General features: G+C 34.7%; 1 protein-coding gene across 1 annotated transcript; it reads left to right on the top strand.

The window, feature by feature from the left end:
* The first annotated feature begins 32311 nt into the window (after positions 1–32311).
* LOC131159376 (uncharacterized) lies at positions 32312–34441 on the top strand. The gene has a single exon (XM_058114247.1). The coding sequence runs from the start codon at positions 32765–32767 to the stop codon at positions 34172–34174; it is 1410 nt and encodes a 469-aa protein (XP_057970230.1). The 5' UTR covers positions 32312–32764; the 3' UTR covers positions 34175–34441.
* The last annotated feature ends 37648 nt before the right edge of the window (positions 34442–72089 follow it).

Genomic DNA, 72089 nt, shown 5'->3' with positions numbered 1-72089 from the left:
AGTAATATCAGTTATATTAGACATTTCATGATCAGTATGAATTATTAGAAATTATGAAGTATATGATTATTCCAATATGATATGATGAATGTTTTCCAATATATGAAATGTACTATATATGTAATATAGCATTAAATATTCATTTTGTTAGACAGTTGTGTTTAGTTTATTTTCCCTTACTGAGAAGTGTCTCACCCCCGAACATTAAATAATTTTCAGGAAACCCAGAAAGAATGGCAGATCAAGGCCGTCGTTAAGTCAGTTGAGCTACCCCGCTAGGAGGGTAAGTTTGGACTAGGATCAGAAGTTTTTAAGGTGGGATCCTAGAGATATATTTTTGTATTATTTTTGGGAGATGTATATAAACACAGTATTTTGGTTTATAGTTAACTCTCGTATTTTATATTTTGTGGTTATGAGAATGATGATTTGTATTTATTGCTGCTTAGGTTTCCGCTATGAATATCAAATGTGTCCCCGTTGCCCATGGGTTCGGGTTGACTTTATTATTAAATATGTTTTATTATATGATAAGATAAGCAGGTCGTTACAGGTTGCACTGTCGGCTATACCCAATCTCGTCCGCCCAGCCTACTCACCGACAACCTCTGGGGGTCGGCACTCAGTGGGTATTCTACTACACCGATTTGATTAGCTAGCTACGCTACCGTGCTCTTAATATACATAACCATCTGGGTTCTGTTACTAGATAATACATTTCACATAATATATTCCTGTTTGTAAATAACATTTTCATATTTCTATAATAAAATCTGGCTTTTACATATTTTCTGAATAAAAATTATCATTTCATAATTTCTCAATAAATCATCATAACAAAACTAATCTCGACATATGCGTCAGCTGTCATATCTCGGCATCTACACCAACTATCATATCTCAACATCTGCGCCGGCTATCATATCATAATATACTGAAAATATCTTTAACATTTGTACTGTCTATAATCTTCTAAAAATTACTGAAAAACCATATATATTCTTTGAAATAATAACTTTTCTAACATACTGATATTACATTAAATTTATACTCATGCCACACGAGTAAGTTTTAGTCTGTATAATACTATAACATGCTATAAAATCTATTTTCCCTGTTCAACATCAGTATTCCCAAAAATACATTAATCATTAGTTTTTCCAAAATACATTAATTCATAAATAAATTTCTTAAAATACTTGACTTAATCTATTCCCTTACCTGATTGCTGCGAAGCCTGTTAAAAGCCCTGAATCAAACCTACAGTGTTCCAAACTCCAAACCCTGAAATCACATTCACCCCAGTTCACTCAACTAAAACCCCAGTGTATTAACATCTAACACAATTTCTAAGTTTTGAAATTCCAAATAAGCATATAGACCCTAAAATTACTTACTTACCCTGATTTTGGGATGGTGCCTAAAATACTCATATCAACATTCTGCTCCGGTTAAGTTGTAAAGAATCTCCTTGGGATCATCAATGCAACTTCTGATCGTCAAAACGGGGAAGAATGGAGCCAAATCTGAAGAGAGAAGAAGGAAGGGCCAAATTCTAGAAAGAGAAACAGGTAAGAAAACTGAAGCCCTTACTGAAATGTGATTTTTGCGTATTTATAGACGGTTAGCCATGTGGCTTCGTCAACGAGACACGTGGACTCATCGACGAATCAAAGAAGGGAGTTCGTCAATGAACCCATGAACCTCGTCGCCGAACCTGAAAGTTCTGAAACCCTACTCTCTGTATCTCTTCATCGACGAGACACATGTCCTCATCAAAAGATCAAATAAGGCAATTCGTCAACGAGCTTAGGGCACTCATCAAAGAAGCCCTATAGTTTGCCCTAAAAAAAAAATTCTTTTTCCTTTATTAACTTCATAATTTAAATTTTTCGGGTCTAAAAATTTCGTCCTCGAAATTTACTATCAATGTTATACACCATCATTTGAGGAAAAACTTGCTACTTATTTTATTATTACCTCACTTATGGCGGAGGAATACAGTGGTTACAATTATGGTTTTGAAAGATTACAATAACCAACCAAAAATTCTCCAAAAACCAACCCAAAATAGAAAATTTATTACATATTACTGATTAACCTGCATGAAAACAAAATCTCTTTACTAACATGATTTCTTACATGAATAGATGTAGGTACTTCAATCGTATCTCCTCCTCTAGCTCCCACGAAGTTTCCTCCATTTCATGATTCCTCCAAAACACTTTCACTAGTGGAATTTTCTTGGTGCACAACTCCTGTTCTTTCCTATCTAAACTACATTGGTGTTTCGTCATATGCTAAAGTATCTCTAAAATCTATCTCCTCGTAACTGATCACATGGGAGGGACCTAGGACGTATTTCATTAACATGGAAACATGGAATACGTCATGAATCCTGGATAGAGCTGGTCGTAAAGCTAGCCTATAGGCGACTGAACCCACTCTCTCAAGTATCTTGAATGGGCCAATAAACCTAGGGCTCAGCTTAGCTTTCTTCCCAAACCTCATAGCTCCTCTCAGTGGTGCTACTCTAAAAAATACCTAATCTCCCACATGAAACTCCAACTTCCGGCGACGAGTATCTGCGTAGCTTGTCTGCTGACTCTAAGCTGCACTTATTCTGTTTCGAATAAGTCAGACTTTACCACATGCCTGCTACACCAACTCTAATTCCAAAACTCGCCTTTCACCCATTTCAACCTAGTACAATGGAGAACGACACCTCCTACCATATAATTCCTTGTAAGGTGTCATCCCAATGCTGCCCTAGTAGCTGTTGTTATACACGAACTCAACCAGCGGCATATACTGGGTCCAACTACCCCTGAAATCCAACACGCGTGCTCAGAGCATATCTTGAGGATGAAATGTTATGCTAAAGAATAAATGAGACCCCAAAGCTTCCTGTAAACTCCTCCAAAATATTGACATAAATCGTGGGTCTTGATCTGAAACTATAGATACTGGCACACCATGCGATCGAACTATCTCCTAAATATATAATTTCACCAGACTGCTCGTGGAATAATTGACTTTAATCAGGAGAAAATCAGCAGTCTTTGTCAGCCGGCCTATAATCACCCAAATGGCATTCTGCCCATGCAACACCGGCAGTAACCCTGTAATAAAATCCATGGAGATATGATCCCACTTCCACTTAGGAATGTGGAGTGGCTGTAACTGTCCCATTGGTCTCTGGTGCTCAGCCTTCACCTGCTGGCACGTTAAATTCAACTATCTCCCTCTTCATATCGCTCCACCAAAATGACTCCCGGAGGTCCCGCTACATCTTAGTGCTTCCAAGATGTACTGTGTAAAGAAATCTGTGGGTCTCCTCTATGATGGTCCTCTTAATTTTAGTATCTGTAGGTATGCACAACTTAGTTTGAAACCTTAGAGCTCTATCATCTGAAATATTAAACTCCTCCCCTTGTCCGCTCTACACTTTATCCATCAATTCTTCCAATTCTGGATCACTCCTTTGAGCAGTTTTAATCCTCTCATATAGGGTAGGCTGTAGTAATAAATTAGTAATAAATGTCTAGTGCTCACCCTCTACTAACTCCACACTGAGCCTCTCCAAATCCATCTGAATTGAATGCGCTGAATTTCTACTACTAATAGTGCTGCTCCGACTGATTTTAGGCTTAAAGCATCAACCACCACGTTTGCTTCCCTCGGGTGGTCAATGATGGTGTAATTGTAATCTTTTATAAGTTCTAGCCATCACCTTTGACTCATGTTTAATTCTTTTTGGGTGAAGAAATACTTCAAACTTTTATAGTCAGTGAAGATCTCACATTTCCCACCATAAAGATAATGCCTCCAGATCTTTAGAGCATACGCCACTGGAGCTAACTCTAAATTATGTACCGGGTAGTTCTTTTCATACTCCTTAAGCAACTGAGAAGCATAAGTAATAACCCTCCCGTGCTGCATCAACACACACCTGAGTCCCTTCTTGGAAACGTCACTGTATATAACAAATTCATCATCTCCTAATGGAATAGATAATACCGGTGCAGTGACCAATCACTGCTTCAACTCCTGGAAGCTTTGCTCACACTCATCGGTCCATTCGAACTTCATATTTTTCCTAGTGAGTCATCTAAATGGACCTGATATTCTGGAAAAACCATCTACAAATTGCCAGTAGTACCTTGCCAGACCAAGGAAACTTCTGACCTTCTGAACATTTCCCGGTCTTACCTAATTCACCACTGCTTCTATTTTTCTTGGATCTTAAAAACCATCTGTTAAATTTGTATTTTACTAAAATTATACCCTGTATGTAAATCTATGTTGTAACGGCCTAAAGAATAATGGTATTTAAATAATAAAGAGGGAGAGAAATGGAAATAAAAATAGAAGGAGGCAACAGACTTCATCGACGAATACAAGGGATTCGTCGATGACTTGTATTCGTCGATGAAGGTACAGCAGGACCTTGTCGATGAGGGCGAGCTTCGTCGACAAGAAAATACCGAGGGGGGGTTTTAGGCAGTCTGAAATTCATCAATGAGGAGGTAAGGTTCGTCAATAAAATTACTGAAGGATTTGTCAACGAGATGACGTGGCTCGTCGACGAAACCCATAGTATAAATAGTGCTAGACTCGGATTTTATGTAGAAAATTTCAGCCGAGAAACCCTCTCTTCCTCCCCTACGGTTTCCCTTCCAATTTTCTTCGATTTCAGCACTATTAGACACCGGATCGACGATCTGAGGCCACCACAACACTCTTGGTGGAGTTCTTTGCAAGTCTACTAGAGCAGATCGTCGGTGGGACGAAGTTGGAATTCTTCCCAAATCCAGGATAAGGTTTTTTATTTGGAATTTGACTTTCCAGCAGTTGTAGGAAATGTTGTAGACGTAGAAATAGTGACGTTTTGTTCTGGGATATATGGTTTTCAGGGTATTCAGTGGAGAACCCTGCGGGTGTAGGACCCGTCTCAGTATGGGGATTTTAGCAAAAATCAGGTAAGGGAAATATGCTATGTTAGGTAGTTCTAAAATGATTTCCAGTATGAAATGTATATTTTTACCAGGTTATTATTCACAGCAGGACTTTATACAGTTTATTAATTATGAATATTATGTATTAAATTACAATGTGGCTTGAGAATATAAATATAGTGCATAAGCATGTTTTACAGAATGTACAACCAATGGATATGTTTTATAGTAATTACAGAATACCATGATTATACAATTTTTAGTACCATGATTATACAGTGTTCAGTATCATGATTATACAATTTTCAGTACCATGACTTACAGATTACAGTTCAGTTCAGAAATACAATTGACATAGTTACAGTTTATTTCAGTGTCATGACATACAGTTATCCACAGAGAAGTTTTAGTTATTATTATGTATATACAGATTTACAAAGAAAAAGAATATACTTATGTACACTAGAAGTATTTTGAGTAGAAACCTAAAGTATAGATATGTTAAGTAACTTGGAAAGGATGGTGGTTTGTATTACTTATATTGTATTTACAGATTCAGTTATATATGATTATATAGCAACAGATTTTCATAGTATTGTAACTCATTTTCCATACACTAGCAATAGCATATTTTGTCTTATTGAGCGTTGGCTCATCCCGTTACTTTAACATTTTTTAGGTGATCCAGGTAGGCGAGCAAATCAGGCTCGCAGATAGAGGGGCCTCAGTATTGCCCTGATAGTAGAGTGAGTATTTTTGGGAGTACTTTTGTATAGCCTTAGCCAATTGAGGGTATTTTGGGGAACAATCATATATGTATATTTTGGGAAATATTTTAGCACTCTGGTATTGTATATAATTACATATGGTTATGTTTATTTGATTTCTGCTTCTCATTACTTAGGTTGATGGTTGAGTTCAATTTAGTTTGGTATCAGAGCATTATAAATTTCATAGTATATAAAAAAAATTAAATAAATAAACCTAGTTAAATAGCAGGTCATTACATATGTATCATGACTCCACCCCTCATAATCCGGGTTATGCGGTTTGTAGGCTGGACTTAAGGTTGGATGGCCTACCAAGTTAAGTCAAACATAACATAACTATGCACGATTGCCCACCCAAACTGGCCTGCCCAACCTACTACACCGATAACCTCTAGGGATCAGTAACACAATGGGTATCCTACTACACCGCCTACACTTCCGAGCTAATTGGCCACCGACTCGCACTTTCTGAACAGTGTGGTTGCACTGTCGGCTATACCCAATCTGGTTTTCCCAGCCTACTCACCAACAACCTTTAGAGGTCGGCACTCAGTGGGTATCCTACTACATCGATCTGATTAGCTAGCTACGGTACCGTGCTCTTAATATACGTAACCATCTGGGTTATGTTATTAGATAATACATTTCACATAATATATTCTTGTTTGTAAATAACATTTTCATATTTCTATAATAAAATCTGGATTTTACATATTTTCTGAATAAAAACTGTCATTTTATAATTTCTGAATTAATCATCATAATAAAACTGATCTCGGCATCTACGGCGGCTGTCATATCTTAACATCTACACCAGCTATCATATCTCAGCATCTGCGCCGGCTATCATATCTCAACATTTGCACCAGCTATCATATCATAATATACTTAAAATATCTTTAACATTTGTGCTGTCTATAATCTTCTAAAAATTACTGAAAAATCATACATATTCTTTGAAATAATAACTTTTCTAACATATTGATGTTACATTAAATTTATACTCATGCCACACAAGTGAATTCTACTCTATATAATACTATAACATGCTATAAAATCTATTTTCTCTATTCAACATCAGTATTCCCAAAAATACTTTAATCATCAATATTCCCAAAATACATTAATTCATAAATAAATTTCTTAAAATACTTGACTCATTCTATTCCCTTACTTGATTGCTGCAAAGCCTATTAAAAGCCCTGAATCAAGCCTACAGCGTTCCAAACTCCAAACCCTGAAATCACATTCACCCCAGTTCACTCAACTCAAACCCCAGTATACTAACATCTAACACAATTTCTAAGTTTTGAAATTCCAAATAAGCACACAAACCCTAAAATTAATTACTTACCCTGATTTTGGGATGGTGCCTAAGATACTCAAATCAACATTCTGCTCCAGTTAAGTTGTAAAGAATCTCCTCGGGATCATCATGGCAACTTCTGATAGTCGAAACGGGGAAGAACGGAGCCGAATTTGAAGAGAGAAGGAGGAAGAGCCAAATTCTAGAGAAAAAAATAGGTAAGAAGTTTGAAACCCTCGCTGAAATGTGATTTTTGCATCTTTATAAATGGTTGGCCACGTGGCTTTGTCGATAAGACACATGGACTTGTCGACGAACTGAAGAAGGGAGTTTGTTGACGAACCCATGAACCTCGTCGCTTAACCTAAAAGTTCTGAAATCCTGCTCTTTGTATCTCTTCGTCGACAAGACACATGTCCTTGTTGATGGATCAAAGAAGGCAGTTCGTCGATGAGCTTAGGGCACTCATCGATGAAGCCCTGTAGTTTTTCCTTAAAATTTTCTTTTTCCTTTATTAATTTCATAATTTAAATTTCCCAAGTCTCTACACTCCATTTTTTAAACTAGGGATGTGAACTTTGTTCTATCTCCTGTCATATGCCTTGAACACCCACTGTCCAAGTACAATTTTTCCTTTGAAGGAGTAGTCCTAAAACATACCTACAAGGAAGGATTCATGGTGTTACTTTTGGAACCCAAACCTTCTTAATTCTTTTTAAGTCATGCCTAGTTTTAGTGTTTACTTTCCATTCATTCTTGATTTTGACATATTTTTTTTTTAGTGGATAATTGAACTTTATGTGTCCCTTATTTCTACACAAGTAGCAAGTAGTGTTTTCATGTATATTTGTAGAAGATGTGCTTGCATAGTATTTTGCTTCTTTTACAAAATATGCCATAAATAAATTTTTCTTCCTTTTGTTTTCTATTCCATTGTAACCTATTCTTTCTTTGTTGCTAATCATCCTTTATTGTCCAACCATCTTTTCAAAATTCTCTTTTCCTCTCGTAAAATTGTAAATAATTTTATCTTCATCTTCAATTTTACTTTTAAGTACACTTATTTCTTGGTCTTTCTTACTTTCATCATTTACTTGTAGTTTTATTAACTCTTGAGACATATTGTTAATTTTCTTCATTAGATCATCAATATGAGAATCTTTCTCTTTTCAGCCGATTTAGAACTTTCTAGTTGATTCTTAAGATTTTCATTTTGTTCTTTCAAGGCTATGTTTCTTTTAGAAACTTTGGTGAACCTACTGTGTAAGTTGAATAATTCAACTTGGATTTCCTTGTAAGAAGGCATACTATCACATGAATTATTACTAGACTCTCCACTAGATTCTTCTAATGAACTATAATAAGAGTTTACCTCAACATTGTGTGCCATAAAGCACATGTTGGCAACTTCTTGTTCACTTGAGTCATCTTCTGATTCGTTTGACCTTGTGTCATACCATGTAACTTTCATTACCTTCTTTTTCTTCTTCTTCTTGTCCTTCTTCAGTTGTGGACAATCGGGATTAATGTGTCCAACCTTCTTACAATTATAACATATAGGTGGATCATTCTTAGTTTCCTTTGTTAGTTTTTGATCCTTTAAACTTTTGAGGGAATTTTCTATTCTTTCTGAAAAATTTTCCAAATCTTTTAGTGATAAAGGCTAATTCTTCATCATCTAATTCATTGTTGTTAAAAATGGTGCAATCCCAAGAGGGGGAGGTGAATTAGTATTTAAAAAGTTTTATCCCCTAGGTTAATCCACTAGCATTAGTACTACACAATTCTAAGGTCAATTTAGTCCATATAAAATAAATCAATATATTCAGCAAAAATTAAACTGCGAAAGTAATTTAAATACGCATGCATGTGAAAGCAATAAAGAGAGACAACACCACAAATTTTATCGGGGTTTTGCCAATACTGCCTACGTCCCCACCTAGGCTCACAAGCACAACGATTACACTAAGGCTCACTTAACGGGTGGAGCGACACCTAATACAATCAGGTCAATTAGCACAGAGTTGACCTCAACCTTTACAAACAATCCTTCTGGGCTAGATTACCGTCCCCTCAGGCCACGCCTGGAATACAATCAATGAATATGAAATTTTGCGTACAATTTTAAGCGCTTCTACACAAGCATATATATACTATAATACAGTCCAGAAAAATATGCACTCACAAATGATATGGATTTAATGCTCAAGTGAGATCCAATGTGTAAACTCTCTAAGATGTGTAAGTGTATATATATAAATATGAGAGTTTAACCTTTGATTTAAGATAAGATGTTCAACACACAAATAATCAAAGGAAGTTTAACACAATCCAAATCAAATATCTCAAGGATAATCAAAGTATAAAGTACAATAGATATTTTTGGATTGAAGCTAGGAAAAAACAATATCAACGATAATATGCAAGTTTATGTAAAATAATATTTCTTTTTCAAATCAAAATCCACAAGCTTGATGAGTCTTGCAATCAAGATGCAAAGACTCACTAGCTATAAGAGAATTCCAGCTCAAAGATTTATTGTTTAAATCATGGGAAAACCCTAACTAAGAACTCTTAATGAAAATAATAAATCAACAAACAAGGAGAGTTTTAACAATGTAAAACACTCAATAACACTCTTGGGAACTTGATCTATCAAAGGAATAGCAAAATAGAGAGTGTATGGAAGTAGTATGAGCTAAAATAGGATTTGAAAATTTGAGAGAGTTTTTCCTTAATGATCTAGCTAATCTCTACTTAATTTGCACAAATGAGGCCCCATATATAGACAAAGGACAAATTATAACTGTTGGGGACATAGGGTTCATTATTAGGAATGTTTTAAAACTAATCAGGAAAATTAACCCCATTTAATTAAATTTAACTCCGGTAAAAAATAATTTATCCCGAGAGATTCGGGTGCCCAGTTTGAGGTTCGAGTACCGGAATAGACTCAGTCAAAAATTTAGTTTTTAAAGGTTCAGGTGCCCAAAGTTAGAGTTGGTTTGCTAAACAAAAGACAAAAACTTTCTGTCCGCAGTTTGGGTGCCCGAAACTAGGTTCGATTGCCCAAGGCTTTTTTGAACGCGAAGGTTCGGGTGCCCGAGTTGGTGAAAAGCACCCTGACACAGGTTCGGTCGCCCGAGGGAGACATGTTCATTTTACGTTCAATCGCCCGAAACCAGGTCAAATCGCTGACTTCTCAGCGGTTCGGGTGCCTGAGGTGTTTTGAACACTAAGGGTTCGGTCGCCCGACCTCTTACAATGTTTGCCCTTTCAGTCTTATTTTAATTCAATTGTTTACCCTAATAGTATATGTAATTTTGGGGACTAATTTAAATATAAGTTCAGGGACCTAGGGTTTTTTCTAAGGCCTTTTGAGTTAGTCTCAAAAACCTAGCATCAGTCAACCGAAGGGTGAACCCTAAGGTTAGTCTATGGTCTTGAGCATTAAACCTATCATGCATGTTATGCAATTATTACAGATCATATTATATTACAAACTCAAATGAATTGAATGCTATTTCAACAATAAAAGAGTCTTCATTCCCTTTGCTTCTTCAAGAGCCATATAAAGCTTGAACTTTATGGTCTGTATGGCTACCTTGAGTTCCTACCAACAGTGCATGCTTAGGATGAACCTGTTCAAGAGACTCAATACACAAGTGAGAAACATTGATTTTGTCATAATCAAAATGGGATCAGACTTATAGAGTCAACATTCTCCCCCTTTTTGATGATTACAAAAACAATTTGTAAAAGTGGGCAAAGCCAACAGGCTCCCCCTAAGTATATGCACAAAATTTAAATTTGAAGTACAGGCATATAACAAATGAAGACCAACTAAAACACATTTTGCATTCAATTCTTAGTTGTCAATAAAGTTGAATTATGATATATATTAAGATGTATTTAGCTTTAGATGTACTTAGCTCTCCCAATTTTGCATTAGACATTTCTCCCCCTTTTTGACATCAGTAAGAAGGGACTAAAGTAGGAAAGTAAACACAGGACATAGTCAATTAAGTGAATGATTTAATTTTGGGAAGAACATTTTTAGAAAATTCAGCAGTTGCCATTTGAAAATAGAGTGTTTCCCAAAAATTAAACCAAATACCTATATGATTCCAAGTATGCACATCATTCAAATCAATTATGCAAGATATTCGGAATAGTCCAAAACAGTGCATGCCATGATTCAAATACATCCAACATTCATGATCAGTATGAAGCACACAACTCAATATATATTAAAAACATGAATATAAGTGTTAGAATTGTTGAGGAATTTCAGAGCCGGAGAATTTTAAGTTAGGTTGCTCCCCCTAACAATTTGAAGATATGACTTAATTGAAATGATTTGCTTACACAAATCAAGATTCATTTCATTTTGCCTACAGTATAAGCTATTCATTTTAAATCCTTTAACCCAACAATAGTGATGATTTATCAACTATATTATGATTAGTATGGTCATCCCTATAAGCCACAGATGCATCTTAAAAAATATATTAAGGCATGAACTAATACTCATAACCTAGAACAATCCATATCTATTTATAGACCTTTAAGCACTGGATATGATGTTCAAGGTTTTTCTAAAAAGTCTCAATATTTCAATAAACAACAGTGATGCATATAAGATCTTAAAGCTCTTTCTCTAGGGATGGAGCTTAGCTCCTTTAACTACCTAATGACTATGCATGGATGAAATTTAATTTTTAATTAGTTTTCACTCATCCTTTCAAAAAATATTTTAACATTAATTTTATCATATTCATATTTAACACGAGATTTTATATGGGAAAATCTTGGCGAAATTTCGACAGCATGTCATTTGTATAAAGGACTTTTTCCTATAAAACCTGTACCTGATAGTGGGTTGTTTTTAAAAGATAAATTATATAAAGCAAGCAACAACCTAATATCCACAACTAGCATGCGAATTATATCACTGCATCCGCCATGCAGGAGGCTTTCAATACAAGCATTCTTTCCAATAGTTCAATCAACAACTCATAAAAGAAATGAACTATCCAGCATATAGTCACAATGTATATATCTTTAAGTGAGTTAAGCCTATATTTGCCTCTTTGCTTATGATTTACAATACATGAAAGCCCTAAGTTTAAATGGCTTGTCTTTCTTATTGTTCATGCATAGGTTTCTCAGTTATTGCATTTTCATATATGTTGAAACCAATAGCAATCATATTAGCCATTTAACTTAAATTGCGAAGCTGAAGCTCTAATGGATTTAATTTATTGTTTGACTCTTGAAAGATTAAAATTTATGATATGTTCAAAGAGTATTCATTATGAGTGGACATGATTCAAGATATTAGCATGGAAGTGGATATGTCCAAGCATAATAGTCAAAGAGCACTCAATATATATATATATAAAAGTCATTTATGAACAATATAGAGTGATGACTAAACTTTGATCAATGCTTTGAATTATAAATACATGTGCACGGGTCACTTTGAGATACACGCATTCATCAAGATTAGGACCTAAGCAACCAATTTAGCCATTCAACACAGTCAAAGGATATGAAGCTCTAAATGATGAGAGCTTATGAGAGAATTTGAATAAATATTGAACAACGCTCCTCGGAGAGTGGAAAGTATCCTATAGATATAATCATGATTTGTAGCAAGGATACAAACCGATGGATAGGTAAAGTCTTTACTGGATATGATCGTGGTTTGGTAAGGAGTTCCTATGGATAGGATGGTGAGTGAAAATTAGAGGATTTTTATATTTTAAGCACAAAAGAGAATACTTTAGTTAATCAGTGAAACTAAAATCCCTTAGTGGTTGCCTCTAATTTTGATTATGGAAGGATGTCTTTAAGTAAGCACTAGTTGGAATAGGGACTAATGATCATTAGTGCTTAAGCCTAGAGTGATGACTAAGCTATGGTTAAGGCTTTTACATTCAAAAATGAGTTTAGGTTTAAATAATATATATATTGAGATGGATTCCCTAAAGCTCAAATATGTGCAATGGACAAAGGTATGCTTAGCTTTAGATATTCATATTTAGGCGCGAGTTAAGCAATTTGAAATTTAAATACAAGGTAAACATGTCATGTCCATTTGGAAGTGGATTTTTATTCAAACAACCAATAATTTCATAATTTAACCAATGAATATATGCATTAAGTTCAGATTGGTTATATACTTGGATTTGCAGATTGGCTTGATTCTCAAATTTTCTTAGTATACCAAGGTGGAATGAATATGCTAAGATTTGACATTCTAGGAATAGTGCACTTTGTAGGCCAATAGACATAGCTCCCCCAAACCCTAGAACCTAAAGAAGCATTTATATAATTCCAATTTGAATCTGTTCATCTTTAAGTCCTAAGGAGTTTCCCTTTTTGACAACCCATACCATTTTTCTACCTTTGATTCTTGATGGTTTCTTTGACTCTCCAGACCTGTTTGGGTTTCACACCTTTCCTTTTAAATGGGCAATCAAATTTTATGTGCCCCTTCTTTTTACATAAGATGCATGTGGTGTGAGTATATGGACTGAAGGAGGTACTAGCATAACGTTTCGATTCTTTTACAAAGTACCCCATTTATAGGTTCTTCATTTTCCTATTTTCAATTCCATTAAAACCTATTTTCTTTTTTAGGTCTTGAATTTTTAAGTTCTCTAGACCTTTGCAAACATTCTGAAGTTTCATAAATTCTTTGGTCATATTGTTTGCTTTATTTTCAAGATCAAGGATATGAAGATCCTTTTCATTTTCAATTGTAAGTTGGGATCTTACGTCTTTAAGCTCTTTTTGCAGCACAACATTCTTGTTTTCCAAATTCATGATTTTCAAATCCTTTTCTTTATTAACAAGAATTTTTTATTCAAGTTCTTTCAATGATACCTCATTCTTGTTTTTCAAAATAGTACAGCATTTAAGTGTTTTAACAAGAGACTTATGAGTTCTAACGTATTCAACTTACAATTCCTCATAAGATGGCATGCTTTCACTATCAGAACTATCACATGATTCAGAATTAGATGCATCACAAGATTTGTCACATGAATCATTACATGGATTATTTGATAAAGCTGAAGGAGACGAATTTACTTCATCATCAGTCAAAGCAATAAAGCACTACCTTTCTCCTTCATGGTCTTTTGAGCTAGAGTCACATGGAGCTATAGATTTTTCATGCTTAGATGCTCCATATCTCTTTTCAAGTTCCTTCCATATTGCTTTAGTGTTTTGACATGCCCTTACTTCATGAAAGATACTAGTATCTAAAGCATAAAATAGAATATTCAGGGCATCAAAATTTATTTGAATTAAACTCATATCGTTATCATTCAGCTCAATTTCTGATTTGGGGATTTCAACATTATTGACACTTTTCATACGTATGATATCCCCTAGAGTAATGACTCTCCAAGTCCTCCAATTCAATGATTTTATAAAAATAGTCATCTAAGTTTCCAATCAGAAAAATTTTCACCATAAAACATGATTGGAAACTACCCTCACACGATTGGGATACACCAACACGAGCCATCATGATCTTTTACTAAATAACATTTAAGTCTAAGTGACAAGGCTCTGATACCAATTGTTAAAAATGGTGCAATCCTAAGAGGGGGGTGAATTGGTATTTACAAAGTTTTATCCCGTAGCTCAATCCACTAGAATCAGTATTATACAAGCCTAAGGTCAATCTAGTGCGTATAAAATAAATCAATATATATTCAGCAAAAATTAAACTGCACAAGTAATTTAAATACAAATGCATGGGAAAGCAGTAAAGAGAGACAACACCAGAAATGTTATCAGCGTTTGGCCAATACTGCCTACGTCCCCGCCTAGGCTCACAAGCATGAGGATTACACTAAGGCTCACTTAACAGGTGGAGCAACACCTAATACAACCAGGTCAATTAGCATAGGGCTAACCTCAACCTTTACAGACAATCCTTTTGGGCTAGATTACCATCCCCTTAGGCCACGCCTGGAATAGAATCAATGAATATGAAATTTTGTGTACAATTTTAAGCACTTCTACACAAGCATATATGTACTACAATACAGTCCAAAAAAATATGCACTCACAAATGATATGTATTTAATACTCAGGTGAGATCCAATGTGTAAACTCTCTAAGATGTGTGAGTGTATATATATGTGAGAGTTTAACCTTTGATTTAAGATATGATGTTCAACACACAAATAATCAAAGGAAGTTTAACACAATCCAAATCAAATATCTCAAGGATATTTTAAATGTAAAGCACAATAGATATTTTTGGATTGAAATTGGCAAAAACAATATCAAAGATAATATGCAAGTTTATGTAAAATAATATTTTTGCAAATCAAAATCCACAAGCTTGATGAGTCTTGCAATCAAGATGCAAAGACTCACTAGCTATAAGAGAATTCCCGCTCAAAGATTTATTGTTTAAACAAGGGGAAAACCCTAGCTAAGAACTCTCAATGAAAATAATCAATCAACAAACAAGGAGAGTTTTAGTAATGTAAAATACTCAATAACACTCTTGGGAACTTGATCTATCAAGGAAATAGCAAACTAGAGAGTGTATAGAAGCAGTATGAGCTAAAATGGGATTTGAGAATTTGAGAGAGTTTTTCCTTAATGATCTTGCTAATCTCTACTTAATTTGCACAAATGAGGCATAGGGGTCATTATTAGGAATATTTTAAACCCAATCAGGAAAATTAACCTCATTTAATAAATTTAACTTCGGTAAAAAATAATTTATCCGGAAACAGTCAGGTGCCCGAATAGATTTAGTCAAAAATTCAGTTTTTAAAGGTTCAAGTGCCCGAAGTTAGGGTCGGTTGGCTTAACAAAAGTCAAAAACTTTTAGTCCATGGTCAGGTGCCCGAAACTAGGTTCTGTTAACCGAACTAACAAGTTTGGTCACCCGTGGCCTTTTTGAACGCGAAGGTTCGGGTGCTTACGTTGGTGAAAAGCACCCTGACACAGGTTCGGTCGCTCGAGGGAGATATGTTGATTTTAAGTTCGTTCTCCTGAACCAAGTCAAACTGCTGACTTCTTAGCAGTTTGGGCGCACGAGGTGTTTTAAACACTAAGGGTTCGGTCGCCCGACCTTGATTACGCGCCAAAACTGCTCAATTGGGCACTTTAATCCGGTCTTTATGGCTTATATTTTTAATTAAATGTCCAAATTTGTTCAATATTTTAATAGAGTGCCAAAATTATCATTCTTGAGTTTTATTGTGCAATTTACAAATTTTTGATAATTTTTTATCGTAGGAAAAGTCCTAGGAACCAAAACAGACACCTGTTCGCATTTCATGCATAACTTTTTTATCCAAACTTCGATCGAGACGATTCAAATTTTTGAAGAAAGAGGAAAGGATTATCTACAACCTTTGTGTTTCGAGTTTTTTGAGAAACTGGCTTCAAGAAGGTCAAATGTGGCGGTGGAACAAAGAAAAAAAGAAAAGAGAAGAAACAAGAAAAGAAAAAAAAAATGAAGTGGGTTGGATCTTGATGTGACCCGACCATGCAAAGTGTGTGCTGGTCGTGTTTTTTTTTTTTTTATGGTGAGGCTCTGGGAGAATGAGGCTAGAGGGCAAGAAAGGAAAGGAAAAGAAAAGAAAAGAAAGTGGAGGAGGCTTTGCTTTTAAAGTTTTTTTTAGGGTTTTCTTTCTTGCCTTGGGAACCAGTGCCACATGGAGCAGCTGCTGCTTGGGGGAAACCTGAGCTCCTCACGGCTAACTCTTCCTCTTCATTGATCTCTCTCTCTCTCTCTCTCTCTCTCTTTCTCTCTCTTGACTTATTTTATTTTAATACATGTTGGAACACTATTAAATCTAGTTGTTTTTTTATTTTATTTCATTTTATTTATTTAATGCCACCATTGAATTTAAATTTCAGTTGAATTATTTATATTAATTGCTTTAATTGTATCTTTTGTTTTGAATCCTAAGTGTTTGGTTGAGTTAATATTTATTATTAAGTTTAGTTGTTTCTTTATTTGAAATTTTTGTTGGAATGAAATTTTATTTGAGTTGTTCCTATTGTTAAAGTTAGTTTGTTCCCCTTTTTATTTAATGTCAGTAAATTTAATTTAAGTTAGATTATGTGTTGAATTTGTCTTGCTGTGTTTTACTTCATTATCATTGTCACACTTATTTTAATATTTAGTTTGGGTTAGCTATTGAATTGAGCATTTTTGTTTGAGTATTGTTAGGTTGTTATATCATCATTTTGTTTAAGTTTGTCATATAGCTTAGTTTATTTTTGTTTAAGATCTTGTTTGCTTTATTTATTTATTTAGGTTATTATCATATTGAGTTTAGTTTGTTTTTGAATGAGTCTTGTTTGCTTGTTTTTTTTTTGGGTCAAGTTATCATTGTGTTGAGTTGGGCGTTTAATCTTAAGTCATTAATGAGGTTTAATTTTAGTTTATCTTTGTTTAGTTAGTGAGTTGTTTGGTTGGTTTTATGCGTGTTAAATCTTTAGTTTAGGTTTTGTGTCATTTCAATTTCATCATAAATTCTCCAAAAATCCAAAATCTTGAATCTGAACCAAGTTCAGTAAACTTTTTTCTCTCATTTTCTTCTTTTTATTTCGCGCTAGTTTAAAACTAATCTGCATTCCCCATAGAGACGATCTGACCTATTTGGGCGAATTATTACACGACGTAACTCCTATACTTGGGATAGCCTTAGTGCTACTCATTTTTAGAAGTGAGTTTCTACTTCTCACAATTTTTGCCCTTTCAATCCTATTTTAACTCAATTGTTTTCCCTGATAGTATATGTGATTTTGGGGACTAATTTAAGTATAAGTGCAGGGACCTAGGGTCTCTTCTAAGGCCTTTTGAGTTAGTCTCAAAAACCTGGCGTCAACCCTAAGGTCAGTCTATGGTCTTGAGCATTAAACCTATCATGCATGTTATACAGTTATTACAGACGATATTATAATTGAATGTTATTTCGACAATAAAAGAGTTTTCATTCCCTTTGCTTCTTCAAGAGCTATATAAAGCTTGAACTTTATCCGTTGGCTACCTTGAGTTCCTACCAATAGTGCATGCTTAGGATGAACCTGTTCAAAAGACTCAGTGCACAGGTGAGAAACATTGATTTTGTTATAATCAAAATAGGATCAGACTCATATAGTCAACAATTGTCTTCATTCTCATCACTAGAACTTTCTTTACTATCCTTAAGGGCTATTGATTCCTTATTTTTATTATTGTTCTATAAATTTCTTTCATTCATTGCTATCTTATATGTGAGTAGAGAACCTATTAATTCATCTAGGGAGGTGTTTTTCAAGTTTCTTCCTTCTGTAATGGCAGTGGCCTTAGGTTCCCAAATTAGTGATAGTCCTCTAAGTATTTTTCGGATCATTTTAAGGCATTAAGGGAGTTTATTATGTGAGTGAACCTAGTGTACATACTAGTGATGGTTTCATCCGGGTTCATCTTAAAAGCCTCATACTCGCTTGTGAGCAGGTCAATTCTACTATCACTAACATCTATAGTTCCTTCATAGGTTACTTCTAACTTGTCCCATATTTTTTTAGCTGACTTACATGCCATGACCCTATTAAACTCATTAACGTCTAAAGAACAATATAGTGCACTCATAGCACTAGAGTTAACTTGCATCATTTTATAGTCATTTTTGGTCAAGTATTTTTCTTCTTTAGGGACCTATTTACCATCTATGAGTTTAGTAGGAATGTAGTTTCTATGTGTGACAACCTTCCATGATTTCCAATACATGGTTTGAATATATATCCTCATTCTTTGTTTCCAAAAATGTATAATTTAAACCACAAAAGATAGGCAATCTAGTAGAGGATTGGCCTTTAGCAAAAGGGAATACACCTAGGTGTGCCATTTAGACCTTTATATAGCTTCTAATTAGGATTTGCTATAACTTGGCTCTGATACCAATTGAAAGTCAAGGTGTTATCCCAAGAGGGGGGTGAATTGGGTTTATAAAATTCTATTAAGTGTTTTTACAAATTTACTGCTTTTTGTATACTTAAGCAAACACACAAGGAAGTTGTTGATTTTAAATACTCAAACAAATCAACCAAAATCACAAACATAAATCCAATCACAAACCAAATAATAAACAATCAACCAATCAATTTGTGAGAGCTGTTGCACTTGCTGTTTTTGAGTGTTTGCCAAATTTCAATTTGTAGCCCTCTATGAATGATTTTTTAAGTGCTTCTTTTAATCAGATTTTCACAAGTGGTTAATCAACGTACTCCCATAAAGGTTTTCGCAAAATATTAACCAACGTACTTTATTAGATTAAAAATCCTTCCCTATCTCAGTTTTTCAGCAATCCTGCACTTTGAAACACAATTTGTATATGCTGAAATTTAAATAGAAAAGGGTAGAGGGTGAGATTGAGATTATTTATGAGGTTCGGCTTATCCCCAGCCTACGTCCTTACTTTAGTCAAGACCACCTAAGGATTCCACTAACACGTTCCTTTGTGGGCGGAACAAATCGATTACAACCTTCCTTTAGGGTGGAGCCCCCTCTCCAAGCGATACCCCACACTCGATTACAATGATCCAATAACTTGAACCATCAAAGAAACAAGAAACAAAAAACAATTGCTTTTGTACAAAGAATGCTTTCAGATAGAGGTGGTTAGTACAATTGAAAGCACTATATACTTCAATAACAAATATCAAAAGAAATAGAGTTGAAGCTCAAGAACAATTTCACTGGATTACTTCTCTTAGATAAGAATCAGCAATTCATATTGTACAGCTCAGAGAAGAAGGATCAAAAACTCAGAATTTCAGTAATTCTTAGATTGCAAGAGTGAGCAAGAGAGAGCTTTGAGAGAACAAGAGAGTTTTCAGCTTGAGAGCAGATTTTCAATTGCTTGGTATATGTTTGATTTGAAAAAAAAAAAAAAGCATATATTTATAAACTCAAAAAAGGTTAATTTGTGTTGCCCAAGTTTACTTGGAGTATTTCTCAAGTTTTTACAAAATTTGGATCACAAGAAACTTAAATTTGTATTTTAAAACTTTTTAAAAATATAACCGTTAACAAAGTTCAGGCGCCTAAAGTCTTGGGGTCGTCGCTTGAGGTTCTTTAAAACTTTGACTTTTCAACCAAAAATAGGGTCAAGCGCCTGAGGTGACAAGGGTTAGTCACCTGAGCCTACACTGCCTCTTCAGAAATTCATCAGGAAAATCTTCAGGCGCATGAGAAAAATTTTCAGGCGCCTGAGCTTATTTTCTCAGTCATCTGAAAAGACAAATTTTCTGTTTTTCAGTTCAGTTTTCAAAAACACTTAGCTCTCTTGCTTTGTTACTTATAAAAACTTTTCTCGGAGTTTTAAAACAAGGTATTTAAGTCCATGACAACCTCTAATGAGCTTCAAAACATTTCAATATGATATTCAATATGAAGTACTTACATAGATAATCCTAAAGTTTTCAACACTCTAGGCTTTGAAGTCTTCATGTTGTCTTTGCTTTGAAACCTCTTAGACTTGAGCTTAATTCAACTTTAGGTTTCCATATGCTTCGACCATTTTGGGTCCATTTGAGCTTCCTTTGGATCACTTTGAATATGAGTGTGGCTTTGTGGTCCTTGGTGATCTTGAATTTGCATTTCTTTTGATCTTTTGAACTTTTTCATTTAAGCTTCCCTAAAATATCATCACTTAACAAAACATGTTAAATCAACCTTCATTTGTTTTCATCAAAATGAGATTCAAAAGTCATGTTAGGCCAACAAATTACGTCAGAACTTTTTAGAAATTAGTTGATTAATTTAAAGTAGGATATGAATATATATTATATGTAATTTTCTAGCTTATCGGGCATATGAAAATAATGGTTTTGAATTATTATATGTTTTTCTGGACAAGTATTATGTTATGAAATATTACTGAAAATCTGTGTGGCATGAAGAATGGTTTTGCTTACTAAAAAATAATTATGTGAAAATATTATATGATGCAATGTGATTTATATAGAAATGATGATATGATATGATATGATATATAATTTTATATATATATATATATATAGAGAGAGAGAGAGAGAGAGAGACATTTTTTACACATATATGATGATATGAGTATATAAAGATATGTTTTAAATAGATATGATGAAATGAGATTGATACAAACATGCTTTTATCAAATATGAGGACATGTGATATATACACACACGATGGTTTTATGCTAACAAATATGATGAACAGCCATGAGTTACAGACGAGATGTGTTACATACACATGGATACTCATGAGCTTGAACATGTTTATGAGAAATGAAAGCTTTTGGAAATATATTATTATGTATATTGAGTGGTGGAAATGAGAACCTAGTTGGTTAATGATATGAGGGCACAATACTGTTACTAGTGATTGAGTTAGTGCAACCACATAACTCGGGGAGCGTGTTGGTATTGGAAGTCGATTGAGCCTTCGGAGAGATGTTGACTGCCCTATGTTCGAACCAAGTTGCAGTGAGCCAATCGTACTACAGATGAGGTATTTTGACTTAACCTGATAGGCCAACCAAGGTTAAATCCCGCCTTCGAGCTGCATAACCCGGTTATGTGGGTTTATTACATGACAAGGATACGAATGGGTTCCTCATGACAGACATTATACACCCATATGATTATATTTTGACAGATATATTATTTGTACATAGAAATATTTACTGAGCATGATTATATTTTTGAGAAAAATATATGGATGCAAATGTATATACATTTATATGAATATGAGTACAGTTTTCATGATTTTGCTATTAAATTAATGTTTATAAAGGTGTGTTATGATACACTAAAACTCATTTTCCACACACTGATAATAATTTATTCTCATCTACTAAGAGGTGTCTCACCCCAAAGATTTTAAACATTTCAAGAAATTCAAGCAACCAGGCGGAGCGAGCTCTGAGATAGAGGTGATGTAGTTCCTATAGTTCAGGGTGTGTGTATTTATTTTTGGGAGTGGGTGGTAGGCTCGCTAAGGCTTGGGTCCTTAACTACCAAAAATAATATTTATAAACATAACTATCCCAAGTTCAGTAGAAAGTGGGTAAGTCGGGCATCAATCAACGGAGACTTGAAGCGCAGTTATTAAACTACTTCCAATTTAGTTTACTAAAGTCTTGTTATGAAAAAGAAGTGAAAGATGGTATTTTGCAATGGTGATTATTTAACAACTACTAGAAAGCACGTAATTGAAAGCAAATAAATCTAAACTACTGAAAAGCAAGTAAATTTCTAAGTTACCCTACTCCTACAAAGTGATACTATGATCTGAATCATACACTGGACGCCATGCTTCTAACTACGCTCATCCAGACTTCCATAGAAGTACTAACCCGAGCGAGCCAAAGCGAGAGAGGGCACAAGGTAGCAAGGGTGCACCAACTGTTCGGAGTATGGTCGGGAACCGGAGTATACCCTGTCTCAATGATAACGAACACCTCCCCGATTCTGTAGTTGACTATTTCCCTCTACCTGATACGTAGCAATGCTTATCCTTATCTACAATCTTTCATCAAACACACAACAAGTAAATGGAAAGCAGTAGATTGAAAGTAGTAAATGAAAGCATGAGTAAAAAGATCATCCATTTATCATTCCATATGTCTGTCACTAATGTCAAAAGTATAAGAGAAGATCCTAATATACACAGTTGTTGTATGAACGCCGCCGGTTGTCATAGGCCGTCGGACACTCCATACATGAACCAAAACTACTCTACTCCTATTCTAACTTGGCTCTCAATGACTTTCTAGGTCTATCACTAACCTAAGAGAGGCCAAAGAGGAGCCCAGAGCTTGTGTTTGTAGCAAATACTTATAGGCTCTAGGGTTTACAAGGGTTGTTTGACAATTTAGGAAAGTTTGCAACAAATCTCATGCAGAAGATCGTCACGGTCGACCAAGTTGCCCTTCTATCATTCTTGTGCGTGCCCTAGTCAGATCTCTCGGGAAGTCAGGGATTCGAATCTTCAATATCTTCGACTTCATCACACCTCAAGGTCTTGATGGTTGAGACTTGCAGTATCTCGAACTTTAGGAAATCTCAGTATCTCGACATGGTTGCCCCTGAAGGTCTCTTGGTTGAACACTTCGTTGAGACTCTCGGTACTTCTGAATTCCAGTTTTGTTTCAGTATCTTAATGTGGTAACTCCAGGGTGTCACTTGGTCGCACACTTGGTCAAACCTTGTAGCATTCTGATCTCAGTCTGAACCTTGGAGTTTGCAGTGGAAGACTAAGTCGCCCCAATGGTTTGCTGGTCATGCCACATGATCGAGCGTCATCTTCATGTCAATTCATGATCTGAAGCTTCTGGAACTTGGCTGAATGACTGAATTCGAGCTTTGAATCCTCCAAATCCTCATTGGCTTCTTGTAATGCCTAACTCTATGGTTTTAACTTGTTTTTCCTAAAAAGACAAACAAACCTTGCATAGCTCTGAATAATGATAACTCTGGGTAAATATATAATAAAATGAGGATAAAGAAAGGTAAATAAGGGTCTAAAATCATATATTTTAGGGACTCAGCAGTGGGGATATGTTGTGTAATCCTTGGGATATTAGTTGGATTTTTTGGGAGTTATATGTACTTCTGTGGAGACTCTAGAACTTTGGTATTGTACATAAGGATTAGATGTATTATGTTTTTCCGCGGCATGGACAGTATATTTATATGGACAGGTGTATCCCCCGGTTCCCCACCTTGGGTCCGGGTTGACTTTATTATTATTATTATTATTAGAACGAAATCAAATATATATAATAGTAGAAAAATTCAGGGCATCATAGTTTGGTATCAGAGCCTATGTTGTTAGGTTCTGTAGGCAAAGTGCATAGCAGGCAACAATACCAAAGTATAGGAATGGATCTTAGTGAAGGAAAGAAATGTGTAGATTAGGATTTTAGAGAGAGTCATTGTTGGAGGTTAAGATTGGAATTTAGGGTTCAGTATCACAGCCTGAACGCAAGAAATTCTGTGATGGTTTCTGTGTCTTTCCTGGGGTGACGATTTCAGGAAAGTCATGGTAAATTATCACTACTTCTTGTTTCTGAGTGGTAAAACTAAATCTTAAATTGGGAATAAGGACATTAAGTTGGTTGGTCGTGTAATGATATAGTATACTTTATATAGTTTTCTAGTTAAATGATTGTATTGACAGGTCTGTTTCTAAGCAGGGGGACTAGAACTTGATAAAGGAAACTTGGACGATAAGATGATTTGTTGTGTGAGGGAAGTACCTAAGATAGCCTAAGTATTTTGATATGAGGATAGTGTATTTTATAGTATTTTAGTTAAATGATTATCGGCTATCATAAGATGTAAGATTCTAAAATTGTTTTTCTAATCTATTTTCTAGATGGACCTTGGGAACAACAACATGAATGTTGGAAGTAGAGGCAATGTGGGGGCTTCTAGCGTGGGTGGTAGTGATTTTGCTCAAATACTGCGTAGTGCAGCTCAACAGGTCATGGTGGAGATTGCGCACACCTCCAGGGGATAGAATTGCCCACCAGTTAATCAGGGCTGCACCATCGAGTAGTTTACCAGCATGAATCGCCAAATGTTCACGAGAGGAGCTGATCCAATCATTACAAGGGACTAGATCTAGGAGATGGAGGAAATATTGGCAAGTCTCTACCGTGTAGATGAGCATAGGGTTCTGTATGTCATTTTTAAAATGACTGGGAAGGCCAAGCGTTGGTGGATGTGGATAAAGCTACTTGAAGAACAAAGCCTAGAGCTAGCAACACTAACATGGAACCATTTAAAGGAAATTTTCTATGATCGATACATTCCCTTTTCCACCAGAGATGCCAAGGCAAAGGCGTTTATGAACTTGAATTAAAGGAAGAGGCCCACGCCTTCTGATTTTCAAGTAGGTGCCAGTCAAGGTCAATGGAGAAGGAACAGAAATAGTGAGGATCAGAGACAAGAGATGGGAAGTCAAGTGTACCAAGGTAATCTATCATACCCTACTTACTTTAGATGTAACAGGACGCATCAAGGGGATTATCAAGTTGGGACGAATGCTTGCTATTGGTGTGGTAGGCTCAGCCATATGGCACGAGACTGTCGTGCACCACCAAGTAATGCACCCACTCCTAATCGATTCTGGGGAGATAACCAGACACCTCGAGGTAACCAACAAAGGAGCACTGCCCAAGCATGAGTTTATGCACTTACACCAGGAGAGGCAGAATAAGTTGATTATATGGTGACAAGTAATGTTTTCATATTTTCAAAGCAAGCAATAGTTTTATCTAATTCTAGAATAACTCATTCATTTATATCTCTAGAGTATAGTAAAATTGTGTGGGGTGGGAACTTAACTATTATATGCAAATTTGTCTGTAGCCACACCAATAGGAACAGTAGGGGTATGGAGGGAAGTGCTTAGAGATTATCTAGTGGATATTCACGAAAAAAAAAAATACTACCTACTGATTTGGTAGTGTTTGATACGCATGGATTTGACAAGATTCTAGGAATAGACTGGCTAGCTGCCAATTATGCTAGCATCAATTGCCATCAGAAAGAGGTAGTATTCAGACTTCCTAGGGATTAGGAGTACATGTTTGTGAGGTCATGTGTGCATTCCTCACCACAAAAAATTGTCAGCTATACAGGCAAAGAGGCTACTTCTAGAGGGATGCCAGGGGTACCTAGCTTGTGTAAGGGAAGCACCACTAAAGGTTGTAAATATTCCAGTAGGGAGGGATTTCACTGATGCATTTACAGAGGATTTACCTGGGTTGCCTCCTGATTGTGATATCGAAGTTGCAGTAGACTTATGGCCAAGGACGACACCAATTTCTAAGGCTCTTTATAGAATGACACCAGTAGAATTAAAAGAAATCAAGGAGCAGTTATAGGAATTATTGGACAAGGGGTTTATCAAGTCCAGTGTGTCACCCTGGGGAGCACCAGTGTTATTTGTTAAAAGAAAGTTGGGTAATAAGGATGTGTATAGATAACTGGGAGATAAAAAAAAATGACAGCTAAGAATAAATATCTTTTTCCACGCATTGATGACTTTTTTTACCAACTCTAGGGAACACAAGTTTATTCTAAGATTGATCTCCAATCAGGGTATGATCAAGTGAAAATTAGGGCAAAGGATGTTCCAAAGACGACATTCCAAACAAGGTATGGTCGCTATGAGTTATTGGTATACCGTTCGAATTGGCTAATGCTTCTACTACATTTATAGACCTGATGAACATGGTTTTCCATGAATATTTGGATCGGTTTGAAATAGTGTTCATTGATGATATTCTAGTCTATTTGAGGAGTCTTGAGAAGCATGAAAATCATTTGAGGCTAGTGCTTCAGCTGTTGAGGGAAAATAAATTTTATGCTAAATTCAAGAAATGTGAATTTTTTCCATATAAAGTTGCATTCCGTGGACACGTGATATCTAGGGATGGTGTTTTAATGGACCCCTTCAAGCTAGAGATGGTAGTGAATTGTGCAAGACCGAGGAATGTTAAGAAGATCAGAAGTTTCTTAGGTCTAGCAGGGTGCTATCAGCGATTTATGGAAGGTTTTTTCAGACTATCGGGTCCTCTGACACAACTAATGAGGAAGAAAGTGAAGTTCGAGTGGACCGATGATTGTGAGCGGAATTTCTAGGAATTGAAATAACAACTCATCACTACTCTAGTTTTAACCATTCCTTAGGAAATGATGGTTTCGTGGTATATAGTGACGCGTTTCAGAAGGGGCTAGGGTGTGTTCTAATGCAACGGGAAAAAAATTGTGGCATACGCTTCTTAGCAATTTAAGGAGTACTAAAAGAGTAAGTCCACACATGATTTGGAATGAGCGGCAATGGGTTATGTGTTGATATTTAGAGGCACTAATTGTTTGATGGTGGGTGCGAGATTATTACAGACCACAAAAGCCCTATTTGCTTCTTCACACAGTAGGAGCTGAATATGAGATAAAAGAAATGACTTGAACTAATAAAAGATTCTGATTGTACCATCAATTACCACCCAGGGAAAATCTAATGTGGTAGCCGATGTGTTAAGTCGGGAGTCAGGGAGTGAATGATGTTAGTAGTAGTAGACCATCATCAAATCAGAAAGGATCTAGGAAAGTTTAGGATGAAATTGGTGGAAGAAATTGCTTGATACGTAGGGCAGTTTTTAATATGACAGCAGATAAAAGGTGAGCATCAGAGTGATGCACCAGAAGCGTGATGGGAGCACATTATTATGGATTTTGTAATGACAGTTGCTGTCAGTAATTCACCCCAGATTGAGGGGCAGACAAAAAGAATAATCCATATACGAGAAAACATGTTATAGGCTTGAGTGTTGGATTTCGAGGAAAATTCTATTAATATAAATGCTAGTTCGCAAATTTTGAGAATGAAATTTTTATAAGAAGGAGAGAATGTAACAATCCCAAAAATAGTTATACTTGATTAGGATTTTGATCCTAAAAATAATAATGAATAAATAAATAGATAAATTATTATTGTATTAAATTAAATGAATAAAATAAATAATATTATAATAATAAGATAATACTTATGTTTGAGTGGGTATATATACATATATATATATATATATATATGATTGTATAATATTAATATATATATAAGTAAGGATGCTTCAAGATGAAGCATCCATTTCAAAATCACCCTTCAGAACCATGAACTCACTCACTCTCTCTCAATGAATTTTCTCTCTTCTCAAACTCTCCCACTCTTTCTCTTAAATTTCTACCCCAAAACTAAGCCGAATTGATGATCAGATACCACCACAGGATCCTAGCTTCGATCCTTGTTATTTTAATCGGAGCAAATTTTTGATTTTGGGATCCTAGGCACCACTCCAAGGCAAAGGTGAAGAGTACAAATTATGTTTGTTGTTTTAAAAATTTAACCGATTAAATTGTAGTATTGAATTATATTAGATTTTTGGAAATATTCTTGGGATTAAATTAAACTACATGATTGAATTATATTAGATTTTTGAAAATATTTTGGAATTAGATTAAACTGCGGGGATTTGATCAAATCGGTGTTTTAAATATGTTAGGAATTAAATTTAAATATGGAAAGGGAATCATACCCGCGTTTTCTTTAGAATTTAATTGGTTAACAGGAGCGTGTGAGCCTAGGGATGTTAGGATAGTAATTTATTCCGAGGTTGAGCTGATTAAACTAGGGTATGTGAATACAGGGATTTGTGCGAACGCCGCAGACACTACTTTACGATCCCTATGGGCATTTCTCCAGGAATTAGGTAAGGTGAATAAATTACATTAGAACTTTTTAGAAATTAATTGATTAATTTAAAGTACGATATAAATATATATTATATGTAATTTTCTGGCTTATCAAGCATACAAAAATAATGGCTTTGAATTATTATATGTTTTTTTGGACAAGTATTATGTTATGAAATATTACTGAAAATCTGTGTGACATGAGGAATGATTTTGATTTCTGAAAAATAAATATATGAAAATATTATATAATGAAATGTGATATATATTGATATATGATTTATACATAAATGATTATATGATATATACACACAAACATGTTTTACACAGATATGATGATATGAGTGTATATAGATATGTTTTAAATAAATATGATGAAACGAGATTTATACAGACATGTTTTTATCATATATGGGGATATGTGATATATACAGACGCGATGGTTTTATGCTAACAGATATGATGAACAGTCATGAGTTGATGAGATGTGTTACATACACATGAATACTCATGAGCTTGAACATGTTTATGAGAAATGAAAACTTTTGGAAATATATTATTATGTATATTGAGTGGTGGAAATGAGAATCCGGTTGGTTAATGATATGAGAGTATGGTACTGTTGCTAGTGATTGAATTAGTGCAATCACACAGCTTGGGGAGCGTGTTGGTATTGGAAGTCAATTGAACCTTTAGAGAGATGTTGACTGTCCCTGGGTCTGGATCAGGCTGTGGTAGGCCAATCGTACTACATATGAGGTATTTTGACTTAACCTGGTAAGCCAACCAAGGTTAAGTCTCGCCTTCGAGCTGTACAATCCGGTCATGCGAGGTTATTACAGGACGGTGAAATGAATGAGTTCTTCATTACAGACGCATCACACTCATATGATTATATTTTAACAGATATGTTATTTCTACACAAAAATATTTACTGAGCATGATCATATTTTCGAGAAAAATATATGGATGCAAATGTATATACATTTATATGAATAAGAATACAATTTTCATGATTTCGCTATTAAATTAATGTTTATAAGAATGTGTTATGATAAATTAAAACTCATTTGTCACACACTGATAATAATTTATTCCCACTTACTGAGAGGTGTTTCACTCCAAAGATTTTAAACATTTTAGGAAATTCAAGCAGTCAAGCGGAGCGAGCTCCGAGATCAAAGTGATGTAGTTCCTATAATTTAGGGTATGTGTATTTATTTTTGGGAATGTGGATATGTTGTATAATCCTTGGGATATCAGTCGAATTTTTTGAGAGTTATATGTACTTCTGTGGAGATTCTAGAACTTTAGTATTGCACATAAGGATTAGATGTATTATGTTTTTTTGCTGCATGGACAGTATATTTATATGGATAGGTGTATCCCTTGGTGCCTCACCTTAGGTTCGGGTTGACTTTATTATTATTATCATTATTAGAACGGTATCAGAGATTTATATATAAAATGGTAGAAAAATTTAGAGTGTCACATAGATGGCAGACCTATATTGCATGATAGGATAATTAATATAGCCAATTTAATTTTCTATAATCTTGTAAAGATTTTTCCTAAGAAGCAAACACAACATAATAATATATATCCATAATAAGAAAAAATAGCAAATGTCTCTCTTTATATTGAACTGTTCTGACAAATAATAATTATAATTTTAACTTTTCATCTCCATCTATGTATTTTTCAACTTTATTTAATGCTATTTAATATACTCGTGAAAACTTGGGTGATGCATAAGATATTTATCTATTTTATTTTTAAAATATTCGTATACATATTTTACAAATTTAATTATTAAAAAATCTAATTTTAAAGTGTCCAAGCCACTAGAAGAGTTGAAAAAACTGAATAAAAATTTATAAAAGCACTCAAAAATTTTAAAAAATAAAAGGCAATTTGCCATTTTTGCTTGGGTACAAAATTTGATCAAAATGTTCTGATTACTGTATCATCAAACCATTAGAAACTTGGAAAATTAAGAAAACAAAATATAGATTTTAAAAATTTTCTAAAATTAAAAACAAAAGTGAAACCATTTTCTGCATTAGTTTAAAATTTGAGCACAATGCGTTATTATTTCTTTTAAATATTCAACCATTTAAATGAAATGTCCTCTTGTAATGAAAACAATACAATCATAGATTGAAAATCTAATCATTTGATTTTCTCAGGTGCAAACTATCATGAATGAGTTTTATTACATGTCACGACAAGTTGTCTTGTAAGAAAAAATATTTTCATTTCTCACAAATCAAACAGCGAGATCTGGGGGTAGAGGATACTAATCCGTAGGTTTGGTATCGCATCAGGGGGCTTGAAGGGCTTATTGGTGACTGAAGTTCTTATGTAATAAAAAAAATGAGATAGGTTTAGATCTGTTATCAATGTCATACGTTATGAGAATTTTCAATCACCGTCACTTCATCATTGTATGTGATAATTCATGAGTAATTTGCTAATTTGCTCGTTGAGGATAGGAGTTAGTTCAATTCATTGAGAGAGAGAGAGAGAGAGAGAGAGTCCATGACAAAAATTATTTTAAGTCACAACATTAAATCATATTATTATGGAATATAAGTATATGGTCATTCTAGTATTCTAGTAATATTATTGATTTATTTATGTAAGCTAAAAATTTTGATCGTTGTTATGCATTTTTAAAATGTTTTTAAAAATTTATTACAAATTCTTATAATGGTAGAAAGTTAAAATTAATGTTACTATATCATATATATCAACGTTAATTACTGTACGCTAAAATTAAACATATGACTATTGTGTTAGCTTTAAATATGTTAATTCTTATGAATATATTTAATTTACTGTCATTCAAATAATATTATTAATTTATTTAAGTAGAATAAAAATTTTGATTGTTATGCATATTATATCACCATTAATTTCAATGAAGACCATACAACTCTTTTTTAAAGGTCGAGTAGAGATATAAAGATGATAATTAATTTGAGTCAAACATTAAATTTATTTCTAAATTTATATAAATTGTTACTTTTATTTGATTGAGTATGTGACCATTCTCATTAATTTACTTTTTATACATACCAAAAAAATTATGATTAATTGTTATAGTTTTTAATTTTAACATTATAATTTTTTTTTTGAAAAGAAAAAAAATTAGCAAATAGCTTTATCATTTGTAATTAAAGATAATTTGAAAGATTATTTTCAACATAGTACATTTTGAAAACAACTTTTTTAAAAAAAATTTCTTACTTCAAAATTGTCAGAATAAATAGTGAATACCAAATTGTCAATTAAAATTCACGGGCATGGTGCGATGGAAAGACATTAGCACGTAAGAAGAAGTATCGGAGGTTCAATTCCAGATAAATACACTCACGGAACCTGTAAATGGTGAGAATTTACTCTGTGAGCCATGCGGTATTTGACTTATAAAAGATAAAATAAAAGTGCTATTGACACGTTAAAGAAACTACTATTAAATGACAATTTTCCTCCCTAAATTTTATTTTATTTCTTAATTATTCATTTTTTTAATAAAAGAATGACAAATTCATTATGCTGCCAATATCTCATATTTTCTGTAATACTATAAAGAAGATTCTGCTATTGGTAACTTCTTTCAAAAATTACATATTATAATCACATATTATTATCCCAAAATACCCCCTTAACTACCTTTAAATATTCTAAAATACCCTTATAACTATGTAAAATTTATTCCTATAATTATTCTTAATTTTCTTAAAATATTTTAATAACTATTTAAAAACACATTTATACTCTTTAATTCTTATTTATTTTTTATAAAATTTTTTAAAAAAATAGAGAGCCATAAAACATGTAACCCTAGTTAAAACTAAAGTGGATTAGTGGGAGTTGCCCTTTTTTTTTTTTATAAAAAAAAAAAAACCTTTTCCCCTCCTTCTAATCAAAGATAAAATGGACCAAAGAAAAAGACATTTTTGCGACAACGAAACGTGCGGAGAGTCAAAGGACGCTCTCTCTCTTCTCCTATAACCCTGTTGTCTGTTTCGTGTTCTCCCCTTCCCTCCCTGCGTTTTCCTTCTAACGTCAAAACTACAGACTTACAATAAAAAATAAAAAGAAAACCACTGAGAAACTCCCATTTCAATCGACACGCTCCAACTCACACCTTCCCCGCACCCCTCGTTTCTCCCACATTTTCCCCATTTCCATTGGCCCCTCCCCTGTTTCTTAGGGCTTTCCATATTTCCTCCCTCCATGAACGAACCTTCTTTAAAGCATGGAGTGAGTTGAGTTGATTTACGCTCTCTTCTTCCTACCATAACTCCATATTCATGGCCTCCTCCTTCAGTCCTTCTCCGTGAACCTGCATGTGAGAGATCAAAGCGATTTGGGTCTCTTTGGATGACGATTCCTAACCCGAGGTCATAACCAAGGAAGACCCTTTCCTCCCTACAATGCCTCTCCCATGGAAGAAATCCAGGGTGCCTCGAATTTCTCGCCTCGTCGCCGATCTCCAATCCCCCAAGCGCCGTGGATCCTTGGTCATCGAGACCGGCTTCCCCACCTCCCTCATCGATCTCTTTGTCAAGAACCAGGATCGCCTCAAGAAATCCTCCAAGAAGAAGAAGGTGAAATTGTCCTCTGAGGTTGCCGGACCAGCTTTTAATTCCCCTGAAAAGATTTCCTCTTCGAGCTGTGCTGTTCCCGAACCCCTTGAAATCGCGACACCTAGATGCCAAAATGGCCTAAATGGTGATGGAAGCGCTACAGGAGATGTGGGTGAGGCTGATTGTTTGGTGGGTGCTGATGAAGTTGATGATGGTGATGGGGACTCGGTTGCTAATGGAGTGTTTTTTGTGGTTTTTAAAATTTTTCTGGTGTTGGTTCTAGCTTTAGGGACGAAGAAGCTCGCGGTGGGGATCACAATGTCAGCTTTCTTGCTGTTGTTTCTCGAGTACGTGGGGAAGCATGTGTTCTGTTTCTTGAGACCGTGTTCGGCGGCGCAGAAACGATTGAACTCTCTGATCCAAAGGGTTTTGATTTTGGTTCGGCGAAAAGACCGTGTGTTGCTAGCTGAGGAGATCGAAGAAGAAAATTCTGCAGCACCCGCTTCTTCTTGTTTGGTTGTGGCTCTTGATTCTACGGCTTCCGCTGAAGAAATTCAAATTGTAGAAAGTAATTATGATTCTGTTGCCCCGGGAGAAGAAATTCAAATTGCTGAACCTAACTTTGATTTACTAAGTCGAGATAAAAGATGGGGATCCATAGAAGTAAACTCACGGAAGAAGGACACGGAGAATGATGAGGATGGTTGTGAATTTTCGGGTGTTCCGAAGCAGCGTAGTCGTAGTGGCACACTAAAAACCAAGATATTGTTGAGGAAACTTGTTCCGAAGAAGCTTCGCACTTCAAAGAAGGGGAGAAAGAGTAAGGACAAAGATCAGGAATCGAGCAGTGAATTATCTGGTCACATTGGGGAGTCTGTTCCGGAAATGTCTGCAGCGCAAGAACAGCTAGAAGGTGGGGATCAAGCCCGTGAAGATGAGGACAAATCAATGCCCTCTTCTTGGAGAGAAGAAATGGGTGGTGAAGAAGAAGACATAAATGCTGCTATTTCAAGTATTGACAATTTTTTGCAGACCAAAGTTGAGACTGCTGTAGGTAGGGAAGAGGTGGGAAGATTTAGGAAGGAGAACTCGGGGTATTTGATTCTCCTTTCAATTGTTCTTGCCGGGCTTGCAGGGGGTCGAATTCTAGCCTTCACACTCACCTTAGCATGGTTTTTGATGTTGAAATCAGTTGGATTTCTGAGAAAATTAATGAATGAATCAACTATCAAATCTCCTACCGAAAATTCAGGTTAGAATTTGGGGGTCTTGTTCATAGAAGCCTTTGTCCTTTTATTTCTGTTTCCTAGCGCTCTTGGTTTCATATGAAGTGTTTTTAAACCCTCAATTTATACTTCAAAGAAGGTCCAACCGTTTGTTGGTTGTCCAACTTGAGGTATTGTACGCTGCAATGTAAATTTACCCTCACAATTCACAATTTACAATTTACAATGGAGTACTTCTTTACTTGTCTCTGTTACAGAGCTTTGTGTTGCAGTTCATATATTCAAATAAGTATTTTTCTCATTCTTTTTGTGGATTTCAATTTATCAATCTCCTCGACTTTTGGTTCATTAGCTCTGGATGTTGGGGGAAGTTTCTTCCAAGTGCCAACTAATTTGTCATTTCTCTATTTGGTAGCCACCAATAGATAGGAAAATAAATGGAAACTTAGGTGGAGGGGCAGTTATTAGGTTGCTGGTTTCTTATATTTTTGTGTGAATTCTTGGCAAAAAAGTAGAAGATACAGATACAACTCAAGGAAAGAGAATATTTTGAATGCAACAAGTGGTATTTCTCACAAATGAATGTTGAATTTTTAGGTGAGAGAATTAATAGAAATGACTAATAAAATTTCTACAGAATACAAGACAGAGCAAATTCATTTTTTTTATTTTTTATTTTATTTTATGATAATTTCAAAAGAAGCAGTGAAATATCAGGGTAAATTCACTTTTTGTTCATTTGATTGTAGAACACATTCAACGATTAATTATTTGATCCATCACAAAGACGGACATTCTGCTCAATGAGGAATGTGCAATATGGCAGTGGTTTTATGGCCAGCATAGAGGGGGTGGGGGTTGTTTATGATGCTATAACTAAACACCATTGAGGAATGCTGAGAGACCATACAAAGGAAAAAATGTATGTTATTGGCAGTTTTGGAAAATCCTATTAATCATTTTGTCTTGATAAATTTGTCAATGAATTATTGATATTCCTGGGTAATATTGAATACAATAATGGGATAATATAGTTTTATATATATATGTGTGTGTGTGTGTGTGTAGTAATACGTGCCCTTTCCTTGTCTGTTTTGCTTCTCTGCATGTCCTCTCCTGCTTGAGCTCACATGCTCAAACTTACCAATGCCAGTCCACAGCTGTGAACTTTTTGAGGTCAATGACTCTCTCTCTATGCTCCAAAATGTTCCCTGAAATGTTTCTGATGCTGCAGGCATTCTGCTTTGACTGTTCTCTTCTTTCTCCTTGGAGATTGCCAGTCATGCAGTTTATATATTTGTTTATTTATCTGCTTTGTCCTCTAATAAGCTTCACTTATTGTGTTCTGTGGGAATTGGAAGCAATCTTGAAGGTTAGTTTGATACAATGCCTAGGAGTTTCCTTTTTTGTTTTTTTCCCCATACTTGATCTTTTGCAATTGGGTGTCTACACCTGACCCTCTTCATGTTTTTGTACATGGATTCTACATTTTAGTGTACCCTCTGTCTTGCTTGTGTTTCTCATACTTGGTCTTTGGTCTCTGTAGCTGTGGGCACTTACATGTTTTGGATCCCAGTTTATATTAATATCTTTAACAAAATTATTTTTTATTTAGCTTAAAAAAAAATTTTGCCCACTCTGTAATTAGGGAAACAAGGAATTCTGCTAACTTGGGTGGACTTTACTCCTGGAATTCTTTATATGGTGCTGTTTATACTAGCTAGTTTTATTTTCAGAGTAGTTGTCAAGCCAAAAATTATTCAGATTATTTTATGTTTGAATAAAGGAAAACAATGGATTGAAAATGCTTAGTTTGAGCACTCTAAAAGCAAAATTAGATATTTTCTTTCCTAGCATTTGGGTATGCAAAATTAGGATTATGAATTTGAAATTTTGTGAATTTGAACTAAGTTTTATACAAAATTATATGAGTTTTTATCCAAATTTACACAATTTCAAATTCATAGACTCAATTTCATGTTCCCAAATGCAACTTTTATGACCTAGAAGTTCTAGAGATTTGGCTGTAGTAGTGCCTCATTAGTACCTTGCAAAAGAATTCTCTAAAATAAACTTGCAAAAGAATTATAAGTTTCCCTTAAAAAAATTATATATGTGTTATACTTGAGTTTTTAATCAAGCCCTTGTTCTTTAAAACTTACTTCCCAAACTCTTAGTCCTAAACTTATTCGGAAAATAATGTACTTTCTGCACTTTTTTCATGAAATTGCCATTTAATTTCTGCTCAAAGTTATGGATTTTAAGCTTTGGAAGTAGTTTTTTTTACTTATTTTTGGAATAACTAAAAAAGGGCGTCCGTAGGTCACAAGGCACCTGGTTTGCAAGAGTAGGGGGAGGGTCGTACAGTGTATGCAGTCTTACCCATGCTTCTAAGCAGAGAGGCTGTTTCTTAGACTTGATTCAAGACCTGCCTTCTTAATTTGGGAATAACTCTAAATGAATATTTGTTTATTCATGAATATTGCAATTACACTATTTATTTCTCCCTCTAAAGTCAAGGCTTTCATCTGGATAGCTGTCCTTAATAGAATACAATTTTCTGCAGGGTAGGAGTCTCTTTTAGGCTTTATCCCCCAATGTTTGTTGTACCTGTTATGATAGCGCTGAGAATCGCTCCGACTTTTTTATTATTTGGTTGCCTAGACTTTGTGGAGGAGCTTGTTTAGTCTTTTTTGGAGAGTTGGGTTTGTCCCAATTCCATTAAGGTTTTTCTGCATACTTCTTTCAGCTAGTTCGGTAGGGGTAAAGATGCTGACTTTTTGTGGAATTGATTATGAAAGAATGCGTATTTTAGAGGGAAGGTTTTTACTATACCATTGCTTTGGGAAAGAATTGTTTTCTTGGGCTTTCTCTGCTGAGAGTTTTGAGTAGGCTTGCTTCTCAAATTTTCAGCAAGATTGGCAGGGATTGTTGTCTTGACACTGTTTCTGCATATTCATTTTGTCTTTGGTATTTTCTTCTTCCTTTGTTATAAGAGGATCAGGATGTCGAGTCCTCCATCTCGTATTTTTCTTCTCCCTTAATGAAACATCTTCTATGTAAGAAAATGTGTTTATTTCTATTATAGCTATTACTTATTGTTAGGTTAAATGCAAGAGAGAGATGAAGAGAGGGAGAGAGAGAGAGGGAGCTTTTGGAAGGGGAATGAATGAGAACTCCACCTTCTCTGGTCATGAGTCTGCACCTTCTTAATGTGTCCAGAGTCCATACTCCAGTATATCCACTCAGTCCCCTGTAGTCTTCAGCTTTTCTAGTAGTTCCAGCAGCCCTCCCCCCTTCTCTCTCTCTCTCTCGCTCTCTCTCTTGTTTTTCTTTTTTTTTTTCTCTGCTTCTTTGTAAAATTTCTTTTGGGCTTCAAAATTGGTGGAGATTTTTGTACCCCTTTATCTATCCATATGTTTAATATACACACAATTTGAGTTTTAGTTTGGAAAAAGCAAAGAATTTCTTGGGGAGTAAAATATTGTTTTCTGTTTGCAGATACTGGAATGTTCTTTTGATGTATTTTTCAAATTTATTTAGCATCTTTTGGATGGCAGCAACCTGTAAACCTTGCTGATTTTGGTGCTATCCTTTGTAGCATGTAACATTGAGCTGTTAAACTGAATGGACCAGAAGAGATATGGTTGTATGACATTGTTACAGTAACTACCGGTTGAAAACATTGCAGTTGTGTTTGGGAGAATGGATTTGAGGCCTTGGATTTGGAATTGTGTGGATTTGGACAAATTCTATACATTATTGTACTTCATTATGTTCAAATTCAAACAAATACAAAACCATGGTCCTAAATCTAAGCTACCAAACACATGATGAAGATGCCCTCAGCGGCATAATCCATCCCTTTAAATCACAACAAAAAACATCATAAGGTTGACAAATTGCTAGTAGAATTTGGTAATCAATGGAATAGATCAATAACAAGATCATATTGGGTCCGTTACTCAGGTGAGTTTTGTTGGCTATAAAAAAGTTTCTGCATTTGATGTGAGTGGTGTAGAATTGTAGATAATCTTGGATATGTTAATGTGTCTTTTCATCTCTCTACAGATTGTGTGCATCTTTTATTTATTTTTTCTTTTTGGCCGCAGATTGCTTTCTTGTTCTTGCTTGTCTTTTATGCTGCAGCTTTAGTGCTTATGCTGTGTAATTTAGTGGTCTCAACTCTTATGTATGTTGTAGGAATTCAGTTGGTATTATTGCATCGTATATGCATGTATATGTGTACATTCATTTACTTCTGTCACTCTACATTGTTTTTGTTTGTACGGAACATAAATGACCTTTGGAAACAGTGATTAGTTCCCTTTTCTTATGGGGAAAATTGTATCTAAATGAATGTACGCACATCCACTCAATCATGTAAGATTAGTTGTTAACTTGTGGACCATCCAGGGCAGTGGTCAGGTTCCCATATCATTTTTTCCCCATGGAATATTGTTCTGTGACAGATTGTGGATGTTTCGTGCCTTGATGGTGGCTGTGTTTTTTCCCTATTTACAGTCATCAAAATAGATTGGCATGCAACTAAACGAATATATAAACTTGCATTATAACATTTGATGTGGCTGGGATGAATTTTTTTTTTCTTTTTAGTGAAATAAGAAGTGAAGTAGAACTTGTTAGACCATGACACTTGGGTTGGTAAAATTGCTTTTTTTTTTTTGTTTCCAAACTTTAGCTTGGCTGAAATATTATGGTATGTCTAAAAACATCATATTATTTGCACCAAATGTGGACTGCGTCGTTCATTTAATAGTTATTTATTGATCTGTCAGTCAACTGGTAAGTGATGCAGGGGCAGCATCAAGGTTCTGCAGCCATGGTGGAATTAGAAGAGAGGAAGAAAGGGGAAGGGAGGAGAGAGATACCAGGGGAAAACTCATGTTCAACTTCAATTCAAATTCGTCAACAACTGCCTACATCATGGCTTTCACACACTATTTATAAGAAATCCTCTAAACACATGAAATTACACACATACTCCTAAAACTACATTGAATTACAAACATACTCCTAGAGTACACAATTACTACAGACAAGCCCCCAACATACATGATCCTAATACAAGCAAACTACTCACACATACTTAAACAACTAACTAAGCACATTTGGGTTTCAGACCCAATAAACTATTCACCCTATTTTTTGACATAGGCCTCCTAATTGGGTCAAATGATCCATCCAAATACCCTTTTCTTGTCCTACATCAATTCTCCCCTAGTTAGAAAAAAGATTCGGCCTCGAATTTTGAAATGTTGGAGGATCAAAAGTAAGAAGCAAACCTGGATTCTTCAAAAGCCAATGCTTGAGTCATACAAGAAACCTCGTTCCATTGACAGCACCATAGATTTTACTTGAGAATTAACATAAATGAACTCTTTGGGGATGACAAACTCTAAAATAGGAATGTTTGAAAGACTTTGGATGTCTTCAAACACATTCATTGCCTTGCTTATAGTGTCTTCAAGTTGAGTAACTTCGATATGATCAATAGCCTCATGTTCTCTGTCTTGGTTGATTGGTAGAGCAGACTTCAACATTATCAAAGTTAGCACCCATTTGGATAGGAACCAAACATCTTTCATAAACATGTAAGGTGGTGTTATCAATCCAAGATATGTCATAAGGCTTTGGATGGGGTTTTGGATAAAGTTGCATAAAAAATGAATGTGCATACTTTTTTCCCATACTTAAGAAAGGTATGGAATGGCTTGCTATTACGCTCAGAGTACGACAAAAGCCATTTTTTTTTTCCAGTCAGCTGTCAGAGTATGACAAAAGCCATTGCTGGTTTTATTCATATACACTGCAACTATATATCACCAAAAGCCTTAAAATAATTTTTTCCCACAAGTCTTACTCCCAATTTCTCAAAAAACTATCTTCAATGCACCTTTGATATTGATTGTCATGCTCAAATGAAAAAATTCACAAGGAAAACTCACAAATACAGGGATGTAAGGTGATTTTTGTGCCAAATTATCTCATTTTTCTTGCAATATATCATGTCTACAATCAAAATACCTCCTTGCAGATCAAAATATCATGGAGAAAATACTAAATCTTGTGGCTGAAGCAATTTTTCGTGAGACTGGAAATCGTAGAAAACTGTGAAAGTTTCCCAGTTGCAGGTCGCTGGCACCTAGGATGCTACGCTGCCAGTGAGGCACGTTTAGCAATGAAACATTGGTTGAGGGGAGATCAGGGGATGAGGAGTTTATGGGTGGTGGCGGTGTGTTAAGAAAATCACCAAAAGTAAGGGATTCAGGGGGGTCAACGGCTGGAATCCTTTTGGCTGGCGCATGAGACTGTTCTGGTGATCGGAAAGCGATTTAATTATAGAAGGGGCGTCGCGGTGATTTGTATTTGATGAGTTTATGGGTGGTGGCGGTGTGTTAAGAAAATCACCAAAAGTAAGGGATTCAGGGGGGTAAACGGCTGGAATCCTTTTGGCTGGCGCGTGAGACTGCTCTGGTGATTGGAAAGTGATTTAATTATAGAAGGGGCGTCGCGGTGATTTGTATTTGATGTTGTGGGTGGTGTTGCGGGATGGTGGCTGGAAAGTAGTATTCGAGCAAATGGGGACACAGCTGGAATTAAAAAAAAAAAAATCAGAAACTGCTTTTAGGGTTTTTTTTTTTTTTTTTCTTTCAATGCTGAATTTTCAGGACAGAAAACCAGAAGTTTGAATCAGAGAGATAGAGGGGGGACAAAGAGGCATGGAATGTGGAGGAGACTAGAAAAGAAGATAGAAGAAGGTAGGAGGGAAGAGGAAGTAGAATAGAGAATTAGAATAGAAAAGAAAGAGTTCAGATTAGAAAGCAAGAAAGGAAAGAGAACTGAGAGAATTAAGGGAATTATGGGGAGAGATAGAATAAGAGAAGAAGAGAAGGAGAAGAGAAACAAAGAAGAAGAAAGAGGGCAGAATGCTGCTGGGCAGCTGGGAATTAAGGACAGAGCAAGAGATCAGATCAGAGAATAGAAAGGAGAGAAAAGGAAGAAAAAAAGAAAAGGAGAAGAGTGAGGGAGAATGGGTGGACTGAAATGGAAGAATGAAGATCGTGGTTGGGCTTTGATACCAAATGATGTAGGGGCCACATCAACGTTCTGCAGCCATGGAGAAATTAGAAGAGAGGAAGAAATGGAAAGGGAGGATAGAGATACCTGGGGAGTGCTCACATTCAACTTCAATTCAAATTCATCAACAACTACCTACATCATGACTTTCACACACTATTTATAAGAAAGCCTCTAAACACATGAAATTACACACATGCCCCTAAAACTACATTGCATTACAAACATACCCTTAGAATACACAATTACTACAAACAAGCCCCCAACATACATAATCATAATACAATCAAACTACACACATGCTTAAACAACTAACTAAGCACATTTGGGTTTCGGACCCAATAAACCATTCACCCTATTCTTTGACATAGGCCTCCCAATTCAGTTGAAATGATCGATCCAAATACCCACTTCATGTCCTACATCAATTTGACATAGGCCTCCTAATTGGGTCCGAAATTATCAATCCAAATACCCACTTCTCGTCCTACATCAGTCAGTGTATTATACACTAATAGTAGAATAAATAAAACTCAACCTAGAATTAATCTTTGATAGAACCTGAAATGTTATAGGTATAAGCAAAGCTAGTTATCAAGACTATTTATTAGAAAATGCATTCAGTTGATTGGATTTGTTCATGATTTTAAAACTGGGCTGGTGGACGACTTGGTGAAGTCACTAGGTTCATGAGACTGATGGGTTAACCCATTGGTTGCATTGGTGATGTGCATGGGCATGTTGTTTTTGTGTATATGTGTGTATATATGCTTATATAACTATATATAAATTACGAAGATACTCTTTATAAATTATTATATTTCATTAAAAATAATTAACAGCAAAACCTAGAAATTTTTTTGGTACTTTTACCATTATTAAGACATTTTTGTAATTTATTATTTTTATTAAATATTTAAAGATAGTGTAAAATATTTTAGTCAATTAAAAATGACATTTATGTGTGTGGGTGATATATCTACATGTGCATGCATATATTTATATTTTTTCAAGGTATCTGGTACAAAGCATATATTCAGTTGTGGTGGGCCGACAATGTATATCCAGCTTCAACAATCCCTGCATGTGCAGCTCAATAGCATATTGAGAGGTAAACACAAGATAAATAACACCCATTACAAGGAATACAATAATTTTTTAAATAGAAACAATTAACACTAGCAACGAGACTAGAACCTAGGACCCTCCTGGTAACAAGCCTGATACCATGTTAGATGCCATTTTGCCTAAAAGCTTAAGCCATTAGGTTGTGGGCCAACAATGTATGTCAAGCTTTAACAGGTGGTAAGGTGCAAGTTCCCCTTCCAAGGGAACAGTGTTCAAGCTCTTCTGCTTGTATTTTATGTATATTATTTTGTACAAGGTGCCAGATCATTGCCAGAACTGTCAGCTGAACCCTTTCTGTGCAATTTGTGTCAAATTGTTGAAGTAGTGCATGATCAGTAAGTGATAATTTGCTTATGCATGTCATCTCTCTCTCTCTCTCTCTCTCTCTCTCGCTCTATTTGTTTGTTATTTGCTATCATGAATAAAGATTTTTATAACAGAATTTTCTGTAGACTTTGTCTTGGTTAGTTGATTGTTTCTTCTTTCAGCATCCCTCTCTCCCTGTGTCTGCACCTGCCTCTCTGTCAGCTTCCTGTTAGTCACCAGGAAAGTACAAAAACTGAAAATCAAATGTTTAGAGCCTATACATCGTTACTCTTGTTCAATATATCAATCCAAAATTTTGGTTCATTGTTTTGGGGGATGAGGTTGCTATACCTTCTGAATCTACTTGGAAGACCCTTGGCAGTGCTCGTATGAATGAGATTTTGTCCCACTAGATCTAACAATCCTGTTTTTGGAACATGAAGAGAAAGAATTGCAATTAAGAGACACTAGGCAACTAGGGTTTACCTGAGCCACAAAACTCCCCGCTCTGTGAGGGTAGGGGGAGGGTCATCACTGTGTATGCAGTCTTATCCTTACTTGTATGTTGAGAGGCTGTTTCCTTAGACTCAAACTTGTGACCAACCGGTCACAAAGGAGCAACTCTATCGTTGATCCAAGGCTTGCCCTCACAGGGACTAGGCAACTAAAGGAACAAAAATAGTGGGTAGTTTAGACCTATCATAGAAATGGGTATCTCAATTTACTATTTGTATTATACCTGCTATTGTTATACTGTCACTTATTACTCATAAAGATATCTTATAAATAAAAATTAAAATTCATATATCCTATTATTATACTAAGGTAACAGTGTCTTGGGGACATGGATTTTAGAGCTTGGATTTTTAAGAAACTCAGTATAATTTTATACTGTGTCTTGCCCAAATCTACAAAAATCCAAATTCTAAGTCTGAACTCCATGTTCTCACATGTAGGGCAAGCATATATTGCTGAATGATTTGGGCACAAATTGACTGGATCAGAAATTGAATATTGGTGTTCTTTTTTTGGCTCTACATGTCAGAGTTTAGGACAAGACTGTGTCATATCTGGGATATGTAGGTGGGTTCTTATTCGTAGGATTCATCAGTTATGTTAAAAAATCTTGCTCAGTTAGGCTGGGATTAAGAAGTGCAGGAATGAGAAATTGGCTCCATATATATATATATATATATATATATATATATTTGTATAGTTTTATTCCTGAAGAAAACCGGCTAAGATTTTCGAGCTTTGTTTGCAGTTATGAATGATTTGAATTCACACTAATTAGTTCTTAGTTCAATGGCAATTATTTTGGGTAGTCCCTTGTCTGTTTCCATCAGCAGTTTTCTTTTGTTTGCCTTGCAATGCTGGTGTGACCTGTACATTTTCAAGCATGTTTGCAAACACATGAACTTTAATTGCTTTCTTTTGATTGAGCCTCAGTATGTTTGGAGCATCTCTTTGTAGGCGTGCAAAACTTTAAGTTTTTTTATTGTATTCTTCCTTATGCTTGCTTGCACGCGAATCTATTCTTGGAATTTGGGTAATTGAAAGTATACTATCCATAGAACATTCATGTATGCCCATATATTTTTCGGGGCAAGACTGAGAGACCAATTCTTTGTAGCAGGCAGGAAATGTACAATTACTTAGTTTGGTTGGAAAAGTTGCATGAAAGTTCAATCCACTTGATTCTTTCTTTGTACCAAACAGGAAATGAGCTACTTCTTCAGTTTGGTTGAAAAAGTAGGCATGAGAAGTTCAATTCACTTGATATGTCATTTACTTGACTGTCAGAGCTAGCAAGCAGGATCTTCTCAAGCAATCATACGATGTTTGTTTTTTCGCTTTTTTCCCTTTTTCTTTTTTTGTGAATTCTGATTAGCTCTCTTCCCATTATTTTTGGCTTATCAATGATCAGTCATCACTCTTTGCACTACAACCTTTTAATTTTATAGCTTCTACTTCCCTCTGGTTTCAGTTTTGTGTTTGGCTCTCTGGTCTGTTAACTGAAGTCATATACGTGGGTTTTTTTTTTTTTTTTTTAACTCAACTCTGGGTGACAAAACTACCACCTTTGAATGCTGCTGGTGCTAATTGCAAGTATTGTGATTTATATTTAATAATTGTAATTACGTATGAGCATGTTGACATACAAACTTAGTTTTGTATTGGTTCATGTATTAATTATGCAAACTTCTCTGTTTTGAACTTATTTGAACTTTGAACCTTGAAGTTTGCGTAACTATGAACATTAGTGGATCTATTAGTGCACTAATTACCTCTCTGGAAAGTCTCTTTTCGTGTTGGTGATATTTGTGATGGTTATAATGTTTTTTTTTTTTTTTTGATTCATGTGGGAATTCCTGTCATTGACGAGCCCTTTGGACCCTTCGGTGTGGCAACAAACCCATGAGGTGGCAGCCTTTCCCCTGGTTTGCCATCTAAGTTAATCAAATGCGAACACAGCTTATTCTAGCCAGGTTAGACGTTCAGCCAACTCACCTTCCAGGACATATCTCAGGACACTTACTCTAGTGAGGCCTACTGAAAGTCTACACTGAGTGCATCAACCAGGATTCAAACCTCCGATGCTCCCACTTAAATGTTGGACTGCTTTACCACTGTGCCAATGCCCTAGAGGTTATTTCTATCTCTTTTTTAATAATATTGTGGACTAATAGTATCTTTTGTTGAACAAGGTTATTGAAAGCCTTATTAGCGCCTGACATGTAAATACACACACACATTTTTATTAAATACTTTGTGAAATCTTTAGATTTTATAAGATTTTTACATGTAATAAAATTTATTTAGAAATATAATAATTTAGAAAAATAACTATTAATTTAAAAACTTGTTTTAATTGATTCAATGATGAAATATGATAGAAATAAACATTCTTAGGTGAAATTTTAAAAAGTATTTATTTCATGTTTTGGATTCATGAATGAAAAACATCATTGTTTGCATCCATATCTGAAAAAATTTTTCGTATTAGTATTTGTTTGACTGATTTGATGACTTCTAAGATAGTTTTAAGGTTGACTTGATGCTCCTTGAACATGCAGAAATTGTTCTACCATGTGATGCCTACAATTTCATGCGTATCACCTGTTAACTAGCCATCGGTTGATATTATTTTTATTATTTTTATTTTATTATATAATAAAAATGAATGGAGTATTTGTTTATATTATTAACTTTTTATAGTGTATTTTAATAAAAAATAATAAATTAAATTTCATAGTTTTCAATTATTGTTTCAACCAGTTGTTGCAATATCTTAATGTTCAGAATTGATTTTGGGATTTAATTATTGTTTTATACAAAAATATAATGAAGATAAAATTATAATGTGAGTTTTAAAATTAATTAAAATAAAATATAAATAAACCTTCTTAAAATTTCTGGAAATTTTTTAAGTCACTCAAAAAATTAGTGTTTTTATTTATTTATCATGTACATAAATTTTTTCGAAGTACTAAGAGTGAGTTTAAAAATATAATGATTAAATAAAATAATTATCACTATTTTCTTTAACTCATGTATTTTTCTTGGATTTTTACTATTTTTTAATCATTTTTAGTTATTATAATTTAAGGACTAAAATGGATAGGAATTTAATTAGGGTTTTAAGTTGCCCAATATTTTTATTTATTTTTTATTTTTTATTTAAAATTATGTTTAATAATTGTTGACAATAATATACCAAATGGTTTTATGTTTTTATGTTTTATTTTAATAAAAAGGTATATCATGACCAAATCAAAAGGGGAAAAAAAAAACAGTTTGTAAATATTATGGGCATATTTCTAGAGTGTTTTTTTTATATGGAATTATTAAGAAAAAAAAAAAAAAACCACAAATATGTATGGGTGGGGGAAAATTAACGGAAGTAAACCCAACCGACTTTTGGAAAGTCGGGTATTTTTTTAAAAAAAAAAAAACCAAGGAAAAATACAGAAACGACTTTTGAAAAGTCGATTATGATTGGATGAGACGAGATTGACAATGTGCTAGTTAGCGCACGGAAAACCAAAAAAAAAAAAAAGTAACAAAATCAACTTTCCAAAATTCGGTTTTGCATTTGACACACTAACACGCATTAATTTAAGTCAAAACTGATTTTTGGAAAGTCGGTTTTGACATGCACGTACCAAACCATGCACATGTTTTTTGACCCCCTCCTCTTGTTTGCTTATCCTCTCTCCCTTAGCTACCCGGCACGCCCATCTCCCCCCACCCTGTCTCCTATTTATTCTCCTTCATCCTCCTTTCCACTCATCCTTTCTTCTTTTATTTCATTCTTTTCTTTTTTTAATTTCAAATTGGGTAAATATATTGATCAATGAGTATATACACTGTACACTGGGCATTCCTTGGATTTAAGGGAAGCAAACCCTATCATGATGAAATCAAAAAGATTACAAGGCAACCCGGGCATACCCAGGGGCTAACATGGCCAACAAGCAGTAGTAACAAGAAATACATGCCATCAATTAAACTCAAAAGTCTCCTAACTAATGGAGTACAACTCATATTTATCAAATACAATTCTAAAGACATGTCTCTAAATCACCATGGCCAAGTCCTTAGGAGTTCACACCATCAAATTTCTTCCTATTTCTGAAATGCCACAAAAAATACACAGCAGTTGCAAAGCCAACTCTCTTCCCCACTGCCTGGTAACTCGATCCTTTAACATCTTTTTGGAGCCATTTAGCCGCAGCCTTCAATGTAGACATTGATCTTTTAAGCCCCAGCCACACTCTAATTCGGCTCCACACTAGTGAAGAGAACTTACACTGAAAAAAGAGGTGTTCACCCATCTCTACTTCATCTTTTAGAACACACAGGAATGGTCAACATCATCACCAACCAATTTGTGTACAATTTCCCCTTTAATCCAAGCCAAAGAATGAATGCATATTTGGGAGTGTAACCACAATTCTAGACTTCCTTCGCCCAGATGAATTTACTGCCTTTAAGTCTCCAAAATTCATAGTACTCATGGGAACTGTTGGCCAAGTCCCAGCCATTCAGTAAATTGATAGCCTCCTCAGAGCTTCCACAATTCTGCAGCATCAAGCATTTACTCTCAACCAATTTCTTGAAAAGGGGGGAATCACCATGCTTTGAATTAGCTCCCCAAATATCATACTCCGAAAGATATACCTGGTGGATCCACTTAGCCCAAAGAGAATCCTTCTTCGCATGAATATTCCATAGGGTTTTAGTAAGTAGAGTTAAATTCCAAGCATACAAATCAAACACTCCCAGCCCCCCTTCAGATTTAGGGAGACAAACTTCCCTCCAAGACACCATAGGTTTTCTTTTTCCACCCTAAAGGAACACCCTACAGAGTTTAACCATCTACTCAAGGACATTCTTTGGAATAGGGAAAATTGCAAGCCAGAAACATTCTACTCCCTGAATCATAGAGTTAATAAGCTCTAATCTCCCCGCATATGAAAGGGTATGTCCAGGCCACCCTTTAAACAAACTGGAAATTTTATCCACCAGAGGAGCAAAATGGGTGCAATTCAGTCTAGATGCAACTAAAGGGATGCCAAGGTACCTGAAAGGAAAACACCCAGAACTCATACCAGTTAGCTGCATTAAGCACTCCAAATCCTGTTCCTTCACACTAGCATGAAACAGATTTGATTTCAACCAGTTAGCAGACAAGCCCGAATAGCTAGCAAACTTATTCAAGCAGTTCATTAAATACCTAACTGAAGATCTATCACCTCTTGAGAAGAGCATCAAATCATCTGCAAAAGCCAGGTGATTAATCCTCAAATTTTCACACTTGGGGTGGAAATGAAAATCTGATTTATATTCCACAGATTTTAGCAGCCTGGACAGGTATTCTAGACAAATGACAAACAAGAGGGGTGATATCAAATCCCCTTGTCTTAGCCCTTTCATTCCTTTGAAGAAACGATAAGGTTTGCCATTTAGTGAAATAGAATACGAAATGGTGGAGACACACTCCATAATCCAACTTACCATAGCAGATGGGAAATTTAGCTTCAGTAGCATATCCTTAAAAAATGGCCAAGACACAAAATCATACGCCTTCTTAAGGTCAATTTTGAACATGCACCTGGGGGAAACCCTTCTTCTAGCATAACCCCTAACCAGTTCTTGAACTAAATATATATTTTCCACCATACTCCTTTTCTTGACAAACGCAGCCTGAGTAGGATTGACAATCTTCTCAAGACCAAGTTTCAATTTGGTAGCAATTACCTTCGAGATCACTTTGTACAATACATTGCAACAGGAAATAGGTCTGTAATCATTTACAGAAGTAGCATGATTTGTCTTAGGTAACAGGGCAATACTAGTATGATTTACTTGTTTAAGTAGCTTTCCACTTTGGAAAAATTCCTTCATAGCACCAGTGAGCTCCTCCCCAACAATACTCCAAGCTTTTTTAAAGAAACATGCGGAGAAGCCATCAGGACCAGGAGACTTCTCATCCCCAATACTGAATAGAGCCTCCTTAATTTCAGAATCAGTAATTGGAGCAATCATTCGGGATCTCATAGAATCACTCAGAACAGGGCCATTAGCAATTATCTGACGGTCCACCATCATCGTATCTCCTCTCCCAACAACATCTTGTAGTAACTCAAGAATTCCTCAACTACCTGGTCATAAGAATTAGTCAGCTCCCCATTAGCTTTTGTGATAGAGGCAATATGGTTTCTGTTTGAGTTCCTTCGCATCAGAGCAAGGAAGAAAGCCGAACCTCTATCACAATCCTTAAGATATTTACATTTCGAAACCTGAGCTAAGAACAATTTGTTTGCTTCCTCCAATTTAATGGCTTCCCTTTTTTTTTTTCTTCCAAAACCTTCTATATTTCAGAGTTACTTGGATCATCATGTAGCAACTGTTGGAGCTCCACCAACTTTTTAGATGCTAGTTCAGCCCTCACAGAGATATGGGAAAAGTGCAGAGAGTTAAGCATTCTCAAAGGCTTCTTTAGAGATTGAAGTTTCTTGACAAGACAAAGCTACTTGCATCCCTGAAAGCACTATAACAACCTTTCCTTAACAATTTCCTGGAACTTCAGATGGTTAGTCCACATATTAAAAAATTTAAAAGGTAACTTACCCAGCCGCAATTTATCAAATAAGGAAACAAGGGCAACTGAATGGTCAAAGAGGATCCTAGGAAACTAAAAGCAAGCGTGAGCTTTCAGACCCTCCAGATGCCACAACTGATTAACCATCACACGTTCTAACTTGCACCACACCTTCCCATTAGACCATGTAAGGAAACAACCAGATGAATTCAAAATAGAAATCCCAGCAGCATTAAAACAGTCTCCAATATCCTTTGTTTGATACACAAATGGGGGCACCCCATTTCTCTTTTCTTCAGCATTCAAAACACAATTAAAGTCCCCCAGTAAGAGCCAAGGACCAACAGATAAAAACTGAATAATGTCAGACCAGAGATCTCTTCTAGCCACCAGAGTTAAACCCATAAATGAAGCTAACAAAGAACCTCTTGGTAGTGACCAAACAACACACATAGCAGTGAATAGCCTGAGCATTCACCTGGCATACCTGAATCATAACAGTACTAGGATTCCAAAGCACCACAATTCTACTAGCTCCATGTAACTCAAAGTTATTCACCTGTTCCCAAGTGCAAAACTTCTTACACATCATAGACTTCAAGTTATCAATCGAAAGCTTAGTTTCAAGAATACCAAGAACATCAAGTTTATTTCTCCTAATGAGATCAGCGATCCTATTTTGCTTCAGGGGCCTATTCAAGCCCCTGATGTTCCAAGAAGAAATCTTCATAAGGCAAGGTGGGGGTCAGATCCCCTCTTCCTAAAAGCCTGAGGAATCACCAAACTCTTCTTCACGTTCTTCTTACTTTTTACCAAAGTAAATCCTCATTATGGTTGCCAGCTAACACATTGTTCGAGTTAGCACACACACCATCACCCCTCTTTGCACCTCCCATTGTTGGTAAAGAACAAATCACCCCCTACTTTCAATAGGAGGGGAATGCTCCTTAACAATTGTAATATCATCAGAAGAAGTGTCAGCAACCTGCAGCTCCTCATTCTTCAAATCCTTACCTGATACAAAGAAGCAGCTATCTCCCCTACCTAAATACCACTAGACTCCAAAACCTTGAACCACATTGACACAATTGTAAATTGTTATGTTAGGTAGAATAGGAGCCAAGTCCACAACAGGAAAAGACAAAAATCTGTTCCCAAACTTAGTATCCGGACAGAATTTAGTGCATCCCTGGGTCCTGCCAACAACATCATCAGGAATGCCAGTACCAGGACCAGGACCACGAACAGGGGCGACACCCACTACATGGACTACATCACCCACATTCATAGAAGGAACCACCCCTTCCACTTCAATAGCACCATCCACCTGCTTCAAGATAGCCTCAGGAACCCTGCCCACCTCCCTCTCATCTCTGCCATAACAGAATGACTCATCATTGGGAGTATTCCTTTTTTGTTGGCCTTACAAGGCTTAATATCTTATTTTGATGCTAACAAACAAGTGGATCTTAACATGCTATATTAAGTGATGTATTTTCAGGACTAAATGAAGAATGTAAGGTTAAAGAGTTCATGAGAGCTTGTACCTCAGATAAGGATGATTATATCAAGCTTGAAGCATGAATTCAAAAATGGATTTAAAGTTTAAAACCTGAAGATCATGAGAGCATTGATATCAAAGAAGAAACAACTTCAAAGAATGAAAGCCCAAGTGATCAACGTGGAAAGCTCAAAGAAAGATGAAACAAGTATAAAGGCCTCAAGGAATTCAAGCATTGAAAAAGTCTAGGAAATTTCATGTAAGTACTTCAAAGAATTTCAATATGGATGCATGAAACTCTTAGGTAAATTTATTAGACCTAAATACCTTTGAACATACTTGGAAAATATTTTTATAACGTCAAAAATTGTTTCAAAAAGGTTAGAATCAGTTTTGGAATAAAAAGCACTAAAAAGAGGATTTTTCAAATGCTGTTAATTTTTCTACATTTGCATTGATGTGCATTTTATCCATCAAACAATCCTTATTTTAAAATGTATTCAACATGAACGTTTTAGGATTTTCTCTTAGCTTTCATTTGACACCAAGATCATCAAATTTGGAGTTACACAGAAAACGTTATGACCAGAATACTAAAGGGTGCTCGCAGTTGACAGCATGACAGACGACTGTCAAGAACTGGACAGTCGACTGCTAGTGCATTTTGACGCATCTGTGTGGGTTTGGACAGACAATTGCCACCTTTTTGCCCCTTTGTTTTAACTGGACAGACAACTGCCCAAAATGGACAGTTATCTGTCACGCAGCTGTTATGAATTTTCTCATAACGGTTAAATTTTTAAATGAGGTTGTTTGTGGCTTAAAACTTATGGAAACTTGGGGAATACTTCAAGCTACTTGGGGATCAAGTTATACACTTTTTAAAATCTATAAATAAGCCTCAAAGATCATTGAATCAACATAACCAAGAATTCAAATTCTAAAAAAATTCAAAGTCTCTCTCAAATTGGTCTCAAATTCTCAAGACTCTCTCTTGCTGTCAAGCTCACATATTGTGCACAAATTCAACTGATATTTTGTTGATCTTCTTCCATCGGAATTGTGCTACAAATTCTAAATCTTTCAATTATTGAAAGAATTAATCGGTGATATACTTCATTGAGATTCAAGTTATATGCCATATTGTGAGTTACTTTGAAGTATATTAGTTGTACTGTAATTGTTGTACTAACCAGCTCTTTGAGGAGCAAGTTCTTTGTACGCATCTATTTGATTTGTATCTTATAGATTGTTGACGATTCCAAGGGTTGTTTGGATCGTTGGCTAAGTAAGGGGATATTGCTTAGAGAGGCAAGCTCTAACCTAGTTAAGGAGTGACCGGACGAGGGGATATTGTTTGGAGAAGGTGGGCTCTAGCCTTACCCAATGAGTGTTGTAAAGGTTTGTTCTGTCCGTTAAAGGAACATGTTTAGTAATCCTTTGGTGGTTTGCCAAAAGCGAGGACGTAAGCTGGGTATAAGCCGAACCTCGTAAAAATCTCTGTCTCACTCTCCCTTTCTCTACTCTTTATATTCAGTACATATTTAAATTACGTGGATGGTTTAAATTGAAAATCATATGTACTACGTATATTTGGGAATCAAGTAAACTTAAAGTTTTATTTTGATTTGGGTTGCGGAAACCGAAAGGGAGTACGTTGGTTAAACCATATCTTGCGGAAACCATATTGGAGTACGTTACTTGACTAAACATCCCAAAGATAAATTAACTAAGAGTTTATCTGAATTCTAAATATTTGAAAAGAGTGATTGAATTTTATATTGCACATCATATTGAAGAAGCAAATTCATTTATACAAGGTTTTGTTAAAATTTGGCTAATATAAACAAATAACCATCTTGAGTTTTTATGTTACATAAGTGCTGTGTATTTACTTGGTTGTTTGCTTTCTAATTATAGTTGATTGGTTTGGTTGAATGATTAGATGTTTGTATGGTTAAGGATTCAATAAAGAAACTAAGTTCTTGAGTGCTTAACAAATTAAACAAACAAGTCACAAATTGGTTAAAAGAAATAAAATAAGTTTAAGAATTCTAAAAAGGAATTAAAAGCAATTTTTTAAAAGTCCAATTCACCCCCCCCCTCTTAGGAAGCTATTCCTAATTTCAATTGGTATCAGAGCGGGGTTATAGTAACTCTTAACTAGAAGTTATAAAAAGATCTAAATGACTAACTTAGGCGTAGCTCCCTTTGGAGGGGGACAATCTTCAATTAGGCCACCAATTTTTTGTGATTTGAACTATACTTTCTGGAAAAAGAGAATGCAAATATATCTCCAAACTATGAATTGGAAAGCATGGGAGGTTGTCATGGAAGGTGACCAAATTCCCACTAAGATAGTTGATGGAAAATAAGTCCCTAAGGAGAAAATTGATATGACAGACTTAGACTATAAGATGCTGCAAGTAAATTCTAGTGCCATGAATACTCTCTATTGTGCTTTAAATGCAAGTGAATTTAATAGAGTAATGGTCTGCAAATTAGCTAAGGAGATATGGGATAAGCTAGAAGTAACATATGAAGGAACAACGGATGTTAGGGATAATTGAGTTGATATGCTTACAAGTGAATATGAAACATTTAAAATGAACTTGGATGAATCCATATCCAACATGTATACTAGGTTCACTCATATAATAGATTCCCTAAATGCCTTAGGAAAAACTTACACTACTCATGAGATGATAAGAAAAATTCTTAGAGGGCTGCCACCAAAATGGGAACCAAAAGCCATTGCCATAACTGAAGAAAGAAATCTGAAAACCACTTCCTTAGATGAGCTTATAAGTTCTCTACTTACATATGAAATTGCTATGAATGAAAAGAATGGAAAAACCAAAGCCCAAGAATCGATAGCCTTTAAAGCCTTAAAAGAAAACTCAAGTAGTGAAATGGATGAAGATGAAGAAGCCTTCATATCTAAAAAGTTAGCAAGGATACTAAGAAGGAGAAACAAATTCAAGAGAAGAAATCAAAAATCTGAATAAGATAAATCAGAAGATGAAGTTAGTAAGAAATCAAAGAATAAAACTCTTAAATGCTACAATTGCAATAAAGTTGGACATTTAAAACCGAAATGTCCACTATTAAAGAAAGATTCTAAAAAGAAAAACAAGAAGGCCATGAAAGCCATTACTTGGGATAGTACAAGTAGTTCGGAGAATGAAATAAGTGACCAAGAGGTTGCTTACACGTGCTTTATGGCATGAGATAACGAAGAAAGCTCCTTAACTAAATCTTCAAATAATTCTTATAGTGATGAATCAAGTGATGAGGGTATGTCATCTTATGATGAACTTCAAAATGATCTATTCAACGTACATAAGATGCTGATGAAAGCAAATAAACAAAACACCTCATTGAAGAATAAGAATAAAAGTTTAATGAAAGAGTTAGAATTCCTAAAGAATGTTGAAAGAGATAAAGACTCAAAACTCAAGCAATTAGAACATAAGTATGAACCAGCAATGAAAGAAATAGAATCCAAAAGTTTTGCTAAAAAAGAAAACAACTTGAAAATTGAGAAACTAGAAAACAAGAATGACCAAATAATAGAAGACCTTCGATCCTTATCCTCTATCGTATATGAGAAAAATATGTATATTTCTGAATTAGAAGATAAAATAAGAAAATTATCTCTAGAGTTAGAGAAATCTCAGAAGAAGGTTGATAACAAGAAAGACAGAGTTAAATGATCTCAAGAATCAAATCAAAGATAAGGATAAAATTATTTACAATTTCATAAAAGGAAAGGAAAACCTTGATAAGATGATTGGCTTACAAAGAATGTCTCTAAACAAAGAAGACATTAGATTTAATGGAATTGAAAATAAAAAGAAAATGAATCTTTACATGGGTTATTTCTCAAAAGCCTCCAAACATAATGCTACCACATCTAGTAATGCCTACACTAATACAATATGTTATCAATGTAAGAAAAAAGGACATATAAAGTTTGAATGTCCATTTAAGAGAAAAGGAGTGAAAACTAAACAAATATGGAGAGTTAAAGAAACATCATTTATCAAACCAACCGGACCCAAGAAAGTATGGGTACTAAGGTGAAAACTAGCTTATAAATGAAAAACTCCATGGATTAAGTCATTCCCCTTTAAAAATTGAGAAAGTCACTTAATTCATGATCAACAAATGAGTTTAAGAGTTTATTCAAAAATGGCATTGTTGGCAAAATCATAGGATTTTTTTTACAAAGCTTAACTTAAAAAAAAAATTTAAGAAAATATCAAATTGAACTTATTATATAAGTACTTCAAATTGATTCAAGTATGATTTTTCATTTTGAAGCTCATTAGGCAAAGAGACTTAGAGACCTTAGTATAAAACTTGGAATAAGTTTTTTAAAGTCAAACAAGTTCATATTCCAAGATTAATTGAGTAAAGAAGAGAGAACTCAAAAATATGTTGAAATGAGGAAAATCTGCTGACAGACGACTGAAATGTTTTGAAGTGTTTTAATACAAGTCAGAAGACTGACAAACGACTATCAAGTAATGGACATACAACTGCCAGTGATCAGTGAGCCGTCTGTGAGTGTTTTGCCAGACAACTGTCAAGCTTCTGTGTATATTGAAAAACTGATTTGTTCACGGACAGACGACTGTAATCATATAGATAGACGACTGTCACCCTTCTGTTCATTTTTAAAAACCTCGTTGTTTAGTGACAGACGACTGCCCCCTGTTGATAGGCGACTACATAATTTTTTTTAAAAAATATTTGAGAATGAAATGTTATATGTTCCATGCTTACATGCCTATATGAAATGCTATATGTTCCATGCTTACAGGCCTATATGATGTGCTATATGCTTCATATGTATGACTTGACTTGACTTATATTGATATTTTATGGCTCACTATGTTGAAAATTTGAGCATAAGATTATTGAGCAACAACATGAATTTTGATATGAGATTAATTCTTGATCATGCATGCTATTGATGAATTACATGGATAAAATTTTTATATTGGTATCCATGAGTTATGAGAGATATGATGGTTATATTGATATCCATGAGTTATGAAAGATATAATGGTTATATTGATATTCATAAGTTATGAGAGATATAATGGTTATATTGGTATCCATGAGCTGTGTATAATGTGACAATGACTTTGGTATCTATAAAGTCTTTGGTATCCATGAATATTTTTGGTATCACATTTTAAAAATTTTAATTGGTATCACAATTTAAAAGCTCACTTGGTATCACAATCTAAAAGTTAAATTTGTCTTTTAAGCATGACAAGTATGATTATATTTATGAGCATAGTATGACATTGATGATATTAGCATAATATTGATATTTGATACATAATGTGAATCAATGTTTTGAAACATGGGATGATGAAAGCAAAATTGATAACAAAACTGAATATGTTAAATTCAGGGGGAGTGTTATGACTTATTGCTTATATTATGATTGTTTCCATATTAATTAATTCAGAGAATTTTCAATTGTTATCATGAATTAAATTTTCAATTGGTATCATGAATTTTAAATAGATATCACGAATTCAATTTTAAATCGATATCATAAAATCAACAATTGAAATCTTGAATATTGTCTAAAGGAAAAAGCTGTTAGTAATGAAGTTACAACTCATATACTTGAATGTTATGACACACTACACATGCTATATTGAAAAATAATAAATTGAGTGTGTTCATATGTTTGATATGCATGTTTAATGATATGCTCAACATGTGATTTTACTTGAACTTAATCATTTTTTTTTTCCTTTTTGATGGTGTTTGATATGCATGTTTAATGATATGCTCAACATGTGATTTTACTTGAACTTAATCATTTTTTTTTTTCCTTTTTGATGGATATCAAAAGGGGGAGAAGTTTAAAGCAAAAATTGAGCATAGTATTGGAAATTGCAAAAACTGAGCATGAACATAATATATATCAGAAGGAGGAGAATTATTTGTTATTGATTGATAAACTTGAACTTGAATAAAGTGATGAGCATGATTAGAAAATGGAGTGATGAGCATGATTATAAAAGAGTTTTTGAGATTAATATTGATCTTGCAAATATTGTTAAGATGATGCTTATTGAAAGGGGGAGTCTTTTTAAGGCACACTCCAATTTTTTCTTCTTGTTTGTTATCATAAAAAAGGGGGAGATTGTTGGCCTTACAAAGTTTAATATCTTATTTTAATGCTAACAAATAAGTGGATCTTAACATGCTATGTTAAGTGATGTATTTTCAGGACTAAATGAAGAATGCAAGGTTAAAGAGTTCATGAGAGCTTGTACCTCAGATAAGGATGATTATATCAAGCTTGAAGCATAGATTCAAAAATGGATTTAAAGTTTAAAGCCTGAAGATCATGAGAGCATTGATATCAAAGAAGAAACAACTTCAAAGAATGAAAGCTCAAGTGATCAACATGGAAAGCTCAAAGAAAGATGAAACAAGTATAAATGCCTCAAGGAATTCAAGAATTGAAAAAGTCTAGGAAATTTCATGTAAGTACTTTAAAAAATTTCAATATGGATGCATGAAACTCTTAGGTAAATTTATTGGACCTAAATACCTTTGAACATACTTGGAAAATAATTTTATAAGGTCAAAAATTGTTTCAAAAATGTTAGAATCAGTTTTGGAAAAAAAAGCACCAAAAAGAGGATTTCTCAACTGCTGTTAATTTTTCTACATCTGCATTGATGTGCATTTTTATCCATAAAAAAAATCCTTATTTTAAAATGTATTCAACATGAAAGTTTTATAATTTTCTCTTAACTTTCATTTGAGACCAAGATCATCAAATTTGGAGTTACACAGAAAAAATTATGATCAAAAGACTGAAGGGTGCTCAAAGTTGACAGCATGATAGACGACTGTCAAGAACTGGACAATCGACTGCCAGTGCACTTTAAGGCATCTGTGTAGGTTTGGACAGATGACTGCCACCTTTTTGCCCCTTTTGTTTTAACTGGACAGATAACTGCCCAAAATGGACAGTCATCTGTCACGCAGCTGTTATGAATTTTCTCATAACGGTCAAATTTTTAAATGGGGTTGTTTGTGGCTCAAAACTTATGGAAACTTGAGGAATACTTCAATTCACTTGGAGATCAAGTTATACACTTTTTAAAGTCTATAAATAAGCCTCAAAGATCATTGAATCAACATAACCAAGAATTCAAATTCTGAAAAAATTCAAAGTCTCTCTCGAATTGCTCTCAAATTCTCAAGACTCTCTCTTGCTCTCAAACTCACATATTGTGCACGAATTCAACTGAGATTTTTGTTGATCTTCTTCCATCGGAATTGTTCTACAAATTCTAAATATTTTAATCATTGAAAGAATTAATCGGTGATATACTTCATTGAGCTTCAAGTTATATGCCATATTGTGATTTACTTTGAAGTATATTAGTTGTGTTGTAATTGTTGTACTAACCAGCTCTTTGAGGAGTAAGTTCTTTGTATGCATCTATTTGATTTGTATCTAGTAGATTGACGATTTCAAGGATTGTTTAGATCATTGGCTAAGCAAGGGGATATTACTTAGAAAGGCGGGCTCTAGCTTAGTTAAGGAGTGACCAGACGAGGGGATATCGTTTGGAGAAGGCGAGCTCTAGCCTTACCCAATGAGTGTTGTAAAGGTTTGTTCCACCTGTTAAAGGAACATGTTTAGTAATCCTTTAATGGTTTGCCAAAGGCAAGGACGTAGACTAGGTATAAGCCGAACCTCGTAAAAATCTCCATCTCACTCTCTTTTTCTTTACTCTTTATTTTCAGTACATATTTAAATTGCGTGGATGGTTTAAATTGAAAATCATATGTAGTACGTATATTTGGAAATCAAGTAAACTTAAAGTTTATTTTGATTTGGGTTGCGGAAATTGAAAGGGATTACGTTGGTTAAACCATATCTTGCAGAAACCATACGGGAGTACGTTACTTGGTTAAACATTCCAGAGAGAAATTAACTAAGAGTTTATCTGAATTCTAAATATTTGGAAAGAGTGATTGGATTTTATATTGCACATCATATTGAAGAAGCAAATTCATTTATACAAGGCTTGGTTCAAATTTGGCTAATATAAACAAACAACCATCTTGAGTTTTTATATTACATAAGTGTTGTGTATTGACTTGGTTGCTTGCTTTCTAATTATAGTTGATTGGTTTGGTTGAATTATTGGATGTTTGTATGGTTAAGGATTAAATAAAGAAACTAAGTTCTTGAGTGCTTTACAAATTAAACAAACAAGTCACAAATTGACTAAAAGAAATAAAATAAGTTTAAGAATTTTAAAAAGGAATTAAAAGAAATTTTTTAAAAGTCCAATTCACCCCCCATCTTGGGAAGCTATTCCTAATTTCACTTTTAATTTCATATTCCTTCTCTCCAGAACTACCCACGACCTCCTTCCTCTCTTTGCAGAATTTAACAGTATGCCCAATCGATTTACAAATGGAACAAAATCTAGGTAAATTCTCATCTTCTTGATACATAGGTTCCTCATCAGGAATCATGACCTTCACACAATACTTCACCTCCTTCGAAACATCAATTTCCACTAGAACCCTGGCAAAGGACACTCTTGCATTCATAAATGTGAGTTTATCAGCACATAAAGGCTTCCCAAGTTCAGAGCAAATCCTCCCAATAATTGTGGGAGTCCACATTTCAACCGAGAGGTTCTTGAGCTGAACCTAGACAGGAAGAGTAGACCTCTCCACAGGATCAATTTGGAATCTTTTAGGCATCCTTTTCAGGTGCAAATTTTTTTTATATATCATATATGGCCCCTTCTGTAAAACATTAACCACTTCCTCTTCATGCTGAAATCTAAACACAATCCATCCTTCATTATGGCTAACATAATTCACTTTAGCCTTCCATGAAGTCACCAGGTTTTTCAATGCAGCCTTCCTAGGGAATTTACCCATGAAATACCCTACAAGACATTTCATGTAAGAGCTCTCATTCTTCTTCCTTTCTCCTCCAACATCCCTCACCCTCCTTCAAGTGTTGCATGAACTTGTTGGAAATTTACTCTTAGAATTACTCTCTTTCAAGGGTCAATAACGACTCTGTTAGTGGTAGTTTAACTAATTTTCAGTTTTTACTTTTATTTTGTACATTAATTTCATTTGATATCAATGTATGTTTATGATTATGGTATATCTATATTAATACATTTTTTTGAGATAATTTTGTATGTATATGAAAAACGATTTGCTTTATATTATTGCGATTTACTCAGAATAATAATTATTGTGTTGAACTTTTTTTATTTTTATTTTTTATGTTGTAGTTAAACTATATTTTTGAAAATTTACAATGACGTCAAGCTCGACAGCTAACAAAGTTACAATCTTATTAAATGTTGACGGTGAGATTATATATGGATCAACTAGTATTGAGTACAACACAAGGCCAATGAAGGTAATTCAAGTTAGAAGGAGGGTGAAGTTATAAAGTTTGAAACAGAAAATATATGAAGGATTAGATATTGATCCAAATAAGTACATGTTAGAATTAACTTTGAGATATCTGCAATGAGGGGGTAGTAGAAATTTTTTGTATATCAATGTCCTAATAAAAGGTGATGCAGATGTGCTAATTGCGTTGAATTCATAGACTTCTTATTCTAATGTGTATATAGCTAAGATTTTTGTTAAACGCATTCCTCGAAGTAGGAGTATGGGTGGAGCTCCAATTGTGCAAGGGGAAGCATTTCTCCATCCTCAATCATATGACGAATATGATATTGCTGAGATGAGCAAATTATTCGATCACCTTTCACAGGTGATGGGGCTTGGACGTGAGGAAACTAATTTGTAAGGATTCAACGTGGGAAACAATTTTTATCATGAACCACAACCATCAACTGAGCTAGGCATTTATCACGATCCACCTTCCAATGAATTGATCCAAGATCAAGCAAACTCAACTTTTGTAAAGGATTCAATGTGGGAAACAATTTTTATCACGATCCACCTTCCAATGAATCGATCCAAGATCAAGCAAACTTAACTTTTGTAAATCGTAAAATTTATTGGCCAAAAGATCTAACATCGACTCATTTAGCAACAACCTTAAGTTCTCAAATTGACATATCTCATCAAACAAAATCAAAGATTAAACAAATTCACCTTTCATAGAGCGTCAAATTGATCATTCGAAAGATTCATCATCCACTTCAAACTTAGATCTTGTCAAATTAATCCAATATCAAACAAATCCAACATTTTCATAGTGTCATATTGATCCTTCTGTAGACTAACATTGTCTTTGGGAACATGCTCCTTGAGACCTTGAATTAGTGGAGATAATTTCAAGGAGATTGAATGAAATGACATTTTACTTTGTTATAAACTATACTAAGATTGTACCTATTCTTTTGTTCAATATAAAAATTAACATTTATTTCAATTTTCTTGTCTTAATTTTCAAGACACGGATTTTGATGTTACAAATTTTTTAAGTGTTCATTGGGATTTCTCTGCCTCTCATCTCTTCCTCCTTTCAATTATGCATCATCAGTTCTAATGGTTCCTATGAAGAATCAAACTAACAAAGTTGTCACAGCACCCTTCGTGACTTATGAATTTACAAACAATGACATCAATACACCAATAACTCTAGCTTTGTAGGTCCATTGACTCGTAGCCGATCAAGGGCCCTTGCCTTACAAGGATTTCAACAAGTAAAGGAGATTGAGTCAAACTACACAATAACATTTGATCTCCTTACTAAAAATATGTCGAACTTGGAATTTTCTCTGATCTCTAAGCAATACAGGTTTGGAGTAGGACATTGGTCTATATGTCAAAAGAATACTCCTTTGAAAGCTTACAGTCTAAATCATTTCTTAAAAGTCTTGTGGAAGATATCTATCTTACGTAACTAAATATCCCCTTATCTGTTAATGATATGCCTGTTATAATGACTGGTATGCCACTATGGAGGATAAGATCATGAAAATGAAGAAAAAGATCTCACTCCTTACCAAAACAATTGAAGACAAAGATCTTCAGATTGCCTCGCTCATGAATGAGCTAGAGGCTCAAAATAACGCTAAGTGGAGGCAAGATCTAGAATTTTCTCCTAGTTTTACTCCCAACATTATTACTAAATACAAAGGCAAAGAGAATAAAGTCCTAGAGGATTCTCAAGTGACTCACTCTAACTCAGTTGCTTCATTATCTGTTAAACAATTGCAGAATATGATAACAAATATAGTCCATGCACAATATGGTGGGTTGTCCCAAAGTTTTCTCATGTATTCAAAGTCGTACACCAAACATATCGATATCATAAGGATGTCAAATGGATACCAACCACTAAAATTTAACTAGTTCGATAGAAAAGGCAACCTGAAACAACATGTTGCTCATTTGGTCAAAACTTGTGAGAATGCTGAAAGTCGTGGTGATCTTCTCATCAAACAATTTGTCAGATCTTGGCAAGTCAATTCATTTGATTGGTATACAAATTTAGAATTTGAATCTATTGATAGCTGGGAGCAACTTGAGAGAGAGAGAGAGAGAGAGTTTTTAAATTGCTTCTACAACACTCATCATAATGTTAGTTTGATGGAATCGACAAACACTAAGAAATGGAAAGATGAGGCCATTGTCGATTACATTAATAAGTGGCGTGCCTTAAGTCTTAATTGTAAGGGGTGGATTTCAGAAATTTCTATACTAAAGATGTGCATCCAAGGCATGCACAAGGGATTTCTATACATACTCAAAGAGATCAAACCACAAAAGTTTGAAGAATTAGCTATGCCTACACGTAGCATGGAGAAAGTATTGTAAGTCACAGTAACTAAATTCCTCTTGTGGTTGATCATATGAAAGAAAAGAAGGAAGTAAAGAAAGATACTAAGCCTTATAATAGTTCAGCCAAAGATTCAATGGTTTTGAACATTACCCTCATCAAGATAACTAGAAAAAATAAGAAGGAAGAAAGAGAAACTAATTATTAGCCAAATGGTGAAACGAAACGCCTTAAAGGAGCAAGGGGAGAAAGGGTATCCATTCATTGATTCAGATATTCCAAAAATATTTGACCAAATACTAAAAAATAAATTGAGATTCCAGAATGTAAAAGATATAAGGAAATGGGGAAAATTGATGATTCAAATTACTATTAGTACCACCAAATTCTTGATCATCCTCTTCAAAAATGCTTTGTATTCAAAGATCTTGTCATGAAGCTTGCTAGAGATAGAGTGATAAATATTGAACTTGATGATGTAGTTGAATCCAATCATGCCACCATTTCTGTGGGGCAACGAATAAAACACATTCATACCTTTTAACTAGTGAACCAAAACAAAAAGTCATATCAACAGCAGAGCTCAAGTATTCTTGAACCTATTATAGTTGAATACCTACTAAAAGTCTTATAGATTAAATTTGATGATGACATTGGATCAAAATTAGAGGATGAGGAGGGATGGTTAATGGTATCAAAATGCAAGACAAGGAAGCCACGTCTTGCCCAATGAAGGCCTAGTCACCAAAAAGGCAAAAAGAGAAGAATTTCACATTTTTACTCAAAAAGAAAAAGAGGACAGAAATCAATAGCTAAAAAAGCCATAGTTAAGAATGATGATGTTCTGCAACAAAAACATCGGTAGCCTATTACATTTAAAGAGTATTTTCCATGAGGTTTTTTCTAAGATAATGAAGTTTTGGTAAATATGGTGACTTGTTATGAGATCCATGATGAAGATTACTCAAATGGAGGAGATGATGCTACAAATTTCATTAATGAATCTCAAATTTTTGAACAATTTGGGGGTTTGTCATCTCAAACAAATGTTGCTAATTTTGTTAAACTTCTTAAAGTGGTGCGAAAAAAGCTTATGCATGTCCTTAAAGTTGCGGAGGATGTTGACTATCGAGTGCCTTCAAACCTTCAAGAGAGGGAAGATGACACCCTTTATGTCAATTATTGGTCCACTATATCCTTTATAGATGAGCTCTTTTAGTGGGTTTAAAATCACATAATCAACCACCTTTTGTTTCCGATTACATTCAAGAATAGAAGGTTAACCAAATTCTTATTGATGGATTTATCGTCAAAATCATGCCAAAGGTAACAATGAAGGAACATGGAATCACTATGAATGAGTTATCCCGAAGTCATCTAGTAATTCAAGGATTTAATTAAGGTGGTTAGCGTGCGATTGGTATGCTTTGCTTGGAACTTATTAAATGTGACCTGAAGACTAGTGTCATGTTCCATGTCATTAATTCCAAAACAACTTACACGTTGCTGTTAGGATGACCATGAATTCATGAAAATGACATTATACCTTCAACTCTTCATCAATATTTCAAATATTTTCAAGGAGGGATAAAAAATATTAAGCCCTTCTCAGAGGTAAGGTCTCATTTTACTAATGCCAAGTTTTATAAAAAAGGCGAAGCAATAAAACAAGCACTCCTTCATATACTTCTACAAGTGAAATAGGGGCAAATCAAGTTGAGTCCTCCAACCAACAAACAAAAGAAGGTTTTGACCTGAAGGCTTATAAACTTCTGGAAAAATTAATATTTAACTTTGAAAGCCTAAATTCAATGGGAAAGTTAAATCTACAGCTCTCTAGAGAGGATATCTATGGTCTTAGGGAAACACAAAGAAAATTATGATAACAAGAGTTTGACATTTGTTCCTTGAGAATTGGGCTTGGTTATAGTCCAAAAGCGCCTATTAAAATATCAATTAAAGGGAAGACTAAGGTGAGCCTAAGGAAGAATGTTCCTAGTTAATTCCTCGCATTTTGAATTTTGACCGCATTGATCAAGCTCATCAAGGTCTTTTGTATTTGGAAGGCTTATTGTTGCTTTCCCAAATAAAATCAGTAGTTCTAAGGCTCAAAAATCAGCCTTGGAATGCCTAGGAGTTGAAAAGAACGCATCAAGGATTTCTAAAAGTAAATTAAAAGGTGGAAGCAGCTAACATAGTGTAAAAGGATGATCAAGAGGCTCGTAGCCTTGTTCCATCTCATATAAGGCATTCTTCTTTGTTGGAGGTTAACACAAATGGATCACTTAAAGTGAGGAAACATATCATTATGCATATTAGACAACCTTAGCAAAGTTCTGGAGCAAAATGACGTTGAGACCATTTTCCGTAGTCATCATGTTAAAATAGAAGAATATGAAAGCTCAAATAATTCTAATGAAGAAGTAAAAGATGCTCCACTAGCATTAGAAGATGGCGGTCAATCCATAGTTGACGAGTTAAAGGAAATCAATCTCAATACAATAGATGAACCTCAACTAAAATTTATCAGCACATCACTCAATTTAGATGAGGAGAGATTTTTGTTTAAACTTTTGTTCAAGTACAAAGATGTGTTTGCATGGACATATAAAGAGATGCCTAGTCTTGACCCAAAAATTATAGTGCATCACTTGGCAGTGAAGCGAGGAGTCTAGGCCATCAAACAAGCACAAATAAGGTTTCTTCCTGAACTTATCTCACAAATAGAAAGTGAATTTAATAATCTCATTGAAGTTAGTTTTATATGAGAGGTTAAATATCCACCATGGATCACTAATATAGTCCCAATTCGAAGAAAGAATGGACAACTTCATGTTTTTGTTGACTTTCATGATTTGAATAATGCTTATTCGAAGGATCATTTTTCATTGCCAATTACTGAAATAATGACGGATGCAACAACAAGATATGAGGCACTCTCATTTATGGATGCTTCCTTTGATTATAACCAAATAAGGATGGTGCCAAAAGATGAAGACTAAACCGCCTTTCGAATTCTAAAAGGAATATATTGTTATAATGTAATGCCTCTTGGATTAAAGAATGTAGGTGCCACTTATCAATCCCATGCAAATTTTTTTTGATGATATTTTACATAAGAATGTTGAATATTATATTGATGATTTGATAATAAAGACTAAGTCTAGAAGAGACCATTTACAAGATTTGAGGATGATATTTGATCATCTTAGGAAATATCAACACAAGATGAACCCTTAAAGTGTGTCTTTGGTGTCATATTAGGAAAAATTTTGGGGTTTGTTGTTTACCATCAAGGTATTGAAATAGACTAGTCAAAGATTAATTCTATTTAAAAGATGTCTCAGCTAAGAAATCCACTTGAGTTGAAAAGTCTGCAAGGGTGCGTTGCTTTTATGCATGGTTTCATTTCAAATTTTTTCAGTAGATGTTAACCTTTTAATCACTTGATAAAGAAGGATATACCATTTGAATGGGATGAAGCATGCAAAAATTCCTATGAAAGTATAAAAAAAAAATATTTGCTTAAAACACCTGTGTTGGGTGCTCCTATTTTTGGGAAGCCATTGCTACTATATATCGCTGCCTATGAGAAGTCTCTAGGAGCATTGCTTACACAAGAAAATGAAGAAGGAAAGGAAAAAGTATTGTGTTAGCTTTATCATGATCCCAAGAGGGGGGGGGGGGGTGAATTGGTATTTTTAAAATCTATCCCCTAGGTATTCCTCCTAACAGCAGTATGTTCACAATCCTATGGTCAATCTAGTGCGAGTAATATCAAAAATTAAATAAAGCAGTTTAATCAATTACACAAGCACTAGAAAGCAGTAAAGAGAAGGGTGACACATAGATATATTATCGAGGTTCGGCCAACTGCCTACGTCCCCGCCTTGGCTAACTAGCACAAGGATTATCCCAATAACTTGCTCACTTAAACGGGTGGAGCGGCACCTATACAAACCAGGTCAATTAACACAGGGCTGACCTCAACCTTTACACCAATCCTTACCGAGCTAGATTACCGCCCCCTTAGGCCACGCCTGGAATCACTCAGAGTTTACAATCAAATGGTACAATATAAGAGTGCTTTCACGTAAAGCAGATTTGTACCCAAATGCGTTCAATCACATACACCACAGATGATTTAAAATGTAAGCTCAGTGTGGTCTAAATAGTTCAAGTCTCAAATATATTTTCTATCAGTGTAATACGTACGTGAGAGTGTCAATGACAATCTGTGTATTTCAAGATATTCAATCAAACGTGCTCACACAGAATATCAAGCAAGCCTCAAGAGTATCGATCAGCAGAATATCTCAATCACATAAATATGTATATGCTTGGACTTGCAAAATATATATGATCTTTGTTTTTAGCAAAAATATATGAGTGAATAAATATTGCAACAAAGATGTTTCACCTCAAAAACAAATATCTCCTCAAATGGTTTCAAAATAAAGAGCAATAGATATTTGTAAATGATTTTGAAAATATTTCGCAACCAAAAGCAAATATGAGCTTTTCAAGATGTTGCAACAAATATGCAATCTCAAAAGATCTAGTAAAGTCTTCGTAGGATGAACTTATTAGCAAAGTCTCCTAAGAATCCTTTTGCTTTGACTCTCAATAAAAATGGATCAATCTCACAACAAAGAGAGAGCAAACTTTCCTATCTAAACACTCAAGAACACTTACAGATGATTTAATGAGTTTTGAATGTAAGCTAGATTGTATTTAGAAGATTATGAGCAACGAGAAATATTTTACTTGAGAGAGAATTTGATTTTCTAATCTTCTTTATAATTTTCCCAAATGGGAGGGTATATATAGACATACCAGAATTTTTGACCGTTGGGGACCTATTAGGGATTGTTAGAAAAGTTTAATGACGTTTAAAACATTTTAACCCTATTTAAAAAATATTTAATCGCGGTAAAAATCAGGGCACCCCGAGAGGTCCGGTTGACCAGAAATGTTTCGTTTGACCAGGTCTTATATGGTTCGGTCGACTAGGGGGATTTGGAACTAAAGGCTTAGTCGACCAGGGGAAGGCGATTTTTCAAATCTCTGAGGTTCGGTCGACCGGGCCATTTTGAACTGGCTGGTTCAGTTAACTAGACTGTTGGGATTTCCCTCAAGGACCCTCGGTCGACCAGGTGGTTGGAGTACAAATATGGCTCGGTCGACCAGATGGTCAAAATGTTGACTTAAGAAGGTTTCGGTCGACCGGGGCTTTTTGAACTACCTAGTTCGGTCCACCAGGACCTTGGTCAACTGTTGACCCAGGTCCGATTCGGTTGACGAGGCCAAAATGAACTATGTTGGTCGGTCGACCGAAAGTGCACCAAGTGTGCATTTTGGTCCCATTTCGAAACATACAAACCCTATTCAAGTGCCTAACAAACATATGTGCAAATGTATGTGTCCTAGGGTCATTTATGTCCAAAACTAAGACATCGAAAAAGTACGGTGTCGGTCGACCGAAAGGTAAACCCTAAGGTCTTTCTACAGTCACTTTTTAGTTCGTATCTAGTTTGAGCTTACAAAATAAACCATGCATGTGATGTGTGTCCTTATTACAAACCAAATATCCTGATTACTATTACAGACAAAGTTCACTACTGAATATTACAATCGAAAACATGAATTTGTCTTCAAGCTTTAAGCTTTCACATGCCATAAATGTATCTGCTAATATAGACCTGCACATGGACTAGATATTCATTAAATACGTGAGTATTTGTCATTATCAAAACTGGGCGTGACCTATAAGGTCAACATCTTGTATTATCTAAGTAGAACTCTTACGGGAGCTAAGTTGAATTATTCGCCAATTGAGAAAATGTGCTTGACACTTTTCCTTGTTTCAATAATGTGACGCATTACGAGCACATAAAATTCATTTAGTTGTTAAAGCTAATCCTAGTAAGTATCTTCTCTCAAGACTTGTCCTATGAAGACGTTTGGCACAACAACAATATGACAATGTGTATGTCCCATAAAAAGCAATCAAAGGACAAACATTGGAAATTTTTTTGGCAAATCATCTAATATCATTATATTAAAAGTTTCAGATGATCTCCCAGATAAGGAGGTGTTCTATGTAGAAGTACTCCCTCATTGGAAGATGTTTCTTGATGGGGCAACTCATAAAGATAGGTCTAGGGCTGGTATAGTGTTTGTCATACCACAACAACAAATATTGCCATAATCTTTTACACTTAGCGATCTTTATTCAAATAATGTCGCTAAGTATCAAGCCCTAATTATTGGATTATTGATGGTAATTGAGATGGTAATTTCACACATAAAAATTCTATGGGGATTCTAAATTGATAATCAATCAAATTTTGTCACAATAAGTTGTCAAGAAGGAAAATTTGATTCCATATTATAGGAATGTTGAACAACTTCTAGAGAAATTTGATCACATAACAATATAATATATTTCGAGAGGGGAAAATAGGTAAGTCAATGCCCTAGAAAATCTTGCCACTATTGTTGCTATCTATAAAGAAGAAAATATTCTAGTTTCAATTTACTAGAGATGACTGCTACCAATAGTTGCTGACTAGAAAGAATAATCAGATATTATATCTGTTTGTGTCGTTGACAAGGAAGATTGGCAACAATCGGTAATTGATTACCTCCAACATGGAAAGCTTCCAAATAATTGACAACATTGAATTGAAATACATCAATGAGTAGCAAAATTTATCTTTTACGAAGCTACACTTTATCATACTTAAGAATTTAAGTATACCTAAGAGGTGGGTGAATTGGGTTTTTAAAATTTCTTTATAACTTTGTTTTACAAATTCCTTAGTTTAAGTATTAACCCAGCAAATTTATTTTTAGCAATCACACAAACACAATAATATTGATTTTCAACCTCACAATTACAGCTAACAATCCTTTGATCAATACAAGTTCAATCCTATATGAATAATTGATATTAAAGATCATCTTGATTAAAATCTCAAAACTTTTTATATTCAAAATTAGAATCTATCCTTCAACAATGAATAGTGATAATATCAAAGATATTTTCAAAAAGATTAATTTTATAAAGCCCTGCAACTTTCCTTTAATAGAATAATGAATTTAACAAAATTAACTTCAGCTTGTGATATTCAAAATTAGTATTCTATTTTAAACTTGTTAAACCAACAAGATAGTGTGTTGATTTCAAATAAGAACCACACTTAATGTTTCAGCAACTTCCAATATGCAGCAAGCGTTTAATAAACATACACGCAGGTTATATACTTGCTGCAAATTAAATAGAGTAAGGAAGAAGAGCTGAACACTAGATTTTTTACAAGGTTCGGCCAGCAGCCTACGTCCTTGCCCCAAGTAACATGCTGTGAGGATTTTCTTTTCCAACTTTCTTTCAAGAAAGTTATAACCTCTCTCCATATGAGGTGGAGATCCCTCTCTAATAAGAATACCCCTTCTTTCTAGGCAACGATCCAATAACCTTGAATTGTCAAGAAAATAAGAAACAAGAAACTTTCTTTGTTTGTACAAGAACACTCTCAATTAAAGCAGATTTGTACAATTTAAAATCAATATACTTCAACAATAATCAAGATAAAAGAGTGAAGCTCAGATGAATATCACCAGGGTTTTGATTTGATTTGAAAATCTTAGTGGAAAACGATTAGAAACCGTGAGTTGTATCAACACAAGAACACAGCAAGAGTTTAGAGAAAATTTCAATAAGAAAGCTTTGAACTTGTAATCAGTATATGATTGATTGTTTTCTTATTTTTGTATGTAATTTGTGAAAACAACAAGTATTTATAGAGTTAAAAAGTATATGAATGTATTCCCAAAGTTTCTTGTAGTGTATCCCAAGTTTTCTCAAAGTTTAGGAGTAAAGAAATCAATTTTGGAAACTTTCTCTTGCTGTTTCAAAAGTTAAAATACAAACATCAGTCAACTGTGACACAAGGGTCAGTCGCCTGAGCCTTTACAGTTCAACGTATTTTTAAAAACACAGTATAGAGTTAGTCGACTATGACCTAAAGGTCAGTCACCTATCTTGGCTCTATTTGTTTAACTTTGTCAGCATAAAAATGTCAGTTGCCTGATGCGATTTCATTAGTTGCCTGTCCTTGCAGCTTTATATGTTTCTTAAAACTTTGATTTCGAAACTTTAACTTTTGATCTAAAAAAAAAAAAAACACTTAATGAGACTTTTAGTGTATATCCATGGTTTTAAAAACAGGTCTCTAAGTCAATCATTATTTCTAAGAGCTTCAAACATCTATATTGAAAACGTATGAAGTACTTACATGAGACTTTTTATATAAACTATAACTTTCTAAGCATTATGTCTTCATGCATTTTCTTGCTTTTGCTTTCAATATCCATCTTGAAGCTTTTTGTTTTCATTATCTTCATTGAGCTAAAAGCTTCATGATATTCTTGCTTTAAATATAAACTTTTAATGAACTCTTTAAGCACTTGAGATCTTGATCCTCTATCAAAACATTTGAGCCTTGAAACTTCACTTAACCAAATATGTTAAGTACCCTTGATTTGTTATCATCAAAATAAGGTTCTAAGCCTTGTTAGGCCAACAATAGTTCCTTTGATGGATTACTTTTTCGATTCTTGGGAGATGAGGAGGATAAACAAACATTAGAAGAGGCATATTTAAGGGTTTGTGGCATTCATCAATCCAGACCAAAGTGGCATTATAGGGTTAAAGGATTGATTACGCATCAAAACTGTGTTATTGGGCATCTTAACCCGGTCTTTATGGCTTATATTTTTAATTAAATGTAAAAATTTGTCCAATATTTTAATAAAGTGCCAAAATTATCATTCTTGAGTTTTATTGCACAATTTATGAATTTTTGATAATTTTTTGTTGCAGGAAAAATCTCGAAAACCAAAACCGACACCTGTTCGTATTTCATGTATAACTTTTCCGTCTGAACTCCAATTGAGACGATTCAAATTTTTGAAGAAAGAGGAAAGGATTATAT

This window comes from Malania oleifera, chromosome 7, assembly GCF_029873635.1.
Source record: "Malania oleifera isolate guangnan ecotype guangnan chromosome 7, ASM2987363v1, whole genome shotgun sequence".
Taxonomy (NCBI): domain Eukaryota; kingdom Viridiplantae; phylum Streptophyta; class Magnoliopsida; order Santalales; family Ximeniaceae; genus Malania; species Malania oleifera.
The sequence above is the reverse complement of the archived record's forward strand: the minus strand, read 5'-3'. Positions and strand labels throughout refer to the sequence as shown.

Excerpts from the sequence above, each read along its gene's own strand:
- LOC131159376 (XM_058114247.1), top strand. The coding sequence starts at position 32,765 with ATGCCTCTCCCATGGAAGAAATCCAGGGTGCCTCGAATTTCTCGCCTC.